The following is a 50,698-nucleotide window of genomic DNA, read 5'->3' on the forward strand; positions in this document are numbered from 1 at the left end:
AAGCTGGCAGAAGCCTGGCTGTCACAGGGACATTTCTCTCCCTCTCAGGATTTTCATAGAGGTGCACAGAGAAATGAAAGAGAAAACAATTTCTATTTCTGCTCCTTGTTTTTCCCATGTGGAATGTGTTTGGAGAATTGTTTACCTGGGGTGAGTGGTGGGTTGGATTCTGGTGAGGATTGTTTGAGCCTGGTGGCAAATCCAATCCAATCCAATCCAATCCAATCCAATCCAATCCAATCCAATCCAACCCAACCCAACCCAATCCAATCCAATCCAATCCAATCCAATCCAATCCAATCCAATCCAATCCAATCCAATCCAATCCAATCCAACCCAATCCAATCCAACCCAAACCAATCCAATCCAATCCAATCCAATCCAATCCAATCCAATCCAATCCAATCCAATCCAATCCTATCCAATCCAATCCAATCCAATCCAATCCAACCCAACCCAATCCAATCCTATCCAATCCAATCCAATCCAATCCAATCCTATCCAATCCAATCCAATCCAATCCAATCCAATCCAATCCAATCCAATCCAATCCAATCCAGGCAGGCTGGGAGAGAAGCTCCACAGCAGCTGGCACTGCTCACTGTCCCTCTGTGCTGAATTCCTGTGTCCTCTGGGGCTCTGCAGAGGTCTCAGATCCAGCACTGAACCCCAGGGAAGCTCCTGATCACAGAGTGGATCGGGTTGGAAGGGATTTTATTGATCACATTGTTCCCACCTCATGCCATGGGTTGGGACACCTTCCACTACCCCAGACTGTTCCAGGACACATCCAACCTGGCCTTGAATGTCTCCAGGGATAGGGCAGCCACCACCTCTCCCAGCAGCCTATTTCAGTGCTTTACCACCTTCCTTTTAAAATTTTCTCCCTTATATCTAATCTAAATCTACCCTATTTTAATTAAAAACCATTCTCCCCTGCCATGTCACAACAAGCTCATCTGAGGTGTTCTGAGGTTGGATATTAGGGAAAAAAAATTCACTGAAAGAATAATAAAATACTGGAATTGTCTTCCCAGGGAGGCGGTGGAATCACCATCTCTGGATGTGTTTAAAAAAAGACTGGACTTGGCACTTGGTGCTATGGTCTGGTTGTGGTGTTGGGGCATGGGTTGGACTTGATGATCTTAGAGGTCTCTTCCAACCTCATTATTCTGGGATTCTGGGATTCTGGGATTCTGGGATTCTGGGATTCTGGGATTCTGTTCATCCCCACCTCGATTAAAAGCCCCCTTTAGGTGCCCAGAGCCCAGGCAGCAGCAGCAGTGACAAGGTGAGGGCACAGAGCTGGCACCCTGTGCCATTCCCGAGTGCCATCCCAGCCAGCAGCACGCTCATTAATTAATGTGGCATTAATTAACATTGATGTGGGACATTGGCACTCCTGGCGCTGTTGGGTGGTGGTGCAGAGCGAGGAAGGGAGTGGAACTGCTCCCCATCCCTGCCAGACCTTCAGGTGCTTCAGTCAGAGACTTCTCGGGGCTTTCCAATGGAAAAGGAGCTGGAGGTTCCAGCCACGGTGCAGGGAGAACACCTCAGCTGCTCAGAGGTGGAAACTCAGAGGTTTAACACCAGCAGTTCTCATTTTCTGCCTTGTGACCTGCTGCCTTTGGCCTCTTGACAGGGTCTCTCCACCATTTCATCACACCCTGAAGCAACCAAACCATCTCCTTTGCTCCCGAGCTGGACTACAAAGTTCCTTTCCTGGCAGCAGCACCGAATTTACTTTTTTCTCAGCTGAAATTTGGTTTCCTGACTCTTTTGCAATGCTGAGCCCAGCTGCTGTGACTGGCACATCTCACACAGCCTCTCCACAACCTGCTGGGGCTGATTTTCAGAGCAGCTTTCTTTGCCTTTCCTGGTTGGAAAAGGCACTGCAAAAGCCCAGAGCAGGATTCGTGTGGGCCTGTTACACTCTGATGGTGCAATTTCGGAAGAGAACCTCACACTGAGCAAAAATCACATCTTCTTCTGCTCTCACAGCCAGATTTCCATCACCACCTGTCCTTTTCCAGCCAGCCCTCAGCAGGATCCCTGCAGCCCCAGGGCTGAGCGAGCTGATGCCAGTGGATCTTTCAGAAATCCAACATTTTCTGAGCATTAAGCAATTTAGCCGTGTGCAGGCCAAGCCTCGCACCAGGAAATCCTGACATTCCCCTGATGTGCCTGGTCTGATCCTCAGAAAAATACAACCATCAGATGATTTTGCACAGAATTTTCTGCCTTTTTGAGTTGTCCAGGGCATTCCTAGGGTCCAAACCAACCCAATGCAGAAAGGCAACCAAGCCAAAGCCTCCTTGGCCAACAGGAGGAGGCAGGTGGCTGCAGAATTTTTTTTTTTTTCACCGAATTTTTGCCTTTTTGAGTTGTCCAGCTTACAAGAGGCATTTACAGGGTCCAAACCAACCCAGGGCAGAAAGGCAACAAGCCAAAGCCTCCTTGGCCAACAGGAGGAGGCTGCAGAGCAGTTCTGCAAGTCCTGAGAGCCCAGGCGTGGAGAAACAACCACTCTCAGTGGAAAATTAGGGCAAAAACCAGTAAATAATTCCCATCATCACCAAACAAAGGGCAGCAGTGAAACAGCAACCAGCTGAGGGCTCCTGGGAGCCCTTGCACAACGCTCCTTCCTCCTGCACATCCACACGAGCCTCAGGACATTTTGTCCTCCTGGGGCTGTCCAGAGTTGACCAAGACCATGGGAGCACAGCAAACCACGGCTGGAGGAAGGGGCTTCACCCCCATCCTTGCAAGAGCAGCAGACACTTCTTGAGTTGACAGATAAGAGCAGAGATCTTCGTGATTCATCCCTCCCCAGTGATCGACCTGGAGCCCAGCCAGATTTTTGATCAAAATCATTTCAAAAGCAAGAAAAATATTTTTTAAATTTATTTTTTTTTTCCTTAACAGGAAGCTTGCTGCTAAAAATAAAGCAGGTGGGGTGAGGAGAGAGGGGTTATTTTTCTACTAGCTACTAAAAATTTCAAATGTTGCACTGAATCTTTCACAAATTCCTTTGGAGTCAGCAGGTCACGGGTCCCCCCAGGTTTCCATGCTCTGCTCCCACAGCAGCTGCCTCCTGCAAATAATTGTGGCCACCACCTCCCACAGGTCCCAGCACCTCAATCCAAGGTTTTACATCCTGGGTTGTTTTTCCCAGAGGTGATGGAACCCCAGAATGATTCTGGAAGGGACCTTGAATCTCATCTCCTCCCAGCTGAGATGTGGGAATCCATCTCAGCTTCCCCAGCACAAAACTGGATTCCTTCCTGCTGCTTCTCCCATCCTTACCTGATCCCACAGAGCCCCCAGAATTCCAGCACCTCTCCTCTGCCCTCTCCGCTGCTCTCCAGCCAATTTATTTACAGCAGATCTGCCCCAAAATTTGGGTTTCAAATCGAAAAGCACCAAAACACCGTGGGAGTGAGCCCGTTCTCACCCCCACCCACGCTGCCCCAGCGGTTCCTTTTAGTCCCAGCAGCTTCACAGAAAACAGCCCCGGGTTTCACCCACCCAGGCACTGAAAGCAGCGACAGAGACAGAGCCTGGGGGCCAAAACCCCTCCAGAGGGACAATCCTGCTGGGGAGGGACAGTGGAGGGGGTGACACCATGGACAGCCTTCTTCTCCAGGGGTTGGGATGTTCAGGAAAGCCTGGGGAGCTTCAGGGCCACCTTGGGAAGGTTCAGGGCCACCTTGGGAAGGTTCAGAGCCACCTTGGGAAGGTTCAGGACCACCTTGGGAAGGTTCAGAGCCACCTTGGGAAGGTTCAGGACCACCTTGGGAAGGTTCAGAACCACCTTGGGAAGGTTCAGGACCACCTTGGGAAGGTTCAGGGCCACCCTTGGGAAGGTTCAGGGCCACCCTGGGAAGGTTCAGAACCACCTTGGGAAGGTTCAGGGTCACCCTGGGAAGGTTCAGAACCATCTTGGGAAGGTTCAGGGTCACCCTGGGAAGGTTCAGAGCCATCTTGGGAAGGTTCAGGGTCACCCTGGGGAGCTTCAGGGCCACACTGAGAAGCTTCAGGGCCACCCAGGGAAGGTTCAGGGCCAGCTTGGGAAGGAGAGGAGAGGAGAGGAGAGGAGAGGGCACCTGGGCATGGCAGTGGCAGTCCTGTGTGCCACAGCATCACCCACAGCACCATCCACAGCATCCACAGCACCCCACAGCATCATCCACAGCATCCCACAACATCCTACAACACCTCACAGCATCCACAGCATCATCCAGAGCATCCAATCATCCACAGCATCATCCCACAGCACCATCCACATCAGCCCACAGCACCCCACAGCACCCCACATCATCTGGAGCACCCACAGCACCCCACACCATCATCCACATCACCCACAGCCCCAGGCCCGGGCGTCACCCGTGCTGGGAAGGGAAGTCCCTGTGCAGGCCCCAGAGCTCGAGCAGCTGTCCCCAAACCAAGGGATGTTGTGTCCCCAGGAACCTCCAGGGGAGCTCAGCCTTTCTGCTGGAAAAAAGAGCAATTCTAGGACACGGGGAGAGCAGCTGGAGCACTGGGGGGGTTCTTCACAGCCACACAAGCAACAGGAGAGACTGGGTGACTCTTTAAGTGTCTTTAATCCAAAGGACTGAAGAGGAGACTAGGAAGATTAGTATAAGCCAACAGACAAAAATAATTAAAAAAATTAAAAAAAAAAAAAAAGGGGGGAGGATAAAAACCAGTTTTCAAAACAAATTAAAATTCCATACAGTGTCTAAAAAGATCACCTAAAAACTAAACATCGCTTTAAAAAATTGTTTTTCCCCATTCAAACACATTTAACGAAGTGAAACATCGTGACAAATAATAATAATAATAATAATTATTATAACAATCCATGGACTAAAGACTTCAGAGCAGCTGCAGGAGCCACACTGGGGGGACGGCAGCACCCCCAGCCCCGGCCAGGGAGGGTCAGTGCTGCCATCCTGGCTCAAGCTGTGCCACCCCCTGTCCCAGGGACATCCCTGCAGAGTGGGGGACACATCCCCGCAGAGTGGGGGACACATCCCCGCAGACTGGGGGACACATCCCTGCAGAGTGGGGGGACAGGCCAGCCCCAGCCCCCCTGAGCTCAGAGCTGTGCTCCAGGCCACGCAGGGAGAGCAGAGCAGCTGCAGGCCCACGGACAGACACACACCCCACACGGACAGACAGACAGCACTGCCAGGCAGGCCCCCAGCGAGGGCTGGGTGCTGCTTTTTGCCTCCTGGGCTCGATTTGGTGGCCACAGGGACCCCCCACCCCAGGGCAGCAGGACAGGGGGGAGGGCAGCTCTCCTTCCCTGGAGCCCAGCATCCACACAGGGAACATGCTGTCTGGGTTTCAGCTCTACAGTAGTTTTTAAAAAATATTTATATGTTATATACCCTAAAAAGGTCACCACAGGAGATTCCATGTCTTTGGAAGGAAGGAGGAGGAAAAGGGAAAAAAAAAATATATATATATATAAATCAAAACCGTTTCACAAAAGAAAAATAAAAATCCAATTATTGGCGGCGTTCGCCTAGAGGACAAAAAAATCCCTGGCTGCAGGTGTGGATCTGAGAGGGGATCTCAGCACCTGCTCCAGAAAGGCCAGAAACACAGGTGAGTAGCTAAAAATAACTAGTCTGGTATAAATGTCTGAATTTCCATGCGCTCGATAGAACAGTCTGTTTCTTTTTGTCTTTTTTTTTTCCTTAAAAAATATATATATATATGTATATATATATAGTTATTGCTTTCTGGGGGGCCGGCGGGCGGGGCCCTCAGTGGGGCAGCGCGGCGGGCTCGGGGGCGTTGGCTTTCTTCCTCCTCTTCATCAGCAGAGGGTTGGAGGAATCCTCGATTTTCTTGATCTTGATTTGTTCATAGTCCACTCGCATGGTGGCCAGGGCGCTGGTCATCTCCTCCTGCGGGCAGGGGGCACAGAGCCATCAGCCAAGTCCCCCCAGGGTCCCCAGAGCAGCTGGGAATGAACTGCAGCAGGGCCTGAGTGTGCCACTGCCAAACCTGCCAGCTCGCTCCCAAGCCCCAGCACGCCCACCACTGAACTGGAATTACGGAATTGTTCAAGCTGGAAAAGCTCTCCCCAAGGTGATTGAGGCCAACCACGCTGTGCCCTGGGATGGGGTTCCCAGAGCAGCTGTGGCTGCCCCATCCCCGGCAGTGCTGGAGCAGCTTGGGACACTGGCAGGTGTCCCTGCCCTGGCATTTGAGGTCCCTTCCAAGCCAAACCATTCTGTGATTCCATGGTTAACCCAACACAGCCACCCCACACCCCACCATGTCCCCAAGTGCCACACCTATGCAGGTTTTGAACACTCCCAGGGACAGTGAACGAGCCTGGTCTGCAGTACCACAGCAGAGGACACTCCCCAGGTGACAGAGGGGACAGAGCTTTGCAGGCAGGGACAGAGAGAGGTTTTACCTTCACATCCTCCCACAGGTCCTTCTCCTCCTTCAGCACACGGCTGGTGTGCAGCGGGGTCTGGGGCACCTGCATGGATTGCTGCCAGGAGGGGGGAGGAGCGTGAGCTGGGAGCCACAGGCATCCACGCCATCCCATGCCATCCCATGCCACCCATTCCATGGATGACATCCCATCCCATCTCATAGACCCCATCTCATCCTATCCCATCCCATGCTATGGATCCCATCCCATACATCCCATCGCATACATCCCATGTATTCCATCCCATCCCATCCCATGGACCCCATCCTATCTCATCCCATCCCATCCCATCCCATGGATTCTATCCCATCTGATCCCATCCCATGGATCCCATCCCATCCCATGAATCCATCCCATCCCATCCTATGCCATGGATCCCATCCCATCAATCCCATCCCATGTCATCCCATTATCCTATCCCATGCCATGGATCCCACCCCATCCCATCCCATGATCCCATTATCATACCCCATTATTCTATCCCATTATATCATTATCCCATCACATCCCCCGATCCCTGATCCCCTGATGCCCTGATCCCAGCCCCTGATCCCCTGATGCCCTGATCCTCTGATCCCCTGATCCTCTGATGCCCTGATCCTCTGATCCCAGCCCCTGATCCCTGATCCCATCCTCTGATCCCTGATCCCCCAATCCCCTGATCTCCGATCCCCTGATCCCCGATCCCCCAATCCCCGATGCCCCGATGCCAGCCCAGCTCACCATGATCCAGGGGTGGTTCATGAACTCCGTTATGGTCATGCGCTGGGTCGGGTCTGTCTTCAGCAGGTTTCGGATCAGCTGCTTCACTGCCGGGGTTGGGGCAGCCTCAGGGGCCAGCAGCTCCAGGGGGGCTCTGCTGAGCCCCACCCCAGCCCCAAAACCCCACGGTGCCCTCCTGAGTGCATTCCTGTGCCCTCCTGTGTGCCTTCCTCTGTGCCCTCCTGGTGCCATCCTCTGTTCCCTCCTGTGCCCTCCTGAGTGCATTCCCGTGCCCTCCTGAGTGCATTCCTGTGCCCTCCTGTTCCCCCCTGAGTGCATTCCTGTGCCTTCCTGTGCCCTCCTGTGTGCCTTTCTCTGTGCCCTCCTGGTGCCATCCTCTGTTCCCTCCCCTGTGCCATCCTCTGTGCCCTTTTCTGTGACATCCTCTGTGTCCTCCTGTGCCATCCTCTGTGCCCTCCTGTGTACCCTCCTCTGTTTCCTCCTCTGCCTTCCTCTGTACCCTGTGCTATCCTCTGTGCCCTCCTGTTCCCCCCTGAGTACCCCTCTCTGTGCCCTCCTGAGTTCCCTCCTCTGTGCCATCCTCTGTTCCCCCTGCGTTCCCTCCTCTGTGCCCTCCTCTGTGCCATCCTCTGCTCCCCCTGCGTTCCCTCCTCTGTGCCATCCTCTGCTCCCCCTGCGTTCCCTCCTCTGTGCCATCCTCTGCTCCCCCTGCGTTCCCTCCTCTGTGCCATCCTCTGCTCCCCCTGCGTTCCCTCCTCTGTGCCATCCTCTGCTCCCCCTGCGTTCCCTCCTCTGTGCCATCCTCTGCTCCCCCTGCGTTCCCTCCTCTGTGCCATCCTCTGCTCCCCCTGCGTTCCCTCCTCTGTGCCATCCTCTGTTCCCCCTGCGTTCCCTCCTCTGTGCCATCCTCTGCTCCCCCTGCGTTCCCTCCTCTGTGCCCTCCTCTGTGCCATCCTCTGTTCCCCCTGCATTCCCTCCTCTGTGCCATCCTCTGCTCCCCCTGCGTTCCCTCCTCTGTGCCATCCTCTGTTCCCCCTGCATTCCCTCCTCTGTGCCATCCTCTGCTCCCCCTGCGTTCCCTCCTCTGTGCCCTCCTCTGTGCCATCCTCTGTTCCCCCTGCGTTCCCTCCTCTGTGCCATCCTCTGCTCCCCCTGCGTTCCCTCCTCTGTGCCATCCTCTGCTCCCCCTGCGTTCCCTCCTCTGTGCCCTCCTCTGTGCCATCCTCTGTTCCCCCTGCATTCCCTCCTCTGTGCCATCCTCTGCTCCCCCTGCATTCCCTCCTCTGTGCCCTCCTGTGCCGCACTCCCAGCCCTGCACAAACCCTCCAGCTGAGGTGCAGATGCTGGGAGGTGACCCCTGGCACTGCCAGGCTCTGCCAGCCCTCACCAGGAGAGCCCAGCCTGGGCACGGGCACCACGGGCACCAGGTTTACCTTCCTCCGACACCTCGGACCACTCGGGGTTGGGGAACTCGTACTGGCCCATGCGGATTCGCTTCTTCATGCCCGGAGAGATGGCCAGGCCGTGGTTGGAGTAGAAGGGGGGGTACCCGCACAGCCTGCACCAGGAGGGGGACAGAGTCAATGTGCCACCCCAAAAACCTCCCCAGGAGCTCCCAGAGGGCACAAGGCAGTGCCAGGAGCAGGAGGAGCACGGCAGGAGGAGCCCTGAGGTTCCCTGAGGAACCCTCAGACTTACAGAATATACATGATGACACCGAGGGACCACATGTCACAGGACTTGTCGTACTTCTCTGGGCCCAGCACTTCTGGGGCTGGTAAAAACAGAAAGAAAAACAGAAAGAAAATCCTAAATCTGAGTGTCAGCACTGGTGAGAGGGCTCTGACACCCTATGTGTTGGAATCTGAGGTGTTGATGACTCTGAGATTGTAAAAGTCTCTGTCTGTCAGCCCGCTGCCAAAGCAGAAGCCATAATTGGTCTGTGCTGGTTTCCAGGTTGTTTATTCTGTTGATCTCTCACATGTTCTGCTGCCCTGCCCAGCTCTGTCCTGCAGGGCAGCGTGTGGGGCTCTGCCCTCAGTGGGATGTGACAAACATTCAATACCAGAAACTCCCTGGGCTGCATTTACAAGAACGTGCCAATATCTGTCACCTACGTTGGACAGTGTGTCCCCAGCCTGAACCAACAGAAAAATGCCAACACCACAGTGAGACATGGAGGGCATGAAGAAGGAGAAAAAGGACAAGGCACACCCAATTTCCTCCCTCTTGTCCCCTTTGGACGCCTCATCTAGAATCCTAAAATTTTACTTTTGCACCCGTGCCACACTTAATTATTATTTATATCAAACATTCAGAGCTGGAAATTGATCCTGTAAGATTGAAAACTCTTTTCCATGGACAGAGATCACAGCCAGTGTCTCTGGGGGCTCTGTCCAGGGGTTTCCTGACCCCTCCAGGGTCCCAGACCTGCCAGGGCAGCCAGAGGGAAGCTCTGCATTCCCACACCTATGGAAGCACCAAGAGGCACCTGCAGCTCCCACCGGGGACTGTGGGAAGAGCTGCCTGCGGTTGCCCTGAGTTTTAGAAGTGTTACATTTTCTTTTATAGTTATTTTGAAAGTTTTAAAGTTCTTTTAAAAGTTTTCTATGCCTTCTGATATTTACATATTTCTACTGGTGTTCTCAAGCACTGCTCATGTAAATAATGATTGTTTTGCATTGTTCTTTGTAGAAAGAGAGAACTGATGGACTGTTGGTTTGACCAGTGTGGTTGGAGAGGTGGGAATTTCATCCTCCAACCCACTGCCACTTTTGGAATTCTATCTATTACAAAGTCAGAAATAAAATCAGCTATTTTTCTCTTTTGAACTTACCAAACTTCCATGTACTCATTTCATGTCCAATAGCAGCCCCCAGCTCCCTGCTGCAGCTCAGCACTCCAGGCTGGCTGCAGAGGTGATGAGCTGCACGGGGCACCCCCAAACCCCCCAGCTCTGCTCCCCAACCCTTGAAACCCCCCAGCTCTGCCCTCCAACCCTCCAAACCCCCCAGCTCTGCCCCCCAACCCTCCAAACCCCCCAGCCCAGCCCCCCAGGCACTCACCCACGTAGTAGGGCGTGTAGCACGGCGTGGCCAGGGAGTTGTGCGTGGTGGTCTCCTTGGCGAAGCCGAAGTCGGTGAGTTTGAGCACAGCGTTGGGCCTTTTGGAGGTGTACAGGAGGTTCTCCGGCTGGGAACACGCAGGGGGCAGGGAGTGAGCAGCAGGGCTGGGCCAGCCTGGCCCTGGCACTGCCAAGGAGGGCTCAGCACCACCAGGGGAGGACTCAGCACCGCCAGGGGAGGGCTCAGGGCGGTACCTTCACGTCCCGGTGAGCGATGTTGATCGAGTGCAGGTACTGGATGGCTTCCCCAATGCTCTTCATGATCTCCGAGGCCTCTGAAGCAGCAAAGAAACCACCAGAAGCCTTCAGAAGCAAGTTAAAAAGGGCACTGCTCTCTGGGGGACTCTACAGACCGAGAGTCAAAGAGCCTGGCTGAGGTCAAAGGGCTTTTCTCTGCTGGGAGTTCCCCTTTCCATGGGGTCTCTGCCACTGCCCATCCCTGGTAAGGAGCCTGCAACTCCCAGAAACTCCAGGGGAAGGCATGGGGCAGTCCAGCCCCCGACACTAATACCAAGGAGGGGCTTGCACCCCCAAGGTGCAAACTTGGGTGTTCAGGACACCAAGCAGCAAGGAATCGAGCTGGGAAAGGTTTCCCTTTAGGATGGGAAGTCAAAGGGGCAAGGGGCTCAGATTTTGGGTTGTGTGGCTGCTTTTCCCGGCCAGAGGAGTAGAGGGAATGAGATTAATGAGATCTATGGACTTAATTTTTGGAGAGAGGTGGGTGTTTCTGACCAGAGTGGGATGGACAGAGTGTGGGAGCAGCTGAGAAAATACCCCCTAAGCCTATTCCACGTGAACATGGAAAGCAGGGCCCCTTGCACCCACATCCCTCATTCCCTGGGTGCAGAGCTCTGCTGGGGATTCAGAGGAGTCACTGAGGGGGTGGACTGGCCTGAAAGCCCAGCAGGGCGTGGGCTCCGTACCCCGTTCAGTGAAGGCCTGGTCTCCCCTGTCCTGAATGCGGCTGAAGAGCTCCCCGCCGTCCAAGCTGGAAGAGAAGCAGCTGCTGTCACACCTCCCACTGCCAGCACCAAACCCTGCTGCTGAGCAGGGAACAATCCTTGTCACAGTGAGCTCGTGGGCACTCTGTGCCCCATTCCTGGGACCCTGTGACTCTGATCTGATAACCCTGGACCCTCCTTCCTGCCCCAACGGGGCTGGGGGAGAGCCAGGGAAGCCCACCCTGTCCAAAGTCTGTACAGACCCCTGACATTTCCTCTTTGTCCTCCTTTGCTCTCCCCTTGGACACCACTAAAGAGAGCTGAACCAACATATCTGGGGTAAGAGCCTCTTTTGGCAATCTTTGCCATCTCCTGATATTCCTCCCCTCAAAGCCTCAGACCTCTGGGCTAGCCTGATAATTTAGGGAGCTGGGTGGGGGGGAATGTCAAATCCCCTTCTCCATCCAAGTCCTTGGGTCGGTGCTTCCTGGGGCGTTTCCTTCCCAAAACCAGCAGGGCAGAGGCTCTGTGCTGGCAGAGGCGCAGGCAGGCGTGGTCACCCCAGCAGCCCACAGAAACACATTTACAGTAAAGGCAGCAAATGTGGCTTGAAGTCGGTGAGAGCACTCCCAGCACATGTGGCCTCCTTTTGCTCACGAGCCAACTGCCTCAGCAGCACCACGACCCAGCACAGGAGTGCTGAGCAAAGCTCAGGGCACGGCTGAGACATCAGCAGTGTCACAACGGGCTCCCCAAGCTGGGACACAGAGGCTGCACCCCACTGCAGCACAGCCAGGTCCCATGGGAGGTGCTGGAGAACCATTGGTGGGGTTCCCTCCCCAGGTACTCCCCAGGCTCCCTGTGGTTTTACCCCAGGGAAAACACAGCTCCCACAGAGATCAGGACTGAGGTATGGGGGAATTCTCCATGAGAGCAGGGAAAATGGCACTTCCTGCCCCTGCCTTATCTGCCTGAAACAGGAACAGTTTGGCTTTCCCAGTGCTGATAGCATCTCCTTGACATGCAATGACATCTGCAGTAGCAATAGCCTGCAGCCCTCGGGGCCCTCTGCTGCACAGAGCCTGGGAGGAGGGATCCAGAGCCTGGGAGGAGGGATCCAGAGCCTGCCAGGAGGGATCCAGAGCCTGGGAGGAGGGATCCAGAGCCTGTCAGGAGGAATCCAGAGCCTGTCAGGAAGGATCCAGAGCCTGGGAGGAGGGATCCAGAGCCTGGGAGGAGGGATCCAGAGCCTGCCAGGAGGGATCCAGAGCCTGGGAGGAGGGATCCAGAGCCTGGGAGGAGGGATCCAGAGCCTGCCAGGAAGGATCCAGAGCCTGCCAGGAGGGATCCAGAGCCTGGGAGGAGGGATCCAGAGCCTGCCAGGAGGGATCCAGAGCCTGTCAGGAGGGATCCAGAGCCTGCCAGGAAGGATCCAGAGCCTGCCAGAAGGGATCCAGAGCCTGTCAGGAGGGATCCAGAGCCTGTCAGAAGGAATCCAGAGCCTGTCAGGAGGGATCCAGAGCCTGTCAGGAGGGATCCAGAGCCTGTCAGGAGGGATCCAGACCCTGCCAGGAAGGATCCAGAGCCTGCTCCTGCTGGAAGTCAAATCCTGCCTGGTGATGGTTGTTACCCCCAGAGCATCCCTCGGTCACACAGTCCTGGGGACTCTCCTACCCCTCAGCCATTCTTGCTTTCCCCACTGCCACTCCTTCCCCATCCCTGGCTGCCCAGAGAGCCAGGGTGGGTCTCAGGTGCCTGCTTCCCCACAAGACCTGCTCTGGGGGCTGCTGTGCCACGTGCCCTGGCACCGCTCCTGCACCCGCTGCCCCCCCGGGCGATCTACCAGCTTGCCAGAGGAGAGGTTTTGGCAAGGAAGCGGCATCAAATCACAGCTGCGGTTGGGATGTGGTTTCAATACTTTCCCCTTCATCCCTCCTCCTCGTCCCCAGCTTCATACCAAGCTCCTACCCAAACCAGAGCTGCTCAGCTGCTGCTGCAGCGGTGCCAGGGCAGCACCAGCGGTGCCAGCTCGGCTTGCCCCACCGCAGGCTGCCAGGAACCCGCTGCCTACCCCGGCTTTTGCTGGCCAAAGGCAGTTTGGTTATGACCCACCAGTGAGAACCACAGGCCCCGAGCCGAGCTGTTTCAGGATGACTCAGAGCCAGCAGCCCTCGCTGTCCCCGTCCCTCCAACGCCAGCCGCGCCGCTCCTCTGCCCGGGCTGCCAGCCCTGCAGCTCACGCTGCGTCCCCCCGGTGTCCCCAGGGCTGGAAGGTGCCCACCCCGCTCCTGGCAGCGCCCCAGCCCCTGCAGTGCCCCCGGCCGGGCGCTCACCACTCCATGACGATGAGCAGACACTTCCTCCCCTGGTAGAGGTTCTCGTAGACGTCCATGATGCGCACGATGTGCGCGCACTGCGACGCTCGCCAGTGCAGCTCCACTTCCCTGCGGGCCTTGGGGCAGTCCTGCAGCATCTGCGGGAGAAAGGACACCCCGTCAGCCCCGAGACACCCCGGGAACCGGGCCGTGACCCCCGGCTGGCACCGTGGCCAGCGGAGGGGACGCGGGGCGAGGGCCGGGTGCTGCCTGCGGGCGCAGTGAGCGCTCTGACAATGCCTCCATCCCCATCTAGTGGGAACACTGAGAAGCCGTTTGCCCTCGGCTTGCCCTCCCTCCCGAGGTTCATAAAAGCTTATTCGGGCTGCCTGCCACCTCCCAGTGCCCCACCAGCAAGATCTACTGCATTTATGAGCCATTCTGCACGCTGATACCTCCACTGCTGCACCCCTGGGTGCCACCGAGCATCCTCACTCTCACCTTTGCTTTGCTGTCCCCCATCATTTCCCATCCATCAGCCTGCTGCTCCCTGAACACAAAAACTCCCTCACCACAAATTCAGAGCCTGTGCCTGGGGAGGGGGCAAAGCAAACATCCAGATGTTCCCTAAATTACAGCTCTTTAATGAGCCCCCTGCCCTTCCCAAAGACAACTCAGAGTTCCCAGGTGCAGGAAGGAGTTGCTTGTCTGCCATAGACAATTAGTTATGATGTTTGTCAGGATAAACAAGCAGCCTTAATTATTGTGCTCCTAAATATAGAACAACAAACGTGTCTATCTTGAGCACAGTTCATTTTCCTTCCTGTCTCCAGCAGCTTTGGGGCCGGGCTGGGCCTCTGGAGCAGCAGTGAGCAGGGGGATGTGGAAGCACACCCCCACCCTGCAGGAAACAGCAGGTTTGGCCATTTCACCGAGATTTAGACAGAAAAGCCCTTCTGACCCCTCTGAGCTCTCCCCAGCACGCTCCAGGAGCAGAGGAGCATCAGCCCTGGGATGTTTGCAGGACCCAGGGTGGTTCTTGGCGCAGTGGGGATCTCACAGGAACAAGGATTAACTCCCAAAATCCACACAGCGCCCGTTTCCAGATGCAGCACTCGGTGATGGTGCCACCCTGGCAGAGTAACCCTGGAGATCTGCATTCCTGCCCAGGGATGGATCTGCCATCCTTCGGGAAAGGCACAGACAGGATGTGCCCTGCAGCACCCACCCCAAACACACAGCACCCACCCAAACACACAGCACCCACCCAAACACACAGCACCCACCCGAAACACACAGCACCCACCCAAACACACAGCACCCACCCCAAACACACAGCACCCACCTGAAACACACAGCACCCACCTGAAACACACAGCACCCACTTGAAACACACAGCACCCACCCAAACACACAGCACCCATCTGAAACACACAGAACCCACCCAAACACACAGCACCCACCCGAAACACACAGCACCCACACGAAACACACAGCACCCACCCCAAACACACAGCACCCACCCAAACACACAGCACCCACCTGAAACACACAGCACCCACCCAAACATACAGCACCCACTTGAAACACACAGCACCCACCCCAAACACACAGCACCCACCCAAAACACACAGCACCCACCTGAAACACACAGCACCCACCCCAAACACACAGCACCCACCCCAAACACACAGCACCCACCCCAAACACACAGCACCCACTTGAAACACACAGCACCCACCCCAAACACACAGCACCCACCCAAAACACACAGCACCCACCTGAAACACACAGCACCCACCTGAAACACACAGCACCCACTTGAAACACACAGCACCCACCCCAAACACACAGCACCCACCCAAAACACCATCCCCAGCTCTGGTCACACCTCCCCAGCTCTCCTGCCTCCCCAGGCAGAGGAAACCTGTGGGAACTGTGGGAGGCTGCTGGCACCAAACCTGCAGAAGCTCTGCAAGGACCAAAGTGGCCAAAGCCAACCTTTGCACAACTCCTGGACATCGCTCACACGCTCAGGGCAAAAGGAAGGCAGGGCAGGAGGTTGGACAGCCCCTCCTTGCTCCTCCATTGCTTAATTACCCTAAAAACTGCACCCTGCAGAAGCCAAAACCATAAGCAAGAGTAACAGCAGCCCCCCGAGGAGCCAGGCAGAGGGGACTGGAGAAAAGCCTGGCTATTTGCAGCCCCACTCTGAAGAGCCTGGCGTGGGGAGCCAGGAAGCTGAAGAGAAAAGAGAAAAACAAAACAATTTGTAATTATGCGCCGGGAAAATGGACCAGCAGGAAGCAGCTAGTTAACATCATTCTGCACAAGACAAACAGCAGAGGTACAGCAAAATACATCCCATTTTTAGAGGTCACTCCGAGTGCTTTTATAGGAGATTAATTGGATTTCTAATGAAGTAGAAGGCAGCAGCTTCCATTACCTGCACCGGCAGGGCCCTGACGTTTGTTTTTGTACCCAGACAAGCTCCGGGAGCAAAGAGCTGCCCCGGTGCTCTCGGAACACCCAGCTGTGATCCAGCTGCTCCCTCTGCTCCCCTGCTGGCTTTGCATGGACAGGTGATGGAGAGGCTTAGAGAGGAGCAGATTAGTCCTCATTAAGGCAATGATTTGGTTAATTTAGGAAATGTTCCCATGAGGGGGGAGCTGAAGGCCAGATGCACTCCCCGCTGCTGCTGCAGGAAGGACGTGAAAAGTATATTTGCCTCTTATGACCTGCCACTGTCAGGTTGTAAGAATATTTCCTCTATGATTTTAATGAACTCTCAGTATATTTTATGATATTAAGAAAGCTGATGGGCCAAGAAACGCTTACAATGTATTGTAATTAGGGAACAGTCAACTTCTGATTGTGATGGCGTGAATTGTAACACTGCATTGTCTCACCCTTCACATGAGACTGAAAATGGAATAAAAGTTGTTTAAAACACCTCTCAGTTGCCCCATCTTTGGGTCAGGAAAATATCATAATCCAACAGGCAAGCCATGGCAGCCCCAGCAGCACCCCAAAACTCAGCACAGGCACCTCCCTGTGCCCTGGGACACCGGGAACGTGCTAAGCATGACCCAGCGGTGGGGCAGGAGCAGCACTGCCTCCAGTCTGTCCTCTTCAGGGGAGAGCCAGCCGCTCCCACAGCTGCCAAGCTTCCCTGCCACTCCCCAGCCAGCACTGAAACCTGGGGTGGGTGACATCCTGGCACCCCACATCCATTCTGGGGGTGTGACAACGCTGCCCAGGCCCTCACTCAGCTCCGCTGCCCCGGCAGCCTCTGGCTGCGGCAGCATTTGGATTTCTTGGCTCCCAACAAGGAGGCTGGGATGGGAAAATCACCTCATGTTTCCCCTGAGGTTCAGCAAGGATGAATGCCCCTGTGCCACCCCGGATGATTTTGCAAGCCAGTAATCTGGAACACAAGCAGAGTTAACCCTTCGATGGCAGCAGCCGGGACGAGCTGCTGAGCTCCCGACAGCTGCTCTCAGTTCAGCTTGTCCAGCTCTTAGCTCCAGCTCCCCTTCCAATGAAGGGAGACCAAACTCTTCATTATTTCAGGCAGAAAACGCTGCAGTTCCTGCCTGCTCCTGCTGGAGAGGAGGGCTGGGGCTGAGCAGGGCAGTAATCAGATCCCTGTGTTACACAAGTGTCCCCGGGCAGGGCACAAGGGCAGCGCTGCGAGGAAGCTCTGCCACCACCTCGAGCAAATCCGGGCAGGAGTCACACGGGAGGAGCTGCAGCCCTTTCCCATGACGGCTGTTGGGTGCTGCAGGTGTCCAGGTTTGCAGCCTCTGCACATCTCCAGACATCAGCTCATCACCACAGAGCACCCCAGTGTCCCTTCAGCATCACGGGGGACAGGGCAGCTGTGCCAGCCCAGAGCTCTGCCCCATCCCATCTCTGCTCCCCACTGGGGCACCTCCCTGCAGGAAAGGAGGGAGAACAGGGAAAGAGCCACTCCACCCTGCTGGCAATTAGGGAGGAAATTCAGCTTTCAGCCGTATTCCAGCTCCCCTCCCAGCAGGCTGGCACCTCTGAGATTTGGGCAGTGTTTGCTGCCATCCTGTGCCTTGGCTTAGCCCAGCTCCCCCAGGAGCTTTCCATGCTGAGAGAGAAATGAGTTCTGTGTTCCTCTAAGCACCCTCATTAGCTTCATTAGAGCCCTCAAGCCCAGGGCTCCCACACTGCTGCCATCAGAGGATGGCACAGCCCAGCAAAGGCTCCTCACAAGCTCCAGCAGCACCTCTGGGCTTTTCCCCACCTTGGAAAGACAAACCCTGGAAGCAGCTCCTGAAAACAAAAACAGCTCATCAGGGCTTCTGCAGGAAAACAGCACCTCTCTGAGCAAACCCAAACCCAAACCCAAACCCAAACCCAAACCCAAACCCAATCCCAGGCTCCAGCCTGGCCCTGCAGGCACCAGAAATGAGCTTCAGCTCCAGGGAAGAGCTCAGCACCACATGGAGCTGAATTTCCCCTCCCATCCCCTCAGGACAAGCACAGCACAGGTGGGTGGGCATGAGGAAGGGAGGAAGGAAGGAAGGAAGGAAAGCTCTGGAGCAAAGCAGGGGGCTGGAGCTGCCCACGCTCACGTTCCCTCTCCCAGCGTGTCCTCAGGCAGCACTGATTCAGTCTCGCCGCCTCCTCCTGGGATGATGTTCCATGAGTCACGACAGGTTGGAAAAGGAAGCTCCCTCCTCCCCTGGCACGGCAGGAGGTCGATGAGGACACTGTCCCACTGTCCCTCCTGTCCCACTGTCCCTCCTGGCTGTGCTGCTGCCCCTCAGAGAGCCAAGCACACTCAGATGGGCAAGACAACCCTGTCCAAGAGGAAAAATTCACCTGCCATGGGCAATTTCTATGGAAAGTGAGGATGAGGCTCACACCGGGGTGTTGAGCTGTCCATTTTCCAGGGCTGCCCCATGCTCACCTCAGGCTCTCCAGCTGCTCCAGCAGGCAGGGTGGTTTTATTTCCGTGTGTATTTTGAGCCCACCCGATTCTCCTCAGCTCCCAGCAGAACAGCACAGGCCATGCAGCACCCACCCCTCCAACAGGGTGCTGTACCCAGGCCCCAAACCACCCCCAGGAGCTCCCCTCAGGACCTGTCTGCACCACAGGGGTTAAAATAAACTCTTCTTGAATTGCTGTAAGAATAAACCTACAGCGAAGAGAGGCAGGCTGTCATCCCCCAAATTATCAGCAGGGAAGCAAAGCAGAGCTTCCCCCTGCCTGGATCACACACGCAGGCTTTGGATTCCCCTGACCCGGCTAGCACAGGGCAAGGAGCATTTTTTCCTAATAAAGCAAAAGGGTTTCTCTTCAAAGGATTTTCCTCTTCTAATCTTCCCCTGCAAACTCGCTGCCAACTGGCGTCAGCTGCTTTACACATTTGTAGGGCCAGTGCTGGAAGATTTGCACAGGCTGTTCCCACCTCTCCCTGCATTGAACTGAGCCTGTAATGCCAGAATATTTGGGGAGCCCACAGGTAATGAGCCCAAAGACCCCCAGTCCCTGCCAGACATGGCTGGGAGGGAGAGGGCAGCAGAAGGACGTGGAAGCAGCAAAGCTTAGTTCCGCTTTTGGTGCTTATGAGCTACAAGAGAAATAAAATCACGAGTCCCAGAACCCCCGAGAGGAATTGTGTTACCAAACAGAGGGAAATTCATGGTTGAACCACAAGGCAGTAACAATTAAAGGTGCAGCTCAGGAAGCCTCCCCCACATCATCGTGGCTCTTACATAAATCTTTACATTAACCCCATCCCCACTGCTCTACACCCACCACAACCTGCCCTGCTGCCCTGGTGACGGGACTTTCCCAAGCTGGGGTTCATTTCTGCTCTGCCCACACCCAGAGAGCCACAGACAAGAGTTTGAAGCCCTAACAGAAGAGGCGAAAGCCTCATCCTCACGTTCGTTTTGCCCGGGGAAAGCCAGGGAGCAGAGGTGACGTGCCCGGAGGAGGAGCCGCGCCTGGGTCCGGCAGCATCGTGCCCGCAGCGTGCCCGGTCCTGCCGGCCCAGCACGGCTTGGAGGGCTGGCTCTGCTCCCTGGCAGAGGTGGCTTCATCCAAGGTGGTTTGAAAGGCAGGACAGCCGCGGGCATCAGCTGCAAGGCAGGACAGCAGCGGGCATCAGCTGCAGCCCTGCAGTGCCACCACAGCCGGGTGGCACTGAGGCTCCGAGCCACGCGAGCACCATCGGCTCCATCCTCCACGTCCTCCTGCCTCGAGGAGAAGGGAAAGGCTGGAGAAAGGATCCCAGGCAGAGAGGATTGTTTAGATTAGACAGAGCAAGGCAGGAGAGGCAAGCGAGGCCGAGCAAACGCGAGCTGACACACACGCACACGCTCGGGCTGCTCGGCCGCATTCTCCTGGCCTGAATGATCGCAGCGCCCCGAGGAACACCCGAGCTCTGGAGAACCTCCCGAGCTCACAGCCCGAGCCAGCCAGGCACGGAGAGGCTGCGAGGGCCAGGGGAGAGCTGAGAGCCCTGGCAGGAGCAGCACGGAGGGAGGCAGATGTCGCAGAGGAAGGCAGATGCCGCAGCGGCGGTGTCGCAACGTGGCGGAGGATGGAGATGGGGTGAAGGAGAGGCAGCTCTTACACGGGGCTTTCACAAGAGGCCTGGCTCGCCCGCCGGTGTTGCACAAGCCCCGGGTCCCCTGTGCTCCCCTGCTCGTGGGGGTCCCTGCCCGGTGGGCGATGCTCAGACCCCCCACCCCACAGCCCCCCCTGCCCGGGGCATCTGCTGAGCATTTCTGTCCCCCTGCGACAGATGCAGCAGCCATTCAGCCTTTTCAGGAGGCAACAAAAGCCTCTCGAGGCACACAAAGGCGAGGAGCAGAAGAGAGGCCTGGGTTTAAATAAGAGCCACCTGCCAGGGGCCCGTGTCCCCCGTGCTGCAGAGCCCATTTCCCAGCAGCAGAAACGTTCTCGGCACATCCCGGAGATCAAGTGTCCAAGCGGGTACCCAAGAGCAGCACCCTGGATGATGAGGGGAGGGTCCCAGCGTGGCAGAGGCTTTGGGGATGAGGCTGCAGAAAGGAGGTGGAGGTGGGTGGGAAGGGGCTGTAAAACTCACAGGAAAAAGTCAGAGCAGGTAAATGGCAACAAGGCAGCAGCACAAAGCATCCCTGCTGACTCACACCCAGCAACAGGCTGGGGCTGGTGTTTAAAGGAGACAAATAAAGAGTGTCGGCTTCATTTATCCGAGAAAAACAAAATTAGGAGCCTATTCAGTCCCATGTTTTTGTTTTGGGAGCCTCCTCTTCCTTCCAGCCCTCAGCAGCAGCCAGTGCTGGGTTTGGCTGACTCACCCCATGCTCATCTCTCCAGGAGGCTCCGGGTGAGGAGCAGGAGCAGCCCAGGCACGAGCCACGGTCACCAGGTCCCGTGTCCTGCTGTGCCACATCTGGCTGGAGTGACAGAACCACCACACTGCCAGGACTCCCCGTGAATCCCACAGGGACAAACAGGGTCACACTGCCAAAACGCTCTGACCCAGCCCATCCCATCCCTGTCTAGAGACATCCAAGATGTCACCGCCCACCAGGAGCCACCCCAGCACTGGGCTTGAGCAGGGAAGGGACCCATTGCCTTGGGGCCAGAAGAAGCCACAGCCCAGCTCTGAATGGAGCCATTCTGGGCAGGGATGCTCAGATGCTCTCTTCAAACCAAACCCCTGATCCCACACACCTCTTCTGCCTCTGCTGGGACCCTGCATCCACGAGAAAGGGAAATACGGAGCCATGGGAAGGGCAGAGATCTTCCCAGCCACACACATCTTCACTTTCCACCTCTCTGCAGAGCTGAGGGCCGGGCTCAGCTCCTCCTTCCCACCCCTCTCCTTGCCAGATTTGCTGTCGGAGCTGACAAGGGAAGGGAAAAGCACACATGTGCTTTTATGATAGGAAGTGGTTGATATTTGCAGGTGTGATTAATACCGAAGTAAACACTGACGTAAACCATTAACTCAGGGCTGACCTATGGCCTTTGTGCTTCCCTCCCACAGGCAGAGATTGAAAAAGCCCCTTATGACCAGCACTGCACGGTGCTGCCTCCAGCAGCCCTGCACCCACAGCCAGGGGCTTCCCCTCAGCATCAGAGCACCCAGAGCATCTCTTTGGGTGCTGGCTCCACCAGCCTGCCACCAACCCTGGGGACAGCCCTGCCTGACCTTCCCGCTCCCTCTGACCCCAGGGACAGCCCTGGATGCCCCACACCTACATCCCAGAACTGCTTTTATTTTTGGACGTGTCCACCCATTCCCCGAACATTTCAGCTGGAAGTGATTTTGGGGAGAGGCCCAGACCCACGCCTGCAGCAGAGCAGCCGTGAGGCCCTGCCAGAAGAAACCCCACGACACTCACAGCTTCCCAGCAGCTCCTGGGCTTGAGCTCTGCCCAAAAATGAAATTTCTCAGGGCTCAGCCCATGGGCAGGACAGAAGAGGCTGCCACACCCTCCCCCCCAGCACAGGGATCCTGCCTGCGGCCCTTCCACACAGCTCTTAGGGCAGCATAAATAAATGCTGTATAATATAATAAATACATGTATATTTAAAGAAAGGAAAAAAACCCAAACTGAAACACAAAGCTGCATCAAGGCCAGTCCCTCCTGAAGTGCCACTCGCCCCTGGCACTGGGAGCAGGGTGGCCTGGGGATGTGTTTCCTCCAGCAGTGCCAAGCCTGAGGAGGGTTCCATTTACGCACCCCAAAGCTCGGTGACGACAGCCCCGTTTTGCATCATCCCATCTTCCCCGGCTGTTTGTTTAACACAGTTTCACCCTGCCACGGGCTCTGTCAACACCAGGGCGGAGATAAGCGCAGCTGGTGCAGCCCAGCTCGGCGGGGATGGCCGGGCTGACCCCTGGGGCCAGCACCACCTTGGCAGCACCGAGCAGTGCCAGGGGGGCTGGAGCCAAGGCAGGCACGGTGCCACAGCAGCCCGAGTGCTGGGAGCAGGAAAAGGCCAGGCAGGAGCAGCTCAGGGGTTTCATAACCAGGTTCTGTCTGCGCAGGTGCTCAGAGAGGCAGGGGCCCCACGGCCCCAGACAGCCCTCCTCCTCCTCCTCTTCCTCCTCCTCCTCTTCTTCCTCCTCTTCTTCCTCCTCCTCTTCTTTCTCCTCTTCTTCCTCCTCCTCTTCTTCCTCCTCTTCTTCCTCCTCCTCTTCCTCCTCCTCCTCTCCTTCTTCTTCCTCTTCCTCCTCCTCCTCTTCTTCCTCCTCTTCTTCCTCCTCCTCTTCCTCCTCCTCCTCTCCTTCTTCTTCCTCTTCCTCCTCCTCCTCTTCTTCCTCCTCCTCTTCTTTCTCCTCCTCTTCCTTCTCCTCTTCCTCTTCCTCCTCCTCCTCTTCCATGGCACAGCAAACACAAACCCCCGTCACCCCCAGCTCCAATGGCCAGGGCAGGGACAGCCACGTGTGTGAGGGGTGGCAATGAAGGGGCAGAGGGACGAGAGGGGACTGCACCCCGCTGGGTGACCCTGAGCTGCTCAGGGACACACGTCCCCCACCAGCCTCTCCTCTGCCAGCTCCCCAGACAGCCCCAAAGCTCTCAGTGCAGCTCCAGGCTGTCCCTGCCCCACAGGCCTCTCTCCTCGTCCTTCTCCCAGCACGCTGAGGCTGCACAAGCCCAGCACCCAGCAGCACAAGAGATGGTGGAAACCCCCGTCTGCCACGAGCCCACGTGGGTGAGGAGCCAAGCAAAACCCCAGACTCGAGAGCCAGCACTACCTAAGGCTGTGCACTTCCACTTTACCTAGAGCAGCCAGGATTTTAGGGGAAATCCTGTGCTCTGAAGCGATGCAGTGAAAACCTGAGAGCCTCCTGCCAACCCAGGAGCCAAGCAAGGCACTCCTCCTCCAGCAGCCACCCCGAGACTCCTTCAGCCAGCAGGAAAACACAGTTGTGTTTCTATTTTTAAAAAAAGCCCTTCTCTGCATCCTGCTGGCACCACATTAAAGCTCTCAGGACATGGTGGCTATTCTCAGCTCCCTGCAGGCTTTTGGCAGCCCCAGGAGCCTCCACAGCACCTGTTGGCAGCAGCAGCCGTGTGGTCCCGGAGCTGGGGAGGTTTGGTGGAGCTGGGACAGAGCCCAGCAATGTCTCAGTCAGCACCATCACCTCCAAACACTTCGGCCAACAAGTGTGCAAAACTCACCACCAAGTGCCTGGGTACACAAACTTCCAAAATACTTGAGGGGAAATTTCTCCCCTGTTGGTGTTACCAAGGCTGGGCTCAAGATAGAGCAAGGAGTCACTGAATCATGGAGTGGTTTGGGTTAAAAAGAGCCCTAAAGAACATCTCATTTCAACTCCTGCCATGGGCAGGAACACCTTCCACCCAACCAGGCTGCTCAGAGCCCCATCAGACCTGAGCCAGGTTTGTACTCTTACATCTTTTCAATATACAGCAAAAACATGTGTGGCAAACTCACAGGAAAGAGTCACTGACCCTCCCATGGATGCTCAGTACCCCACTGCTTGATGGTATTTTCCAGCAGGCTCCTTGATTTCCTACCAAAATCCCACAGGCACCGAGTGGTTTGGACTCATTTTGCCTGCTAGATTAGAACGGGGATGGGATAAAAGGATAAACGCACGGATATTTAAACAAACCAACAGAAAAATCTCCTCCTGCAGCTACTGCTGCTCCCTTGGCAAACAGCCTGGTCTCCTTGGGCATTCCCATAGCCAGCTTTTAAAAAGAAAAAAAGAAACCTCTGCCCTCAGCCAGCCTCACACACACGCTCACCCCAGGGCAGCGTTACCCGGGACCCCGGCTGTGGGGTGAGCAGGGGGCAGCTGCTCCCTCCGGGTCAGCCGGGGGCTCCTGGGCCCTGCTTTGTATGAATTTCAGCTTTTTCAATCCCACTTATTCACCAGAAGAGCTCAGGGCCGGGGGAAGCCAAAGAGCAGACAGGGCAGCCTTTGTGTGGCTCTGCAGCCCCCACGGGAGCCCTGCAGCAGAGCCTGGGGCACTGCGGGGAGCACAGAGCCCGGAGCAGCACCTCGAGGGAGCAGAGCCTCATTTCCTGAGAAAACCAAGCCCTGAAGAGCCCCCACCTCTCACACAGGGCAAGGTTTAAAAAATAAACCAAGCCTGGATGTGGTAATGGGTGCCAGGGTTTAGCTGAACTGGTGGGGCTGGGTTGGACTTGATCCCGAAGGTCCCTTCCAACCTGGTGGTTCTGTGAATTCTGTGGATTCTTTTTCCAGGGCTGCTGGGGTTTGTGTTCGAGGTGGGTACAAGACCCAGATGTCCAGTGATGGTCAGCAGTCCAGCCACTAAAACCCTGCAAGCATCAGCACCCAGGCCAACCCTGCTGCAGTGACATTGGCCTGGTTGTTTCAGGGCAATCTTTGAGGAGAAGGAAACACAAAAGGAATGTTTTGGTTAAAGCCAGAGGTGCCTGACCTGCTAAGAACACACTGCCCTTACTGCCAGAGCCTGGCAAAACTGAGCGAACAGGATGCCCTGAGCTTCCTAAACCCTCTCCTTGCTCTCATTAGCTGGACCCACAGGGCCATGCCTGACCTGCAGCCCCTCCAGGCGGGGCCCAGAAGTGGGAATATCACCCCAAAGCACTGCACTGAGGCACACAAACATCATCTTCCACAGCCCCCCAAGACTGTGGCAGAGGCAGAACCTCAAAGCTGCTCCACAGCTCCCAGGTAAAAGCAGCTCTGGCTCCCTCCCTGTGGGAATCCAGAGCATCCCTCTGGCTGCCCTGGGACCCTGGCAGGGGTCAGGAACACCCTGGACAGAGCCCCCAGAGACACTGGCTGTGATCTCTGCCCATGGAAAAGAGTTTTCAATCTCACAGGATGAATGACAAACTCTGAGTGTTTGATATAAGTAATAATTAAGTTTGGCATGGGTGCAAAAGTAAAATTTTAGGATTCTAGATGAGGGGGTCCAAAGGGGACAAGATGGAGGAAATTGGGTGTGCCTTGTCCTTTTTCTCCTTCTTCATGCCCTCCATGTCTCACTGTGGTGTTGGCATTTTTCTGTTGGTTCAGGCTGGGGACACACTGTCCAACGTAGGTGACAGATATTGGCACGTTCTTGTAAATGCAGCCCAGGGAGTTTCTGGTATTTAATGTTTGTCACATCCCACTGAGGGCAGAGCCCCACACGCTGCCCTGCAGGACAGAGCTGGGCAGGGCAGCAGAACATGTGAGAGATCAACAGAATAAACAACCTGGAAACCAGCACAGACCAATTATGGCTTCTGCTTTGGCAGCAGGGCTGACAGACAGAGACTTTCTACAATCTCAGAATCATCAATAGTGCAGATTCTGACACCTCCCAGCCTGAACTGCTGCTCAGTGGTATCCAACCCATTTTAATCCATTCAGAACCTCCTCATCATCTTCCTCACCCAGCTTTCATCAGCCCAGCATCACAGGGTGGCTGTCTCCTCCAGCAGCTGGGGAATGGGACCACCAGGACACCTCCAAAAACTCCCAGGGACCTGGAGCTGAATCCCACCACCCAGGGAACATCTCATGTATGTCCTGGCAGAGTTGCTCTTTACAGCAACTCTTCCTTACCACAGGAGATTGGGAGTCTGAACTCCGAGGTGGCATTAGCAGGGTGGGAGGGGATGGAGGTGTCAGTGTGCTGCTCCACCAGAACTGCACAGCCCCTCACACCAGGAGCAGGGCAACTCCTCGTGGGAAACACGGAGGCCAAAAGGCTTCCCAAGCCTCTTCCAAGCTCCCGGGCCAGCAAGGGGAAGATGTTCTCTCCAGGAGCCTGGGCAGGTGCCCAGCAAGGGCTGCAACACCTCCGGGCTCCCCAAAACAGCCCTGTCCCCGTGCCAGCACTGCCCTGCCAGAGGCACGGGAGGTAGGCAGCTGAAAAAGCCAAATTCACAGCTCTGATGACTCCCAGGAGATAACCTGAGTTTAAACTTCCTGGCAAGCCGGCCCTTCCCAGCACCCCAGAGCCTCTTGCGCAAGATCCGCCCGCCCAGGGCTCCTCCAGCAGATCTGCCCAGCACTGCCAGGCTGGGAAATGGCCCAAGAGGAAGAGAGAGCCACCCCAGAGCCCCAGGGGGAGGCTGCTACAGCTGACAGGGACCCTTCAGCCCAGCTCTGGAGTCACATGGAGTCCCAGAGCCATGGTGACACCTCAGTGACAGCCACAGCGGCCTGGTCACTAAAACAAGTGGGAATAGAACAAGTTTGAGTTGTTCCTACAGGTGACAGGGACCCTTCAGCCCAGCTCTGGAGTCACATGGAGTCCCAAAGCCATGGTGACACCTCAGTGACAGCCACAGCGGCCTGGTCACTAAAACAAGCGAGAATAGAACAAGTTTGAGCTGTTCCTAGAGGTGACAGTGGTCATTCAGCCCAGCTCTGGAGTCACATGGAGTCCCAGAGCCATGGTGACACCTCAGTGACAGCCACAGTGGCCTGGTCACTAAAACATGTGGCAATAGAACAAGTTTGAGCTGTTTCTACACTGAGCTGGGAGATGCCATAAGGCTCCTTGCTGCTGGAACTGAAAACCATCCCTGCTACCACACACCTCCTCTGCGCTTCGTTTTATTTACTGCTTCTGTTAGACTAAGCTGAGCATAACACGCATACTTTCGGGTTTGTTTGGACCTGATTGCATCTGCTTTTCCCCCAGCCTAGTGGAGATACCCAGGATTCCAGCCCCATTCCCCTGGAGCTGCCGCTACTGGAACTGCAGCCTGAAGGAGACCCGCAGCCAAATTTCCACAGCAGCCCCGGCTGGTGCTCCAGCCACATTTCCCTGAAAACACACACTTGGCAGGACATGCAAGGAGCCTTTGGAGAGGCTGCCCCAGCTCGGTGCAGCGCAGCAGAGGACAGCGGGCAGGGAGAGCGGCTGCTGCAGCCCTGGAAGCTCAGAAGATGCTCCCAGGCCAGGAGAAAGGGGAGCACAGAGTCCCAGGCTGCTGTGACACAGGTTTAGCCTGTTGTGACACAGGTTTAGCCTGACCCAGAGTGTGAGGCACACAACGACCCCAAACCTGCCTGACCCCCATCTTCTGGGGCCAGCAGAGCTGGAAAGGTTAAGCTCAAAAAGAGCACCCACCTGCAGCCAAGGGCACAAAGCAGCAAACTTAATTATGGTGACAAAGGAAATTAATCCATGCCTCTGCCGATGCCCAGTCTATAGGCCAAACCAGATAAGGACACCAAGAGCAGAGCAGCAAAGCCCCAGCCTGGCTGGGCGCCCCAGGAACATTCAGATCTGGGTTTGCAGTTTGGACTTTATCTCTGCTTTGGGCTACAGCTCGCAGGGCAGCCGGGCACGGAACCACGTGCGGCCCTGACGCCTGTGCCTGAATAATCTCATTACGTGTGACAGCAAAGGCTGTGCCAGCTGCACAACTCCCGAGCCAGAGCGCTCACCTGCCCTCCCCACTGGCACAGGGCACGCGGGCACAGCACCAAGTGAAGGCCTTTACCCACAAGGAGATGCCACCATCCTCCTCGGCAGCACCAGAGTGAAGATGGAGCCACAGGGGAGCTCCCAGAGTAGATCCCGTGTCCCCCCGCCAGTGACGCTTTTCCACGTGACATTTTTGTGGCTCACAGCACCTCCAGCAGAACTTTTTGTTTCAGGTCATCTCAGGTCCAGCAGCACTCAGGGTCTGGAGCCATTAGTCCCCTCCCCAGGCCACAAAGGAGCAGCGACTTAATGCAACCATTAAACCTGCCAGCCACTGCAATCCCACCTCAAACTGGTGGGATCTTAAAAGGCTGAAATCTTTGAAATCACTCAGCCACGGGCTACAGAGGAAGAACAGTTTAAAAGGCTGTTAAAGCTCTCTGCATTCAGACCTGCTCTTGCTCCAGCCCCCTCACTCTGCTCCCCATCCATCCCCTTTGGGAAAGCAGCCACAGAGCTGAGAGCCCTCCCCAAAATGAGCCTCCAAGCTGAAAGACGAGGATATTTTCAGACAGCAAGAGTCACGAAATGGTTTGGTTGGAAGGGACCTTGAGGGTCATCTCCTTGCAACCCCCCCGCCGTGGGCAGGGACACCTTCCACCAGACCTGGCTGGTTTTTTCATCTGGCAGCGATGAGGATGGGACCCAATTTCAGTGGGACACAGACCTCAGGGACATGTTAAATTCAGCACTGTCACTCCCAGATATGACCACGATGCTGATTCAGTGTGACTGCCTGGGCTCCAAACTGGTTTTTGGGGAGTGATCAGACCAAGCTGCATTCCCATGCCAGCCTCTGGAGCTGGTGAAGGGATCACCCTGGTCCTTCTTGAAACTATCCCTCCTCCAAAATCAGCCTGCAAGATCAGCCAGGTCCTGAAGACCCTCTTCCAGCTGCTGCCTCACCTCTGCAGCCCACAGAGGAGCTGAACAGCCTGGGGTAGGCATGGGGCTACCTGGGACACCTGGCACAAGCCAGAGCCCTGGAGCAAGCCTGGGGTGGGTTTGGGGCTACCTGGAACACCTGGCACAAGCCAGAGCCCTGAAGCAAGCCTGGGGTGGGTTTGGGGCTACCTGGAACACCTGCACAAGCCAGAGCCCTGGAGCAAGCCTGGGGTGGGTTTGGGGCTACCTGGGACACCTGGCACAAGCCAGAGCCCTGGAGCTGGCCCATGCCAGGCTGTGGCAGCCACCCTGGCCCCGCAGCCAGCCCATCAGGGTGCAGGGGAGGCAGCAGGGGAGGCAGCACGTTATTCTTGGAAACCAGGAGGTGAGGTCATGCTGCCTGAATGCTGCAACTTGAGGCCAGACGAGCGGGGCCAGTTGTGCTTGGAGAGGAGCCTGACTTCTGCAGCGAGGGCCGTCTGCAGGTCGGGAGGCTGCCTGTGCTCCGAGCAGGAGGAGAGGGTTTCTGAAGGAAGGAGGGCTCTTCCCGCTCAGTTTCTCAGCAGACCACAGCAAAACCACAGCAAAAGGATGGGTTTGAAAAGAGCCAAGCCCTCGGAGCACCCTGGTGTGGGGCACAGGAGCCCAGCAGGAAGGCTGAGAAGGTGGCAGATCATAAACCTGGAGTGATGCTGCTGCAGTGCCACAGATCAGCCCAAGGGACACTTCTGAGCCGGCCGCTCCTCCAGATGCCACCCATGTCCCAGCACCACCCCGCAACCCAGCAAGAGCTCTTCCATCTCATCAGATACCACAGCACATCCCAGAGCTGTCTGCGAGAAGTCACCAACTTGATCCTTCAGGCTTCCTCAGCAGGAATCTACTGGGAGCCTTCATCACCTGTGCCCACCCATCGTGCTCCAAACGTGCCAGGAGACCTGGCTCTCAGGCTGACAGCTTCAGTTACTGCTTCAGTTACTATTTACACGTTGTTTTGGTTGTTTCACAGCATGTGTCTGGCAAAGCCCAGCCTCTGCCCTGCATCACTCCCTACCCGAGGCACAGCCATCACCTCTGCAGCCCCAGGAACCAGCACTGCCCTGCAACGAGGCTTTCCTGCTGTGTGTGTGCAAGTGATGGCACAGGCAGCACTAATCTTGCCAAAAGCCAGCAGGGCTCGGTGTGAATGGCAAAATCATGGCTTTACCTGGTGGTATTTGGCTATTAAATCACACATCCAGGGGCTGATTTCATCCTGCGTGCCACAGGCAGCTCAGCTCCTCAGCCCGGGGCCGCCTGTGACGTTCAGTAAATCACTGCACCTCAGTTCCCCGCCCCTGAAAACATGGGAAACGTCTTTTGCAAGACCCATGGCTGATGGCATTAGATCATTATGGAGAGGAAGAGCCCCACCACTTCCTGAGCACATACCAAAGAGAAAACCCCTGCTCCCGGGCCTTATCAGCCCATCACAGTCGTAGCTCTGACTGCTCAGAACATGTGAAGTGTTCAACAGAGATTATGGCAAATCCTAAATGGTTTAAACAAACTCAAACCCCAAGTCAGTAGACTCCTTTGGTCAATGAGATAATAAACCACAGCTTTGGAAAAGTCCCGGTGATGTCACTGCAGTTTCCACAGCTTTTCAACCACATCTTGCACAGAAGGCCACAGTGAAGACATTTCTGATTATATAAAATACATGGCAAAGCTAATTTAAAAAAACATCTCTCCACTGAGAGAGGGACAGAAGAACAGCAGACACAGCAAGCTGCTTCTCATGAGCATGAACCCAGGATCTCCATTTACTCCCTCACCTGAGGGATGTTTTTCCAGATGGATTTTTGGAGGGATGCAGCATTTGCTCTCAAATGGAGCTGCAGGACATGGGGTGCTTTGGCTGTATGAACTCACCCACAGAGCTGCTCAGCCATCAGCTCTGAGCTGCCTGCCCTAATTCCACACCAGGCACCTTCCCAGAACAGCAAACCACAAGCACCATCCTCCTTCCTCCCTCTCCATCAGGGGAACCATCACTCAGGGGTTATCAGATGAGGCCAAGAGCGAGACTGAGAGTTTCACAAACACGCCCCAAAGCACCAAGGATGCTCCAAAAACAGGAGCAGCCTCCACGGCCCTGAGCTCTTCCAGCCCTTTCAAAGCTCAGCAGTCCAGGTAAGGATCTCCTGCTCTGAAGCTGAAGTCAGCAGCGAAGTCTGTTCAGTTATTTTAAAGGAAACCTGTTCCACAAAGAGCTCCATCACGCAATGCATACAACAGAGAAAAACTCATCACCTGTAACACCAGTCCCCACTCTCCAGCCTGGCTTAGCTGCCATTTCCTTGTGGAATTAAGGCAGCCAGCCCAAAGATTAGTCTTAAAAGTGGAATTTGCAGCAGGCAAAGAGCCCTTGCTCCCAGCCCCACCACTGCAGCCTGACCACAGCCAACCCTGCCAAGTCAGGCCAGCAGTGACCTACATACAGCAGCCTCCACAGAAATTACAAGGCTAATTTTGCCTAATAATAAATCACACCAAGGCACAAGCAAGAACTGGGTAAGGAACCAGGCGTTTCAGCTCCATCCATCACCTCTCCCTTGGCTTTCTGCTCCCACCCTGCAGCAGCTCATCCTGCCTAAAACAGGGTCAGGTCACGGGTGGCTGGGACCATCCGTGGCTGCTTCACACCAGGTAATTCAGGCATGCCACACTTCAGGTACCAAAAAAATACAATAAAATTGAGGGTGGGAAACTGAAAGATGAGTAAGAATCTATAAGAAAAGTAGAGGAATTTCTTTTTTTCACTCAGGTACTACACAGCAAGCAGAACTACCATCCATTAACTCTCACACAGCATAATTTTATTTAATGATGTGTCTCTGCCATGGACTATTGCTCTGGAACGAGAAGAAAATTTGCCTTAATGTTTTCACTGCTGCTAGAACACTTTCCCCAAGCTCAAACTCTCCTGGAACTGAAAAGTTCTCTTCAGCAAAGTGACTCTCAGCAAAACCCTCACCAAAACCATCCTTTGATTTGGGAGGAAGAGCTTTAACAACGCAACAGTTGCTCGTGACCCAAGAGGAAGCACAACATGACCAGAAGACACCATTCACATCAGGGAGGGACACAACTGCACCTCATCCTCCAGTGGAGGATTGAATTGTTATACAAGATTTTGGAACAGCAAACCTAACGAATGACACTCCAAATGGAAAGGTTCACTGCACAACCAAAGCAGGCAGCAGACAGATTTCAGCTGTGGCTCCTGGCGATGGGCCATCAGGATTCTTTTAAGCATCATCTGAAACATGACAACTCGATGCAATCACTTCTGTGGATCCTGCTTTAGGTCATCTTTCCACTCTGCTGCAGCCCATGAGTAATTTGGACCCAAATACCTCTCCACAGGTCTCTAGCAGAGACGTCAGCCCGGCTGTGTACCCGAGGAGGGAATGAAGTCAGCACACATCAAGTCTAGGGCAGTCACCCACACCAACTTTGGGCTCTGCAGCTCTGCCCAAATGTCCCAAAGGAGTAAGCCAAGCCTGGAGCTCACACTCGTGAGGGCAGGACGAGAACCCACGGGCTCGTCCCAGAGCCCAAACTCCCAGCGTAGCAGCCTGGAAGGTGCTGGAGGGAATCACTTACAGTAGCAGCTGTGCTGCTCTTTGAGAAGCCAGGGACACGTCCAACCACTCAGCTGAACTTGTCCCTCCCCGTCAGGGACGCCAGGAGAGGCCAGGACAGGGGACAGGCAAGACAATCCCTTTTCCTAAAAGAGATTCAGTGTCGAATATTCCTCACCCTGCAAGAGCCACACAGACACTGCGTGTCACCCTCCCACATCCTAGTCCTGCACTCCAGGAGGTTTTCAACACGCCAAGGGACCCGTGTGACAGGTGACACAAACCCTGACCCCTCGCTGTGGCACGGGCAGCGTGGCAGCACCAGTCCTGTGCCCCAAGCACGGCGGGCAGAGGAACCTCCGGCCTCAGCCTCCTCCTCCTCCATCCTTCCTCTTTCAGGGCTGCGAGAGGGAAGTGCTGGGATCTGTGCTTTAAATACGTGACTCAACTTCGGAGGCGAGGAGGAGCCCGTCTGTCAAAACAGAAGAGGATTTCGCTAATTTTCAACCCAATGAGATGACAACACAATGTCACCCCGGAGTACAACGCGGCGCAGCTCACGAGCCATGTCTTCTGAAGGAAAAGCCAAACTTCCATCACCTAACTGACCCCAGTTCCTTACCCACAGACATTCAGCACCGTACCCTGCCCACCCCACCACCTCAGCAGCACAACTTGTACCCCCAAAGCCCCACGTTCATCCCCTCACTCGAGTCAGGAACCCCAGACACCAACACACGGGCAACTCTAAACACAAAAGAAGTGGGGTTACAGGTTTAGGAGGGAGTTCCAGCTCTAGGTGGGAGTTATGGGTTTAGGTGGGGTGTTTTTAGCCTTCCCAGCTCTTGGGGTAACGCCAAGGATTGAACAGCTCATGTGTGGGCGCAAATTGCACGGATGCTGGAGAACACGGCGCTCCCGCCGAGCAGCCAGCCTTGCTCCCGCGTCACCCGGCGTGGCAGGAACCATGCAAACTTCCCGAGCCTGGCTGGCAGGGAGACACGCTCCCCTCTTTGCTCAAAAACCTCCTTTGAAAACAAGGAGAAGGGCCGCATCACCTAGAGCCTGTGCTACACCTCGTAGCCACTGTTTATCTACGCCTGTCAAAGAGAAGCAAGTTAGGGACAAGGGCTAACACCGCACCGCTGAAATATTCCCGGTGGGAAGCGGGGGAGGACTGTCGCTCGGTGTTAAGAGCCGGGAGGGGACATGGAAGGGGACAGCGAGCAGTTGCACAGCACACACCACGGAGGAAACCCCACGGTCCGCGCTTCCCCCCACGCTCGGGGATGCATTCCAAGCTGAGCATCCCCCGCGGGGATCCCAGCCAGGCCGCTCCCCTCCACTCCTGCCTCCCCCCAGCCCCCCTCGGGCTACGAAGATGTCATTTCGCTTCGTTTCCCACTACAAAGCTGCAAAGCCGCGTCTCGCTGCCCGTAACGGGGGGGAAAGACGAGATCAAAGCGCGGCCGGAGGGGCGGGCGGCAGCTCCTTGTCCGGCCGGCCCCGCTGCCGCCCCGGCCCCGCCGGGACCGCGTTCCCCCGGCAGCGGAGCCGTTCCACCGCTGCCGCCGCCGCTCCGGCCCCTCCCGGCCGAGCGCCCGCGCGGTCCCCGCGTCCCCCCGGCCCCCGGCGCGGGGTCCCCGCGCACCTTGAGCGCGAACTTCTCGCCGCTCTTCTTGCTGAAGATCTCCAAAACTTTCCCGTTGATGCCGAGCCCCAGCACTTGCGTGGTGACCTTGTAGTCGTCCGTGATGGCATTCTTCCGGATCTGCAGGCCGCCCTTCCCCGGGAACGGCGGCGGCCCGTGCGGGGGAGCGGCGGGCGGCGGCGGCGGCGGCGGCTGCGGCGGCGGCGGGCTGGGGAAGCCGGCGGGCGGCGGCGGCGCCCCGGAGAGCATGGCGGGCACCGGGCGGGCTCCGGGCGGGCTCGGGGCGGGCTCCGGGGAGGCTCCGGGAAGGCGGGAGGGCGGCGGAGCCCCGCAGGCCGCGCGGGATGGGCCGGGGGTGCGGGGGGTGAAGCAGCAGCGCCGCCGCCGCCGCCCCCCGCCGGTGCGCCCCGGCCCCGACAAGAGCGATGGCTCCGGTGCGCCGGGGCTCCTCCTCCTCCTCCCTCCTCCTCCTCGTCCTCCTCCTCCCGCCGGCCCGGCTCTGATGTCAGCGCCCCGGCCGCCGGGGGAGGGACGGGGCGGGGCGGCCCCGGGGCTGAGCCTGCGCCCGCCGGACCGGCCCCGCCGCTGCCCGAGGGGCGCCGGGGGCGATCGGTCCCCCGGCGGTACCGGAGACCCCCGGGCCCGCCACCGCCGGTGTCCCCGGTCCGCTGCAGCCCCGGCGGGATGGCAACAGGTCGCGGTGTTCCCAGTGACAACGGGAAAGGCTGCGGGCAAAAGCGTGGAGCGACCGGACGGGGGGGAATGGGCTCGGGTTCAAAGAGAGAAGGTTTAGGCTGGATGCTAAGGAAAAAATCTTCCCTGTCAGGGTGAGGAAACCCTGGCACAGATGCCCAGATAAACTGTGGATGCGCCATCCCTGGAAGTGTCCCAGGCCAGGCTGGAGTAACCTGGGACAGTGGAAGGTGTCCCTGCCCATGGCAGGGGTGGAATGAGATGATCTTCCACATCCCCTCCAACCCGAAGCATTCTGTGATACTGCACGATTGAGCCAGTGACAGCGTCCCACCCACGCCTGGCGTCTCCTGGCTGCCCCGAGAGCATCCTGAGGTGGCAAAGGGCTGCTCCGAGCGCGGCTGGCTGCTCTCATCCTGCCCGAGCACGCTGCCCCAGCCCTCATCCACCATCTCTCGTCTACAAGCGCTTCCCAGCAGACAGGAGGTGTAACCAGCACCAGAGAGCGGCAGGGGATGGGAAGCAAGTCCAGAAACAGTAAAGCCTGTCCTAATGTTAACAAATTAACTCCTATGTCTGTGTTCATCCCAGAATCCAACAAAGATGAGGCTAAAAGAGAAGAGATCCACACTGAGGTGCAACCTGCCCTTGAACATCCACTAAAATCCCTCAATCATTCCTTCTGCTAGAGTGCCACAGGAAATCAAGTTATTTCATTTAGGGATGTAAAAGGCACTCTTATGATCCCTGTTTTCTAAGTAAAGAATGTGTTTTTTGACATCCATCCCTCTTACCCAGCTGTCCCACAAAAGGGAGGGAGTGTGCCCTGGAGAAGGGATGAAGGAACATCATGGTACACAGGACCTACACCACGTCCTCCACAAGCAGCTGCTAACACAAGAAAGAATCCTAAAAAGGTCCTAAAAGGTCCAAAAAAGGGACAGGACAGTGAAAGGAAGAACAGATAAGGGCACACTGTGGCCTCTGTGTGTGCCTACACAAAGGCAAACCACCCCGCAGCAGGAGCCATCTGCTCCACCTCTGCCACCTCAGCACCTTCTGAGATCAATAAAATCCTCTCAGGTTTTTTAATCAAGCCAATAAAACGGCTCCTAGTTTTCCAGAGGCAGTTCTTACCCCGTGGCTGATCAATAGCTGGGTGAAGCAGCGGATCCAGCTAATCAAAGTTTATGTCATTAGCAGCAAGAGACTGAGCTGAGCGTCTGTCAGGAGGTGGCAGTGACAGTCACCAGATGGGAGAGTGAGTAAACCTACACCGGCGCTGGCAGCTTTATAAATAAAACTCTTGTCGAGCTCCCCGTGCCTCTCACTGAGTCCTGAGTTTCACTGAGAAACCTGGAGAGCAGCAGAGGCCTTTCCCTGCTCCTGGCTAAGCGTTGGCTGCGAAATTTCCCACTTGGAAAAAGGATTCATTCAGCATCTCCCAGAATCTGCTCCTGCATCCTTCACCCCAGCTAACAAGGGGTTTTGGGGGTGGGAATTAAATCCATCAGGCCCTGTAAGCACAGATCAAAGCTGCTTCAAAGCTGCTGCTCTGTGGGGTTTTCCCAGCTTCGGCGTCCCCTTGCTTGGGCTCGTCTCAGCACATCTGGGGAAAGGAGCCTTTTAAGCCAAGTTTTTCTCCACAGAGGAATTTGGTCAAAGGAAAATGACTGACCCATTTCGTTGCTCCGTTTCCTTTAGTTTCATTCATATTTGCTTTGTAACCCGAGCCTTCAGCTATTTCAAAGATAAACACCAGTCCAGAGGAGGCACAGTTTGGGAGCCTCGGGTCCCGGGTTTCCCATGGAATCCTCCTTGGTTGCTCACCCCAGGCGAGGGCCGGGCTGGTTCCTCCTCACAGCCTGGGACAGCAGAGCCTCCCTGCAGGCTTGCGTGGGGGGGGGGTCAGGAAACCACATCAATTAATCATAAAATCATTGCAAGGTTTGGGTTGGAGGGGACTTTAAAGCTCATCCAGTCCCACCCCTGCCATGGCAGGGACAGCTTCCACTGTCCCAGATGGCTCCAGCCTGGCCTGGGACACCCTCAGGGATGGGGCAGCCACAGCTGCTCTGTGCCAGGGCCTCCCCAGCCTCACAGGGAACAATTTCTTCCCAATACCCGATCTAAACAGCACACCTTTTAATTTAAAACCATTCCCCCTTGTCCTGTCACCAAGCCTCTTCAGCACCTTTTGATTTACTTTAATTTCTAAGGTACTGATGCCTGCAGGGAGTTTGTCCTTGCTCTGTTTCAAGTCGTGCTTGTTGATAAACTGAAGCTTTCTCCTAAAAAATTCATGTCATGGGGACAGATGTTTCTTTCCATCACTGCACCTTTCACAAGGTAATTGCAATGACAATCTTCTGCTGGAGCCAGTGGGAAGCAATGAGCCCTTCGGTGTGAATTTTTTAAGAAATAAAGAATTTATTAAAGAAATAACTGTGGAGAAGAAAGGAAGAGAAGGCCCAGTGTGATAAATATAAATATTTGATTTGCAGTTCTGTAAACTGCAACAGTTCAGCAAACCTGAGCAGTGGAACCTCGGTGAGGCAGAATGAGAGAGATTCCCCAAAAATGCTCCAGTCTATGCTAGAGGGGGGCCAGGTCCGTGTCGGGGGTCCCGGGGGTCCGTGCCCGGCTCGGAGCCGATCGCCACCCGCCGCCACGAGGTGGCCCCCGGGCCCCGCTGCGATGGGCAGGGTCTGCGCCTTTATTGATGCTCGGCTCTTTATTTAAAAGATCAGCCGGGCAGGGGGCTCGACACGGAGCTCGCCCCCGCTGTTGGAGCTTTTTCCCGGTATCCGTGGCACACTGGTAGCCGGAGGTGTGCAGTCTGTAGCTGAATTCCCAATCTCCAGACCATCCTCTCTCCTTTCCTCCTGGCACTCTGGTAGCCGCAGGGTGAGGGGATGTGCAGATCCTGCTGCCAGGTCCAGCAGCAGCTGTGCCCTCTCCTTCCCTCCTGGTAACACCAGGAAGAATTTTGTTCCTTTGTTCCTGCTTCCCACAGCCCAGTGCAGTCCCCTGCAGGCTCTGGTGACAGGTCAGACACAGAGCAGGGATGTGGTTCCCTTTTCCCAACCAGCACACCCATCCAGCCCCCTCCACTGTGCCCATCTTTTTCATTTAGGGGTGTTTTCAATCCCAAAACCCCCTCCCACGATTCCACTGGATTATTTTGCATCCCGGTCCTAGTGTGGGTGGGGTTGTAGGTGATTCCCAGGAGCAATTAGCTAATTAAAATTTCAATGTCAGTACTTAGTTCGAGCCAAGTGTCCCAGCCAGGCTGTTTTGTTCATAACACCAGGAAGAGTTGGTGTTCCTTTGTTCCTGCTTCCCACAGCCCAGTGCAGTCCCCTGCAGGCTCTGGTGACAGGTCAGACACAGAGCAGGGATGTGGTTCCCTTTTCCCCAACCTGCACACCCATCCAGCCCCCTCCACTGTGCCCAGCCTTCCATTTAGGGGTGTTTTCATCCCCAAAACCCCCTCCCACGATTCCACTGGTCTCCCTATTTTGCATCCCAGTCCTAGAATGGTACTGGAGGCTCCGGGGTGCCCGGCCCCGCTCAGGGTGTGACCCTGATGTGCCACCTCTGCCCTGGCTCAAAGGGACCCGGCCTGGTTCACCCCTCAGCACGCATTCCCCAGGGAGCTGGTCAGAGGAGGGTTGGGCTGAACTTTTGGAACCCTCTGGATATTCAAAAGTTCTTCCTCCGGAGGGTGGTGGGGGTCACATCCACCCCCTGCCCTTCCCACACGCCCCACAGCTTTAACAGCAGAGGAAGAACCACCATATGGGGTCCAGCATGGGAACAACACCAGATTTTGATCCCTTTTTATCAAAAAAGAAAAAAAAAAAAAAAAAACACCCAAGCAAACCAACTCAAAATAAAAAACAAACCCTCTTTGAGCACCAAACCCAGCAGCGGTGACCTCCAATCCTCAGCCAGGAGAAGAATCATCCAGGTGAGACTGGAAACTGATTTTTCCCTGCTTCCACTCCCGTTTCCTCTAGGGAACAATCACTGGCTGGCAGCGGGCTCAGCCTTGACGTGACAGAAGTGGCTGATCCATGGACGTGCTCTCCATGGCAAGTAATAAACCAGATTGTTATTTGATTTTAGCAGAGTTACCAGGAAAAAATAGACCACGAAGATGAGGGTAATGATCATTAAGGCTCTGTGCATGCTGTTCTTCTCCTTGGGTGGATGTGTGGGAGCAGGACGCCAGTGAAAACTATCCCACCTAAAAAATGATAATTCCTTTAAATAATCTTTTTAGGAGAGTTGGAAAGATGCTGTTAATCACCATTACAACTATCAGTGCCACTCGTAAAACAACAGAAGGACTGAAATAAGCACGGGAGGTAGCACTGGAAGTTGCACCGAGGTTTTTCCCAGTGTTCCTGGAACCCCAGCTCAGCTCCCGGCAGCTGCTCCGCTCCCCCAGGAAGTGGCTGCATCCCAGTGCCTGGAAGTGATCCTCGTGCATGGCTTGCAAATCTATTTATAAAGCACTGTGGGATCCTTCAGGATGAAAAGAGCTATTCTAACTCGCGTTTATGTCCCAAAAATGCAACCACAAACTTTCTCATGCTGTGTGGGAGTCCAGGGCTTCCCTCTGGCTGCCCTGGGAGCCTGGCAGGAGTCAGGAACCCCCTGGACAGAGCCCCCAGAGACACTGGCTGTGATCTCTGTCCATGGAAAAGAGTTTTCAATCTTACAGGATCAATTACCAGCTCTGAGGGTTTGATATAAGGAATAATTAAGTGTGGCACGGGTGCAAAAGTAAAATTTTAGGATTCTAGGTGAGGGTCCAAAGGGAACAAGACGGAGGAAATTGGGTGTGCCTTGTCCTTTTTCTCCTTCTTCATGCCCTCCATGTCTCACTGTGCTGTTGGCATTTTTCTGTTGGTTCGGGCTGGGGACACACTGTCCAACGTAGGTGACAGATATTGGCACGTTCTTGTAAATGCAGCCCAGGGAGTTTCTGGTATTTAATGTTTGTCACATCCCACTGAGGGCAGAGCCCCACACGCTGCCCTGCAGGACAGAGCTGGGCAGGGCAGCAGAACATGTGAGAGATCAACAGAATAAACAACCTGGAAACCAGCACAGACCAATGATGGCTTCTGCTTTGGCAGGGGGCTGACAGACAGAGACTTTTACAATCTCAGAATCATCAATACCACAGAATCTGTCAACGCTGCTCCACTCAGGACCAGTCTGAGAAATGGCATTTTTATGGAGACTCTCTCTCTCCCAGCCGTGGGGGTTGGCTGGCAGCACCAGCTCCTTGCCAGGGATATTTGCCACAGGCACCAGCCTTCAGCAGCAGCAGGAGATGGAGCGATGCCCCTTGGCACACGGTGGGCAGAGGCAGCAGCTCCAGGGCTGGGATCCCGTCGGGGATTATCACCCGCGGGCTCCGGCGTTGCTGACATTCCCGGGCGGGACGGGACCCTTCCCGCTGGGCATTCCCGAGCTGACACACCGAGCCCATGATTGCGAGACATGTCAGGAAATCCTGCCTGGGATTAGAGCCTCTGCCTGCCGGGCATGAGGATTTTCCTGCCCCTTTCCCAGCCAGCTGGGTGCCAGGCACAGGGGCACGGTCCCTGCACTCAGCAGGGGGTCAAACCAGCGTGTCCACCTCAGGCAGTGACCCCCCATCCAGGGAGGCTTTAGCACAAGGCAGGAGAACACTAAAAGCACACAAAATCCCCCAGAACTGACCCTGTCAGAACTCAAAACATCCCTCAGACATTTTTGGAGGTTCCGGGCCCAGGTCAGAAGCATTTGAGACCCTGGCACAGCTGGAAACAGCTGTGATTTTGGGTTTGAGCCATGGAATGAGTTACCAACCTTGCAGGAAGAACAAGAAGTCACAAAAGTTTAGATATTATAGTAGAAGTAGTCACAAAGTAGAGGGAAGAATTTTTGAGTGCTCTACAGGGGGGTCTTGGTTTTGTACATGGGGGTCAGAGGGTTTAAGATGGATTTGGGATCTGGGCCTGCCCTGTCCTCCCTCTTTCTCCTTCCTCACCTCCATGTTCTTGGTGATGTTGGCACTCACAGATTGGTTTAGAGTAGAAAAGCACCATTTAATATAGGTAATAGGCATTGGGGAAAAACTGTAACCATGTAACACGTAATGTACCATATAAAAGATAGAAAATCACCATTTAATATAGGTAATAGGCATTGGGGAAAACTGTAACCATGTCACACGTAATGTACCATATAAAAGACAGCAGCAGCCCTGGGCAGGAGAGAAGAAGCAGTCGGGGTCAGAGAGGATGTCAGGGTGTGTGTGTGCCTCTGCCTGAGCTGTGAGCAATCCACAGCAGCTCCAGGAGAAAATCTTTTAGATAACTTGCAATAAACTGCCTTGAGACCCAACAACAGAGACTGCTGAGCCTTTCTTGGGAAGCTCGGCTTGGAGGAGAGACATTTCCACCACATAGAGCCACCTCCGACCTAGGGGTGAGCTCTGGCATGACCCCTTACTCTGCTTTTCCCAACAGAAAGATTTTTCCACCTGGAAACTGGGACCTGATTCATTGCCCAGCAGATGATGCCAAATGTACTTCCCCAAGTCACAGTCACAAAAACCACCACGCACAAGTACAGAAATGTACAGGCCCTGAGATAATCAGCCTTTAAAGGGATGGAGTCGATCTGACAGGTGAAAGTATAGACCTCGCACCAGGAAAAACCCAAGGCACAGCTTGGGGCAAAGGTTTTAGGCCAGCACTGCTGTCCCTGGATGGCAGGTTGTCGGAATCTGAGGTATTGATGATTCTGAGATTGTAAAAGTCTCTGTCTGTCAGCCCCCTGCCAAAGCAGAAGCCAGAATTGGTCTGTGCTGGTTTCCAGGTTGTTTATTCTGTTGATCTCTCACATGTTCTGCTGCCCTGCCCAGCTCTGTCCTGCAGGGCAGCGTGTGGGGCTCTGCCCTCAGTGGGATGTGACAAACATTAAATACCAGAAACTCCCTGGGCTGCATTTACAAGAACGTGCCAATATCTGTCACCTACGTTGGACAGTGTGTCCCCAGCCTGAACCAACAGAAAAATGCCAACACCACAGTGAGACATGGAGGGCATGAAGAAGGAGAAAAAGGACAAGGCACACCCAATTTCCTCCATCTTGTCCCCTTTGGACCCCTCATCTAGAATCCTAAAATTTTACTTTTGCACCCATGCCACACTTAATTATGACTTATATCAAACACTCAGAGCTGGTAATTCATCCTGTAAGATTGAAAACTCTTTTCCATGGCCAGAGATCACAGCCAGTGTCTCTGGGGGCTCTGTCCAGGGGGGTTCCTGACCCCTCCAGGGTCCCAGGGCAGCCAGAGGGATGCCCTGGATTCCCAGAGCAGGTCACCCCCTGCTGCAGAGGGGTGACAAGGTAAGACCCTGGAGCAGGAGGAGGCTCTTCCCACCAGCTGAACCCAGTCTGGCACAGCCCCATGAGCCCTGCATGTGCCTCCTGTCCGTGCCACCCCCCAGAACCCTCCCATCTGCTGGCACCCACACAGAACCCAGATCCCCCTGCTCTGCCGGCAGAGGAGGCATTTGTGCCACAAGATTATGGAGATCAGCCCCATCAGCATCACTGGCTCCTGGGCTGGCCCTAATCCAGAGGGACACATGCAGCCCCTGCTGCTGCTGCTGCCCTGCCTGTCCCCAAGGACCTGCGGCGGCTGGGGGACACGACTGTCATCTGTGTCCCCGTGTTAGGGTGGGCACCGGGCGCCAGCAGGGACCCACAGACCCTCCCAGCCCAGCCCAGCCCCTGCAGTGGGCTGGGCACAGGGAGGCAGGGGTTGGGGACAGTCCGAGGGGTGGCAGTGACCCCACCCCAGCAGTGCAGCTCTGGGTGAGGCGTTAGGGACAATCCCAGGCTGGGAACAATCCCTGGTTGGTGACAGTCCCAGTTTGGGGACAATCCCGGTTTGGGGACAATCCCGGTTTGGGGACAATTGGAGGTTGGGGACAATCCCGTATTGGGGACAATCGCAGGCTGGGGAAAGTCCCGGCTTGGGGACAGTCCCTGTTTGGGGACAATCGCAGGTCGGGGACAGTCTCGGTTTGGGGACAGGCGGAGGTCGGGAAGAATCCCGGGTTGGGGACAGTCCCAGTTTGGGGACAATCGGAGGTTGGGGACAATCCCGGTTTGGGGACAATCACAGGTCGGGGAGAATCCCAGGTTGGGGACAGTCCCAGTTTGAGGACAATCCCTGTTCGGGGACAATCCCGGTTTGGGGACAATCAGAGGTTGGGGACAATCCCGGTTTGGGGACAATCGCAGGCTGGGGACAGTCCCAGTTTGGGGACAATCGGAGGTTGGGGACAATCCCGGTTTGGGGACAATCCCGGTTTGGGGACAATCGCAGGCTGGGGACAGTCCCAGTTTGGGGACAATCAGAGGTTGGGGACAATCCCGGTTTGGGGACAATCGCAGGCTGGGGACAGTCCCGGCTTGGGGACAGTCGCGGGGCTGGCCGTGCAGCGGCTGGCAGGGCTCTGCGGTGGAATCCCTGGGGCCGAAAGCGGCCGGAGCCGCCGCGGCTGCCGGGGCCGCGCTGCACGGCCCGAGCTGGCATGTGGGGCGGCCAGAAATAAACCTGTTTGTTAGCAACCACAACACAGCAACGGCAGGAGGTGAGCCGGGACTCTCTTTTTGGGGTGTTTGGTTTGGGTTTTTGTTGTTGTTGTTGTTGTTGTTGTTGTTGTTTGGTTGGTTGGTTTGTTGTTGTTGTTTGTTTGTTTTTTTCTTTTTTTTTTTTTGTGTGTGTGTGTGTGTGTTGGTTTTTTTTTGGGGGGTGGGGTGGGAAGTCTTTGTTGTAAAGTGTTTTTTGTTTGGTTGGGAGCTCCCCAGAGCATCCACGGGTTGCAGGTGGCAGCAGGATGGTTCCCTGGAGGTCTGGGGCTCCCAGCAGCATCCTCGCTGCCCTTTCAGGTGTGGGTCTCAGATTCAGTCAAAGAAAGAAACTGAGAGTTTCTCGCCAGGCAAAAAGCCTGGGAAAGAATGTAAATAATTCTTTATCTCTCTTGTTGTTCACATTGTTTATAGTTAAGTTCTATCACTGTGCATCAAGCACTGTACACCAACGGGATAAGTTGTTTTCACTTCAGGACAAATGGAGTTGGCCCTCACAAAGCTCTGTATAAAGAGCGGTGTATTTTGAATAATTCGGAGTTTTACTCTCAGCAGCCTTCTGAGTCAAGTCTCTTCATTCCCGTCCTGCCTCGACAGCAACATTCAGGTACCACAGGCTTTGGGATGCTGGGGTGCATGGAGAATGCTGGGTCCAGCACAAAGCAGGGCCAGCAGGATGCAAGCACAGGCTGGAACCAGGTGTATCCCAATATTTGGGAGACACCACTGTGTTCTAGTCCCTTTCCAGCTGTTATTGCACCTTGTGGACAGGGAAATGGAGTCAAGGGTGATTTGGGCTGCTTCAGATGGACCCTGAGGAGCCAGGACCCACAGACCCCTGGAGCAGCACGATGCAGGAGGACAGAGCAAGCTCCAAGGTCAGCAGACAGAAAACAGGGAAGATGGCCTGGCTGAAGTGCCCAATGTATAAAATATCCTTCCTGCAAGCACAGGATCAAGCACAAGGTCACCCCGTGGCTGGGACAGAGCCGTGACAAAGCTCCCACCTCCCACGCCCGCCAGCCCTGCTGCTGGTGGCACTTAATCCCCTGGCAGTGCCATGTGGGAAGAGCTCTGCAAATGGCATCAGGGAGGTTGGAGACAGGGAAAGGAGTGAAATTGGGCTCACCAAAAGCTGCGTTTGTTGTGGCCTCATGGGAAGGTGAAACATCTTTCTGTAACGTTGCCAGAAAGGGCTGTGGAACGAGACCAGAACCTGGGAAAGCAGCTCATAAAGGCCAATTTCTCCACCTGGTGTAACTAGACCCAGCAGTGTAGGTGATGCATGAAGCTCTGGGTTTAGCTTAATAGGGGGGAAAAAAATCATCAAAGACACTATTTAGAAAGGTTTGTGTCACTCTGGTGCCTTTCCCATCACATGGGGATGTGTCAAAGGACCACGCTTAGTCCTGCCAGGGCTGAAGAGGGGCCTGGAAATGCTTATAGCAAAGCATGTGATCCATTAGACAGGGGAAAAGAAGAAGAAAATCCAGCTTGGAGATTCTGGCTCTCTCTTGCCTCTCCTGTCACCGAATTTCTCCTCCTGGAAGCAGAGTCAGTGCCCCTGATGAGGAGTGACATGGCCAGGGAGGTGAAACGCTGCGGCCAGGCCATGTCACCAGGGCCCCATCAGCTCAGCCCCACGCAGCTGGCACTGCTAAAACCTCCTGAATCAGCACCAGCTGGCTGGAAAATGAAAGCTGGGCTGTTTGCTCCGCTCCTGCACCTCCCAAAATAACCAGCAGCTTCCCTCTCCTCGCCCTCTCCGACCACACACCCCCAGCTCCCCCAGCTGGCACTGCCAGCGTGTCCAGCCTCCTGCTCCTGTGCCCCACCAGCCACCACGTTAAAGTGGCATTTTTGAAGATCACCAGGCTGCAAATGTCTGAGAAGTGTTGGAGAGCACAGCTCCCCCCTCCCAGTGCCCTGGCTCCCGTAGGGAGGTGGTGAGGTGCTGTGGGGCACGTCCAGCAAGGAGGAAAATCAGCTCAAACCACCCTCATTGTTTCCACTTTTATCTCGTCCAAAGAACAAACAGAGCATGAAAAGGTGGGCAGCACATTTCTCCAGGCTCCTCCAGAAGTCTGAGGAGCTGCAGTGAGCTGCTCAGCTCCCGCCTCTTTCTGTCCTGGGTCAGGCAGGACTCAACAGCATCCAAACCATGGAGAGGCTGAGCTCCACATGGGAGAACAACAACAAAGGGAATTGATCCATGGGGGATCTGCAGCTCCTGTCTCAGAGTCAGTCTCAGACAAAAAAAAAAATCATCCCTCTCTGCTTGCTTGCCTGCATTTATTCGTGCTCGTGGCTTTGGGAGCAGAGGAGCTCCGGTGTAAATTACTTGCACGACCTTTCCTGTTTGATGACTTTACAGCTGGCTGCTCACACCTCACATATAATTCCATTTATGCCATCCATCATTAGCACCTGCTGGAGAGCCTGGCAGCTCCTGTGGCTGCTGCTGCTGTCACCGGGGGCTGTGGCAGTGGCAGGACACAGGACGGGGTCACAGGGAGGTGGCACTGCCCTGCCCAGGCCATGGCCACGGACCTCGGGCATTCTTGGTCAGACCTGGCACAGGATTGAGTTAAATCCTTCTTTTGTCTCCTCACTTTCCACCACTTTGAACTCCGAGACTGCTGCTGAGTGTGGCAGGGTGGAAATCATTTTCCCAATTCTTTTCCCTGCCCTACGAGATCATCCTCCCGTGGGTGCCCACCACAAAGCCCTTGAAGGCCACGGCAGCTGAACTCCGCTCTGCCAGCAGCTTCTTGGTTGTGACTTCTTGCATTTCCACGTCCTCAGCAGCTGCCTCACGGCCAAAAAACCACCCAGGGCAAGACCTGGCTGGGTCATTTCTCATCTGGAGAGCCCCTCGCTCACATCCCCCCTACCCAACACACTGCAGGTGATGTGTCCCCACAATTAAAACGCAATAAATTCCTATTAAATCCAGCGTGGTTTGTGGCACCGCTCCGTACCTCCAGGAGTCCCTAATCAGGTGTGTGCTTTATTGCTCTCAATCCCTTCTCGGCTATGCTTAATTACACTTAATTATTGTCATCCCGCTCTCTTTCTTCCAACCTCCAACCCACTAGCCCAGCAAAGCAATCCTGGGCGATACTGCTGTGCTTGTAGAGCCGAATTCCAGAGCTCCCAAGGAAGGAATGCAAACCCTTACATGGCTCTGCTCCTCTGCCAGCGGCTGGGGCTGCCTCTGCCTCGGCTTTGGAAAGCTCCTCTCAGCCTCTAAGAATGGACAGACTTAATTCGGGCAGCTATTCCATCCCCGCAGACAAAGGAAACAAGCCGGAGCACACTTAAGGAGCAATTATTTAAATCCCCCTGTCTGCGAGAGGCGGGGGAAAGATGCTGGTGCCAAAAATCCCCTCTCCCTGCGGCTCCCGACAGCCGCATCCCAAACCCTCCTGCCACTCCTTATAAGTTCAGCTTTCCCCTGATGTCTGTGTCTGCATCTGCACCCAGGAAATCGCATTTATCATTCTCTATAAACACCCGAGAGAGAGGGATGGGACCACAGGAAAAAAACCCGGTCAAGAAATACCTGTTCATTCCTGGGTTTTACACCCAAAATCCAAGCGAAGAGAGGGAAATGTTCCCCTCAGAGGGAAAGGCGTTTGGCTGCCCCAAAAAGTGTTTGCAAAGCTCATTAAGGGTAATTTGATAAGGGGAGAGGAAAGAAACCCCGAGCTGCCACCACTCGCCCCTCACCTGTGCCACGAGGAGCTGAGCTTACAAAACCCATCAGACAAATCATCCCAGCACCAGCACTCTGAGCCGGCTCGCTGATGTTTAAAGGAAATATAATTAGGGCCAAAATTCTCCTCTTTGGTTCACACAGCCCCTGCCATGGCAGGGACACCTTCCACTGTCCCAGGTGGCTCCAAGCCTGGCCTTGGGCACTTCCAGGGATCTAGGGGCAGCCACAGCTGGGCCAGGGACTGCCCACCCTCAGTGAAGAATTTTTTCCCTAATATCCAATCTAACCCTTCTCCCTTCCACTTTGAAGCTCTTCCCTCCTGTCCTATCACTATAACAATTAATAATTAATCATTATTGGAATACACCACAGGAGTAACAAACTCCAGGCTCCCCATCATGAGGGGCTGGGAACACAAACCCTGTGAGGAACCCCTGAGGGAGCTGGGGGTGCTCAGCCTGGAGAAAAGGAGACTCAGGGGTGACCTTGTCACTCTGCACAGCTCCTGAAAGGTGCCTGTGCCCAGCTGGGGCTGGGCTCTTTTTTTTCAAATTCAAAAATGACTTTGTAGAGAATCAGGCATTTACAGCACGGTGTGGCTAGAGCTGATAGGCCAAGAAGCACTTACAATGTATTGAATTAGGAAATAGTTGGCTTCTGATTGTGATGTGTGAATTATAACATCTGTATTGTCTCACCTTTCACATGAGACTGAGAATGGAATAAAAGTTTTTAAAACACCTTTCAGCTGCCCCATCTCTGGGTCAGGAAAGGACTGAATCCAACAATAAAGTTCTGGAATGTTCTGCCCGGGGAGGTGGTGCAGTCCCCATCCCTGGGTGTGTTTAACAAAGCCTGGCTGTGGCTCTGGGTGCCAGGGTGGAGTTGAGGGGTTGGGGCTGGGTTGACTCAATGATCTTTCAGGTCTCTCCCAAGCTGGTGATTCTGTGAATTCTGTGAATTCTGTGAATTCTGTGAATCCTCGTGCAGATTCAGGTTTTTACCAACATCCCTCAGCACAATTTTGCCAGGCAGAAAGACACAGGCTCAGCTTTGGTGTTGGACTCCCCAGCCCTCCACTGGCACCAAACATTATTTCCCCTCACAGCTGCTGGAGCAGCTCAGACAGCAGAATCTGGGAGACAATCCCTTATCATGTTACATCAACAAGCATTACAGAAGGGCAGATAAGCTTATTGTTTTAATCTGAGGTGCTGTGCTTGAGAAAATGTCACTCAGAGAGTGTCTCATGGACTCACAGCAGGCTGAACACAGAGCTACACATTTATATACATATGCCACAAAGACATCTAAATCTCTGCATATATATATTTTTTTTACTGTTTTCAGCTTGCAAACTTTTAAACAATCAGATATTTGTTGTTCACCCGCATTAAAACTAGGTAAACAATTCACTGTGCTGTCTGCACACTCTGTGTGTGTAACACACATGGTTTAATCACCCAGGTTGTAGCTGGAGACTTTTTATTGGAGCATGATTTCATCTTCAAACCATCCCAATATCCACTTGTGTACAGTAAGTTGCCCATTTATAGGTTTCTAATAAAAGCAAATCTTCCCTAAGTGGCTATTACTGGATTTCTCCTTTCAGCCTGGGGATAAGCAGGATTCTGGGCTTTAAAAAGCTCTCCAGAGGGCTGAATAAGAAAGTGACAACTGAAGAATGTCATGGCAAAACTCTGGCGTGTTCTAATTACAGCACTGTTAACGAGGGGAACATTTGTCAGAGCAGAGCTTCATCACGTTTAGCACAGACACAGAAACCTCCCACTCACACAGTGACAATTTTCTCTCCTCTCCAGGCAGATGCCACAGGAGGTGGTGTCTGCCAGCACAAGGTAAGTTCCACCATCTGGAAATATAATTATTATTTTTTCTTTTTAATCAAGGACTTCAAAGACTTTGCACACTCGATTGCTAAAGAAAATGGTGCATTTATTTTAAAAATGATCCAAAGTACAACTTCAAGAAATCTGCTCATTACATTTAGATACATAGTTTGAGGCTGACTGATTTCCAGAATGTTCCTCCACACTTACATCCACATGCACCTCCAGTATTTTCCACATTCCCCATCCTGTCACACCTCATCACAATATTCATAATAAAAAGGCAAACCTGCAGATTCTGAGCACGCTGACATTTAGCTGGAACATCTGCAATGTGTAAGAAGCCCTGAACAGGAACGTGCCTGCAGCCAGGCAGATGGAGGCTGGAAAAACCCTGAGTGCTGCATGTGGGAGCTCTGGGACAGCACAGGCTGCCCAACCCTGCCAACCCCTCTGATTTGGAATAAAAAAATCCAGAAAAATGTTCTGGAACCACAGATTTCTCCTGGTACAGAGGGAGTTACAGAGCTGGAGGCATCGGTGGTGTTTTGGAACATGAGAGCTCTCTAATGAGATGTAGGAGGTGCATTTATTTCCACAAACTGCTGTTAAATTAATAAAAAAAATAAAATCAAGTGGTGTCTGTGATCTTCAGGCTCTGCACAACTCTCTGACAGGAGGGGACAGCCGGGGGGATTTGGGATCTCATCCCAGGGAACAGGGACAGGAGGAGAGGGAACGGCCTCAGGCTGTGCTGGGGAGGCTCAGGTTGGACAGCAGCAGGAATTTCCTCATGGGAAGGGTTGGAAGGGGCTGCCAGGGGGGTTTGGAGTGCCCATCCCTGGGGTTTGGAGTGCCCATCCCTGGGGTTTGGAGTGCCCATCCCTGGAGGTGTCCCATGGCTGGACACTGGTCTGGGTGACAAGGTGGGGATCAGGCACAGGTTGGAATTGCTGATCCTGGAGGGCTTTTCCAGCCTCACCATTCCAGGATCCTGTGAAGCACCAAATATAAAATCCCACTGCCCAACAGCCAAAGCTGCCAGGTGCCCACAGCTCAGAGCTTTCAGCACGTGCAGCAGCCCCAGGATTTTTCATTAAAGTCTCTGAGCAGGGTTTGTTTCCAGTCTCAGCTGCTGCTGCACCCAAGTCCCACAGATCTTTCCATATTATTTCAGCTCTCCACTTCCACAAGAGAATTAAACTTTGGCAGGCAGGGGATTTGTAGCGTTTCAGCAGAGATCTCTGGGTGCAGCATCAGCCTTTTGCTTGTGTGCCTGGGATTAGCAAGACATTGCTGAGATCATCATATATACATTTCACAGCCAGGACAGCTTTTGGTATTAAACAAGTAAAAACCCAGGAGAGCTGCAGCCTGCAGCCCTTTAGAAAGAACCTTGTGTTTGTTTGAGAGGTAGTTCTGAAGATGATCATCATCACCAAAAAGTTCTGCAACTGCTTAAAAAGTTTTCAACTGCACAAAAACCCTAAGAGGTAAAAAAAATTTCTAAGCAATCACTCACTTTTCCACAAACATTGTATTAAATCTGTGCCATTAATCTGCTGTGAATTCTTGGTCA

General features: G+C 54.8%; 1 protein-coding gene across 1 annotated transcript; it reads right to left on the reverse strand.

Annotated features, from left to right (window-relative positions):
* Positions 1 to 4,585: 4,585 nt before the first annotated feature.
* On the reverse strand, positions 4,586 to 34,428 carry MAPKAPK2 (MAPK activated protein kinase 2). The gene is made up of 10 exons (XM_021535347.2): positions 34,180 to 34,428; positions 13,585 to 13,724; positions 11,234 to 11,298; positions 10,506 to 10,585; positions 10,252 to 10,378; positions 8,885 to 8,960; positions 8,620 to 8,744; positions 7,187 to 7,272; positions 6,440 to 6,520; positions 4,586 to 5,921 (listed from the first exon to the last, which is right to left on the reverse strand). The coding sequence occupies exons 1-10, from the start codon at positions 34,426 to 34,428 to the stop codon at positions 5,778 to 5,780; spliced, it is 1,173 nt and encodes a 390-aa protein (XP_021391022.1). The 3' UTR covers positions 4,586 to 5,777.
* Between the last annotated feature and the right edge of the window lie 16,270 nt (positions 34,429 to 50,698).

This window comes from Lonchura striata, chromosome 30 (assembly GCF_046129695.1).
Source record: "Lonchura striata isolate bLonStr1 chromosome 30, bLonStr1.mat, whole genome shotgun sequence".
NCBI classification, from domain to species: domain Eukaryota; kingdom Metazoa; phylum Chordata; class Aves; order Passeriformes; family Estrildidae; genus Lonchura; species Lonchura striata.

Bases quoted from the DNA above. Each gene is read 5' to 3' on its own strand.
- MAPKAPK2 (XM_021535347.2), bottom strand. From the start codon at position 34,428: ATGCTCTCCGGGGCGCCGCCGCCGCCCGCCGGCTTCCCCAGCCCGCCG. The intron at 13,725-34,179 runs GTGCGCGGGGAC...TTTCTCCCGCAG, and splicing joins GCGAGAAGTTCGCGCTCAAG to ATGCTGCAGGACTGCCCCAA. The intron at 7,273-8,619 runs GTAAACCTGGTG...CAACCCCGGCAG, and splicing joins GTCCGAGGTGTCGGAGGAAG to TGAAGCAGCTGATCCGAAAC.